Genomic DNA, 70623 nt, shown 5'->3' with positions numbered 1-70623 from the left:
GTGTTACATAGCAACATCCTGTAGAGTTGGTATCATGATCTTTACTGCCACCATGTGGTAGATACATTGTGAAAGAAACATATTATGCTTTATTCAAGACTCACCTGTCACACTTCTTTGTCACTTTTAGCTGCAGTGCTTTTGAGTTCCAGTAGCTCAACTAGTTTGACATACTGATAACTGTGCATCTTAAATGGCACTGGGATAAAAGCATCTTCCAAATACGTAAATGTAAAGTTTTATTGAATGTGAGCTTAATTTGCATAAATGAATGAAACTGATTAAGCTTTAGTAGACAAATAAGTTTTAGTATTTTTAATTTTCAGTTTGCATTAAATGTAAGAACAATTTTATACAGTAAAATGTTTTGACCTTAATGAATTCTGTGCATTGCTTTACTGGCCTTATTTACTGAAGTTCTCCTCACTTCCGTTTCTTAAGTGCAGGACATCTTTAGCAGCTTCAGAGTAGAGGGTCACATGTTTTTTTTGGGAGGGAATGAATTGAATCAGATACGGGATATAATTTGATTTACAGTAATTATATTTAATGCCCAAATTATAGGCCTGCACAATATGGTGGTGGTGGGGGGGGGCTAGCATTGCAATGTTTTGTTTTTCTGTGATGTATATTGCGACGTAAGAAATACTGTATGACTTCACCAGATTACTTATAAAAGCTCAGTTTAAGAGGAACTAACTCTAGTTCACTGTTTTCTCACAGAGACATCTGTGATTTACTACTGTTGCCTGAAACCTTTTTTATATAGTGTAGTGCACTAGAAAAGTGGTACAAAGTAGTGTTTCCTTAAAGAGAAAAAAATGCACTGCATGTTCTATGATGTGACTATTACAGATGCAGGCATTGGGGTGTAGATGCTGAAACGATAAACGATAAACTTTATATATATTTTTTTAAGAAGCACAATGTATTGTTCAATATGTTCTATTTATCACAGCTTTGGGGCTCTATAGCCTATCGATTTCCCCTATGTAGCCTCTTCAATCCGTTCATGAGTCCCATTTACTTCCATATATTATTTTTCCTAATATGTAGGTTAATGGAGCTAATGATCGATTTGGTTACAAACATTCCTCAAAATATCATCAGAACAAATAGATTTATACAGGTTTGTAACAACATAAGAGTGAGAATATTCTGACAACATTTTAATTTTTGGGTGAACTATCCCTTTAAGTCAAGTTTATGGCCTAGACCTTTTTACTATTCATACCCAACGATGAAATTGAAACAAAAAAATACTTCCTATAACACGACTGCAAATATAAACTATCAGATGACACATTTTAGAAGTGACTAATTTGATCTGTACTGTTATCTTGTCAAATCATCAGAGGTCTTTTGTGGCCTTCTCAGAAACGTCAGTGTCCGTTTTCGAGAAAGGGTGTTGTTTGCAGTGCATATTTTATAAATGAATGTTGCAGAGGTGACTTCTGTTCAAAACAGCCTTCTTGTAAACATTCGTACTTGACATTCTAACCCACATTTTGACCCTGGTCAACCTTCAGAAACCAGAATAACAAAGCAGTCGACAGGTGTTTGACAGTTTCCGTGATTAAACCGGCGCTAGGACCCAGGGGAGCTGTTGTTATCCTCCCTTAGGCACAGTGCAATTTGCATGCATTTGTTGAGCAAGGCAACCACGGGTATACGAGTGAAACTCAAACCACCGGAAGATCTAGGAACAGACTGACAAACGCACTGTGCAGAAAGCGCTTATTGGTGCAAGACTGTTGTTGTTGTGAATGATGGGAGGCTTTCAATCTCTGCCTGATGACCATCATTACCGAACTCTGTCTAAGAAGACAGGCTGTGAGTATGCACTAACTCATGTCTAGTTCATTTCTAACGTTGTTAATTTTTCATTATCTGCAGCCTGCTGTCTTGTATTGGCACCTTTACCCGGGTAGTGTTTCTGTTTTCAGAATTGTATTTGATTTGCATTTTTAAGTATTTAGATTAAATAGTGACATATTCATCTGCGTATCATGCATGCTTATTAGAATTTAAGGACCCAGGATAAATATACAGGTATGCTTGTTAACTAATATTCATCATTGCTGATGTGTTTGCATCTGCATTTAAATGTGGTTATGGTTGCTTGATTTTAAACCTCTTCTGCAGGCCCAAAATATGATCTTAAATTTGCCTGCTGACTCATTACTAGAATTAGAATACTCAACCAAACATCCAAACCAAAAACTGTATTATTTCATCCATAAGTCATCTTAGACTTATATTGGACTGTTTGAACTGTACATGGAGTGTTTTCTTGAATCATTGTATAAATATTTGTGGGTTCTGAAATAGTTAATTTTGATAATTTGGTGTGTGTGTGTGTGTGTGTGTGTGTGTGTGTGTGTGTGTGGGGGGGGGGGGGGGGGGTTAAACCTCCACCTTATCTTGCTGCCAGTGAGCTGATCTGTTTGTTGAATATCTCTATTTGTCCATTCGCAGTTTCACTGGAGCAGATCGGAATTCTTCACAATCGTTTCAAACAGCTTAGCAAAAATGAAGAAACCTTACGGTGAGCTGACAATCTATAGACTTTTGTTTGTTTATTGTGCTGTATTGTTTCAGTTAAAATATTTACTGTAGTGTTTCAACAATAAAACCAGTTGTGCTGGAATTAGAAAATCGTTGTGGTATGTGTTTTCTTGGCCTTTCTTAAGGTGGTTTGGCATATAACATAGTTTATAAATATGCTATTGAATAAACGCAAACTATAATGCCTGCCTTTTAAATATCACGCATGTTTTTTATTTGTGTTCTTATTTGAAGGAAAGATGACTTTAAAACGATACAAGACCTGGAAAGCAACCCTATTCGATCCCAAATAATAGAGGCCTTTTTTGATAGAAGGTTGGTAATTATCCACATTTAGTCTGTATTTTTTGTATTAATGATGATTTGTTTTGTAAAGCTTAAAGGTGCCATAGAATAAAAAAACTGGTTTACTTAGGCATAGATGAATATTAAGAGCTCTGTACATGGTAATGACAGATAATGAGCCTCAAACGCGTTTGTTTCCTCATTTTTATGTTAACCTCATGCATGCAAAAGACTGCTGGAAAGCAGGCCAATCTTAACATAACACCGACTGTGATGTAACAGTCGTGATGTACGCCCCAACATGTTTACTAATGTGAGCTACTGGCAGAGCCAATCAGAGCGGAGCTCAACGTTATTATTCATGACCCTTCCTAATAGGGCATTTCATTCAAAGGACAAATCATAGGGTTGAAAATGGATATGTAAAAACAATTCTGGATAATTTTTGCACTTTATAAAGTTACATACCTTCTATGTAGATATCAAACAACAATTTAACATATTATTTCAATGCATTCTTCGACACCTTTAAAATGAGTCCTTCGGTGTGAAACTTAGTTCACACTTTTTTGTGAGTAACGTCACAGCATCTTCTTTCACAAGGATATGAAACTCAACCTAAAGGAAGTTGGTTAAAAGAAGGTCATTTTGTTGTGTGGTTGTTTTTGTACTGTATGGCATCATTGTGTTTTACAATTGCTCTCTAACACATTGTTTTACGCATTCAGTTCAGTTTAGCATGTTCAGTTGTTGGCATTTCTTAGTGTCATTGTTAGTTTGTGTGCTAGTAACATTCTGTGGCTCAGCCTAAATGAACTGGTTGCTTTTTACTCAGTTTGCTTTAGCACAGGTTACTTCTATTACTATAGTGTATAATTTATTGATATATTTGATATATTCTTCATGAATTGCGTAAAGTCATTCATTATAATTGATTTCAGATAGCCACGAACACTTGGTCATGCCAGGTCAGGTCTTGCCATGCCTTGCCTTTATAGGTCTAGAAACTTACTTCTTTAGTACAAATGTCTAAATAACCTTTAGCACAACAGATTTAGAACATATAGCTTTCCTTGATTTGTTTGTAAAAGATTAACCCCTTACATGATTTCCATTGTATTAATACATCAGTTTATTATTTAATCATACTACTTAATTATTCATAGTGTATGGTACTGCAGTACTGGGTTTGCCATTCTGGTACCAGCTGACTTACCACCTTCATGTCGTTTGAACTCCTAATGTATTTCTAGGCACATTCGCTATGTCTAAACTGTTGTTTAAGCAGTTGTAGGATGATTAAAACAATGTGAAACAACAGTTATATCTAAAACAACGAAAGACATTGGAGGTTCAAATGACATGAAGGTGAGTAAATAACAAAATATTTTTTCTAGGTGAACTATCCCTTTAATGTCACACCAGCCTTAGTATATTATTCAACAATATTTATTCAGTTAGCTATAAATAATTAAATAAGCACCTCTGGAACATCTGGGTGATGTGTAGGACATAATATAATTTTTTATAACGTAAAAATTTATATTGGTCGCTAGAAGGTGTTTGTAGTTCTTAGACCAGAGGTCAGCCACAAACCAACCACAGACATGAAGATCAATGGTAGATTTTAAAGTTTCTGTAAGCAGTAAATATAATAAAACATTAATTATGCATGCTATGCATTCTTTACAGAAACTTCCAGAAAGATGAGGTCGGATCGGTGGATGAAATCGGTTTTGAGGAATTCCTTACAGTCATGTCATATTTCAGAGCACCGTCCCATCACATTACAGAAGAGCAGAGAGAAGAGATTAGGAGGGCAAAACTACGCTGTAAGAACATGTTGTAAAGCCAGAAATTATATTTATAACATTTTCTGGAAACCAGGATGCTCAGTACAGTTGGGAGATAAGCATGAAGATAAAAACGTACCAACAGAACTATTAATTAACAATTCTCTTTCTTTATAGTCCTGTTTAATATGCATGACACAGACAATGATGGAACCATAACACTGGATGAATACAGACATGTAAGGACCTGCTCGAATTTAATCCATGTGAATAAATCATTTATGAAATAGATGCTTCGAAATAATTTATGATGAGCTTCACATTAGCAGTGTTTTTTTTTTCATAGATGTTGTTCTCTTTTCTAGGTAGTAGAGGAATTACTTTCTCGTAGTGGGGCACTTGGAAGAGAAACAGCCAAGGGCATTGCAGATGCTGCAATGCTGGAGGTTGCCAGCATCTCAGTCGGTCCCATGGTACGTTTTCTAGAAGCTTCATATCCAACATTGAGTAATCAGATATCGAGCCATCAATCAGTTTTTCTTGTTTTTTTCTTTAATATGCACACACACACATTCAGCTTTTATCTTGATCGTAAATTTCCATTAGCAATGACCACTTCAGGACTTTATATGTCAAGGACTTGATGTGTGCCATTTCTGCATCCGAAAGTTTATCAGTGCCCGGTTGCATGAAACTCCTTAAGTAAGGGTTTCCCTGAGGGGGAAAAATCCCTGAGGTAAGGGATTTATTGTTATGTGGATGTGTAGGATGAACCCAAATGCAGACAACAAGGGGTTAACTCAGGATATTTAATGAATAAAACAGAAAACAAAACCCACGAGGGGGCAAAACAATATAAACCAGATACAAAAACAGAGGAGTGAACACTAAACTGGACAAGATACAAGACTACACACTATAACACTAAACAATAAACTAGACAGAACACTAAATATACAATAAACTTGACTTAGACTTGACTTGACTTTAACTAGACAGTGTACTCACAGGAATGAAACACAATGCACAAGCACAGGACAATGAATACAAGAGGATTAAATAGGGTAACAAATCAAGAGGGGAACAGGTGCTATAAATCAAACAATAATGGGATAATTAATGAGGAAACAAGGGGGCGGGATCAAGAGACGAGACTGAGAGCACATGGCTAGGAATAAACAAAGCCAGTGCTCTCACACAAAACATGGGTCTGTCATGGTTCTGCCACAAGACTAGATTAAACAAAGGACAAAATGGCAGAACCATGACAGAATCCCCCCCTTAAGGAGCGGCTTCCAGACGCTCCCCAGGGGAACACTAAACACGAGACATGACAGACTGACAGATAGACAGACACCAAGAAAACATGACAAACAATATCAAAGGCAGACAAGATAACAATACAAAGGGGTTGGGGTGACATAATAAAAACAACAAACAAGGGAGGGGGGGCGGAGGCAAAACAGAGTCCACAAAAGGAAGTCCAGGTAGGGTGGAGATGGGTGGGCAAGGGGTCTTGGGTTCAGGGGTAGTAGAGGGCTTGGGACGAGGAGTCCGGGCAGGCTTGGCGGGGTTCTTGGAGACAACAGGCTTGGTAGGGGAAGCAGACTTGGTAGGGGGTACAAACGGAGGCAAGGCAGGGTTCCAGGGCATGGTAGGGGTAGACAAGGGAGCCGACGGGGGCGAGCCAGGACTCACTGGGTAGGGGAGAGAGTTCAGGGAGGACATGGAGACAGTGGCAGGGGAGGAAGCAACAGAAGGAGCCGGTGAGACAGGGGGCGCTGTGGCTGGCAGCGGAGACAAGACAGGAACAGAGACAGGGGGCGCTGCGACCGGCAGCGGAGACAAGACAGGAACAGAGACAGGGGGCGCTGCGACCGGCAGCGGAGACGAGACAGGAACAGAGACAGGGGGCGCTGCGACCGGCAGCGGAGACGAGACAGGAACAGTGACAGGGGGCGCTGCGACCGGCAGCGGAGACGAGACAGGAACAGTGACAGGGGGCGCTGCGTCCGGCAGCGGAGACGAGACAGTGACAGGGGGCGCTGCGTCCGGCAGCGGAGACGAGACAGTGACAGGGGGCGCTGCGTCCGGCAGCGGAGACGAGACAGTGACAGGGGGCGCTGCGTCCGGCAGCGGAGACGAGACAGTGACAGGGGGCGCTGCGTCCGGCAGCGGAGACGAGACAGAGACCGAGACAGGGGGCGCTGCGTCCGGCAGCGGAGACGAGACAGAGTCCGAGACAGGGGGCGCTGCGTCCGGCAGCGGAGACGAGACAGAGTCCGAGACAGGGGGCGCTGCGTCCGGCAGCGGAGACAAAACAGAGACCGTGACAGGGGGCACAGCGGGTGGCTGCGCAGACGGCAGGGTCTGCAGCGGTGGCTGCGCAGACGGCAGGGTCTGCAGCGGTGGCTGCGCAGACGGCAGGGTCTGCAGCGGTGGCTGCGCAGACGGCAGGGTCTGCAGCGGTGGCTGCGCAGACGGCAGGGTCTGCAGCGGTGGCTGCGCAGACGGCAGGGTCTGCAGCGGTGGCTGCGCAGACGGCAGGGTCTGCAGCGGTGGCTGCGCAGACGGCAGGGTCTGCAGCGGTGGCTGCGCAGACGGCAGGGTCTGCAGCGGTGGCTGCGCAGACGGCAGGGTCTGCAGCGGTGGCTGCGCAGACGGCAGGGTCTGCAGCGGTGGCTGCGCAGACGGCAGGGGCTGCAGCGGTGGCTGCGCAGACGGCAGGGGCTGCAGCGGTGGCTGCGCAGGCTGAGGCTGAGGGTCCACAACCCCTCTCCTCCTCCTCTTCTTGCGCGGGCGTGGTGCGGTGAACGGAGCAGGTGGGATGAGCGCCGTGGTGGGAGTAGCAAGATCTGTGGAGGACCCCTCAGACGCCGACTCCCACGAGATCCTCCTCTCGCGCTTCCCTCGAAGGTCGGCAGGCTGGACAGAGCTTACGGGGACCGGAGTGGTGAGCGCCGGGTCCTCCCGCGTCACCACTCCGATGACAAGACCCTCCGGGATAGGGGACAAAGGAGGTGGGGGTACGACCTTGACTGAGGCCCTGGGCTCCGGCCGGTTACTAATATACCGCACCATGTCCTCGAAGCCCAGGTACCTCATCATCCTCCGCTCCTTGGGTTTGAGGGGCTCCCTGAGGCAACTACAAAAAATAGTCATAAGTTCTGCCTCATTGAAACCGGAGCCCCTCGCTGCATCCAGAAAATCGCTGGCAAAGGTCCAAACATCGGCCTCCTTCTGGCGGAGGCCGAACAAAATGTGCGCCTGATGCGCACGCTGGGCTTTGTCCATGCTGTCTGCTGGGTTCATAACTGGCTTGTGCATTCTGTTATGTGGATGTGTAGGATGAACCCAAATGCAGACAACAAGGGGTTAACTCAGGATATTTAATGAATAAAACAGAAAACAAAACCCACGAGGGGGCAAAACAATATAAACCAGATACAAAAACAGAGGAGTGAACACTAAACTGGACAAGATACAAGACTACACACTATAACACTAAACAATAAACTAGACAGAACACTAAATATACAATAAACTTGACTTAGACTTGACTTGACTTTAACTAGACAGTGTACTCACAGGAATGAAACACAATGCACAAGCACAGGACAATGAATACAAGAGGATTAAATAGGGTAACAAATCAAGAGGGGAACAGGTGCTATAAATCAAACAATAATGGGATAATTAATGAGGAAACAAGGGGGCGGGATCAAGAGACGAGACTGAGAGCACATGGCTAGGAATAAACAAAGCCAGTGCTCTCACACAAAACATGGGTCTGTCATGGTTCTGCCACAAGACTAGATTAAACAAAGGACAAAATGGCAGAACCATGACATTTATTTAAAGAGCGTTGCAACAAACATCTTAACTGTCACCCTTACCCAAGTGTTTATATTAAGTATTTTACGGTAGTCTCTGACAAAACACGACAATGGAAAAGCGGTAGCTATAGTTACAGAAGCTCACAGCCAGGGGCGGATCTAGAAATTTTTTTATGGGGTGGCAAGGGGGTGGCATGAGAACTACGAGGGGTGGCAATGAAGTAAGCGTCCTTGCATGGTTGTCGTGGATACAAGAAATTATATACTGTATATACTATATTCGGTGTATACACTGGACCTCAAATTTTTATAACATAAAAAACGCAACAAATGTTCCTATAAGTACCCAAGCAGCTACCTTTAGCATCTCTACTGTAGCACCCTTTGTCTTAATACTAAGTTAATACATACCGCTTACCAATATCTTAAAACACTGACTGTAACCATGATGGGCAAAGTTGAACGAAATGGTATAAAGACTGTTATATAAATAAAATAGGTTTGCCTAGTTTATATTAATGTTAAACATATTTGAAAGGCACACATCTCATAACCCTCTTCTTTAATCCTTTCACTCACTTGATGATGGATTTATGTCTTTTCACTTCTTTTTAGCTCTTTGCCATCCATATGTTTCTTTCTTTCATGACTTCATCTATTCCTTTCCCTTCCACAACATAGTTTTATTTGTCCCTTCCACTCCCATAGTATTTGATTTTTCTATTCTTTTAGGTTAGAAAAATGGATATCAGCCTTTCTTTTCATAGTATCCTGGAAAATGCAGCATTGAGTTTTGTCTTTCAAGCTTTCTAAACACAACACTGAATAGTTTTGTCTCCTTAATGAAGACAAATAAAAACATTAGACTATATCATAACGAGTGATTTCATATGCATGTATGGAATATTTTGATTGCTGCAGTAGCTAATAAGACATGAGGCTAACTCTAGAAAGAACTGCTTAAAAGATATTTACTGCTTACACAAACCTGCAGTTCAGTTGTTTTAACTACCAAGCAACTACCTCAGGCAATCAACAGTTTAATTTTTGTATTTTTATCCTGATGCAACATTTATCTGTAAAATATGACCGTATTCAGTACTCTGATTTGCTGATGTGATGCTCAACATAATCACTTTAAGACACTAAAGAGAAACCACTAATGTTTTGGCAGCATGTGATGATGTGAGGTGCTTTATTAGATCAGAATTACTTTCTAAAGACGTCACGTGAAGAGACTCTTTCTTCGTGGGCATAAGTTGCACGTCCATAATCATTCTTACCTTTCACCTCAACAATGGAAAAGTAACGTTTGTGCTTTTTATACTTTGTGTTTGCGTCCGCTACCTTTGTTTTGAGATTGTTGTACTTCCCATCGATCTGTTGTTGCGGGTTTGTGCGACTCGGAAGGGATGGACTGCAGCGCGAGAACCGGGCTGCGTGTGAGTGCCTTGGATGGGGCGATGCATCCTTTCACGGTAGTTTCCAAAAGTCTCCAACAACGCCAGAAAAGATCGCTAGATTTGTCCTAGTCGCTTTTTTAATAAAGTCGCTAAAGGGGTCTAAAAAGTTTGGCAAGTTGGCAAGACTGCGCAGACTTTTTTACACTTTTACACTTTTTTCTGCTCGGACTGACTGTTCGTGCTGCTTGTTCGTGCTGCTTGTGTATGAACTCTGCTGCCTCTGGTTGGCTAACGATGGAAATTAAGCCAATCATCATCATTGTCCCACCCCCTCTAAGACACACACACCAATCATCGTCAGATATGTGTCTCCCACCCCTAAACACACGCAGAGAAAAACTACATTGCCTTTCTGGTTAAAAGAGCCTTCTCGGGTATATATTATATATATTAGGATACAAGCGCTGGGGTGGCATATGGGGTGGCAATGCTTTTATTTAGGGTGGCAACTGCCACCCCGTGCCACCCCAGTAGATCCGCCCCTGCTCACAGCGTAAACAAATCAACGCACACAGCTCAACAGACAGCGGATGTGTGTACAATGAACTGTCGCAAATAAACAGACACATGCACACAATTGTTGGTCTTACATACATACATACACTCCTGTTATGACCCGTGGCTCAAGGGAAGTAACAAAACAAGGGATGCATGCAGAGTAAAGGTTAAAGCTCAAAAACACACTTTATTACATAATAAAGCAAAAACAAGTAAAAAGAAAAGTATATCTGAAATGATCAGCAATATCAGCAATTAGCAGAAGTAATTCACAAGCGAACTGTATTTGCATAACCCAACAGCAGGGGTCGTCATACACCCTTATAAAAATAAAGCAAAAAAAAAACATGGTTACTAGTTAAACCATGGTTACCACAAATTAATCATTGTTGTTCCACAAAAAACATTGGTAAACCTTAGTTGCTGTAGTAAAACCTTGGTTTTGCCAATGGCACACACACACGGACACGCACACACACTTTCTTTCTTATTTATCTGTTTGCTTGTTTTCTGTACAGGCACCTGGTGAAGTTTATGAAGGGATCACATTTGAGCATTTTTTGAAGGTTTGTACTTTTGTAATTTATATACGCTAGTTAGATCATTATATTACATTTGCATACAAAATTGCCACTGTCATATGAAGCTCAGACAATATGTCTTTGAGGCTTACCTTATTGATACTACATTAATTTAATCTCTGTTGTGTTTCCTGCTAAACAGATTCTTCAAGGAATTGAGATTGAGACGAGAATGAACATTCGCTTCTTAAACATGGATACGTCTGTGCTTTGCAAATAATGCCGCAGGCCCAGTTTCTGATAATATGACCTCTTTTTGCACTTTATTAGATAAGACCAGTTTAGAATTGCTTGGATAGGTCTTTAGTTTGTACAAGGAAACCGAGAAAGGGGCATTTCAACTTAAGATTGCAATAAGAAAAAACAAGCTAGACATGACTGAGTACTGGCTTTGCATGCACATATTTTGTTAGGAAACATAAAATAAGGCATTAGGCTACTGTGCAATAAAACTAGTTTTTATTTATTTTACTAAACTGTTTCTGGAAGTTAAGTTATTGCAAAAGCTGTTTGCAGTACTAAAATCTTTTTATTTAACAGCATGTTTAATGATTGTAAATAGCCAAATTCTAATATATTTTCACATATTTATTTCTTCTCATATTAACACTTAATACTGATAAAATTAAAAGTACTTGAGTACTGCAGTTACGCATATAAACCAGCAAGTGTCACTGATGTCATGATTTTGTATGGCTTCGAAAACTTCTCAGGTGCACGCAGGTACTTACAGTACACAACCAATGTGCATGCATCAACAGCATGTGAAAGTACATACATTTTTTAAATTTCAAACCATACAAAATATTCTTTAGCAATGTGAATGGGACAATGACACTGATATCTGAAATTTGCTAGTGTATACCAAAGACTTTTAAACCATGACAACAAAAGCAAAAATATCAAAGTGTTTTATGTTAACGTGCAGCAGTATGCTTTGCATAGAGTATTCAGATGCGTTGTACATGCAAAAATGAAACTACATTAGCAATTCTTCTGTGAAAGAATGGGTGTTTCTTCTGTGAATGGAAAGATTTTACGTGCAATAACTGTATCGAATATGGTAATTGCATTCACCACAATTAAAATGGCATCTTGCAACACTGAAATTTCTGGTGTTTTTCTTTTCTGAAAGAATTCAAAGCATTTCTCAGACCTTTTCAGTATTTGACAGGAAAAAGAAGACGATCGCTTTCATTTTTCATGTGAAAATGTCATATGAGGTCGCCAAAACAAGACAGGAAGGAGGTTCTCGCATAAGCACCTGTTTTGATTGTGTTTATATAGGGGTCTCCCCGACCACAACCTGCCTTGAAAGCGACCCACTACCCTAGTTTTTCTGTTTCACGAAAATTGTATTTCACAAAAATTGTGTTTCACAAAAATCTGCCACTCCCTTTTTCTGCACGCAAGCAGTCCACCACTACAAAATCCCCATTTGTGTTTCTATAGAAATTAATGCAATTCCTTATCAGGTGTCAGGAAGTTTGACGCAAAGCTTCATATAATATATATTTGGGGATTTTTGCAAAAAAAGTTTTTTTATTGACATATGTTGTGTTTTTAAAATGTGTTAACTGGTAAAGGCTCGAGTGCAAGCAAAAACAGTGCTGAACAAAGCTGGTTATAGGTTTGTAACCACTCCTTTAAAAAGCCATATTGAGCTATAGTAAAATAAAGAATGGCATGACAGGAAAGGATGATGGTGATCTGAGCAGAGGAGGTGAGTAGTTGAAAATCTGCTGTACTGAAAACATGCGGCTCTAGGCCAAGTAACAAAATACTTGATGACTCATAAGATAACAATGACCTGCTGCATATTTTTTTGTGTGTGTGTGTGTGTGTGTGTGTGTGTAGCTCTTCAGTAGTTTGTGAAGTTAAAGTGCAAATTAGATTCCACTAAGTACGTTTCTAATTTTTTATGTTTTTTTTTGGTCTTTAATGATATTACTGCTTTGAAATTGTCTGCTGTTGATGCTATTTTCATGCCACTGTCTTCCTGATTAAACGTTGCCATGCAAAACCCATTACTTGACCTACAATGAATCTTTCTGCATTTCCACATAAGCGTGTGACTAGGACAAAGTGCTTGAGATGGCATTTTTTCACAGCATAACATGAATACATCTGTGAAATGTTCATTATTGTTACTGTGTATCAGCTAATGTTGTTACATTAATTTACATCACTACGATAATACAGTCACTTTGGTTATTTGGTTTGATTTTGCAGTTAATCTGCTTGATTTAAAGAATAGTGGTTAACTTAATAGAAGTTGAAAGAATGCAAGTTTGACTGTCCATGTTTGCAACTTTGCATTTATAACTCAAGTAAAGACCAAAGTTTCTTTGTACAGTCAAAGGCCTTTAAAAATAACTACCAAAATATACACACAATCAAAAGTACAACAAATAATTAGAATTTTAAGTCACAGAGATGCAGTCATGCAAACTGTCAATGCTTTTTTTAATTAAAGGAAAACCTGAGATTCACTCACATACAGTGCACACATGGACACAAACCCACACTTATACCTTGTGACAGGGGAGACGGCTAGTCAGTATTTTTTCCTTTCTGATGTGGTGAAATAAATGCGTCATTATGGGCTGATATCACAGTCTCTTGAACTTCCTGTCTTCTAAAACGGTCACAACACATGGCTATGTCTAAGTTGGTACATCAGTTTTACAGGGTATTTGGATCTTGCCAGACGTTAGCAATGACCACAAAGCCAATATGGCTAACACGTTACATCACAGTAGATTTCTACGTTATCAAAACAATTATCTGTGACGAAATACATAACCTTACTGAGTGTTCTTCAGAAACCTTCAGATTCTGCAGCTAAAGTGGTTTTGAACCTTCTTTCTAGGAAGCCAAAAGGTACCAGTTGCAAAATTTGATGACAGATGTTGTTTATAATTAATCTATAACCAAATAAGGTGCATTTAAGGACATACTGTACAGCAGTCAACAATAAACAGCCAGATAACACATTATAACAGAAATAAATTATATGAATAAATATTTTATAATCACAAATCCATCTAGACATAACCACCGTTATATATATATGTACAAAAAAAATAAATAACAATAAATTACATTTGACAGAATTTGTGTGAAGGTGTCACCGAACACATTTAAGTCAAATCTTGGTATTTTTTGTCCTTTTTCTGCATTTTTTAACTCGAAGAGACTTGAGTTCACGAAATGTTTGACTAAAGAACTCCTGCAGCCGCGACAGGACAATGCATCCATAGGCCTTCTGCTGGAAAGTATTTAGTGCAGGGGGAATTCCGGTCGGCCTTTCAGCTGGCTCAGGAATAGGTATATTTGGCATCAGAAATTCGATGAGACAGTTCACGTTTGCAGAAAAACGGCTGACATGTGTGATCATGTCCTTTAGCCGTTCAGCCACAGGATTGGTTGGAGGCTCTAAGTCTATCTGTTGCTCCATTACTGTCTTGAGGTGAGGAAGAAATTCTTTCAGGCGGGTATAAACACTCAACATACGCTCGGATATGCTCTGGCCAGTGATTGTTGATACAGGGACATTGTCCATGTGGATTTCACAGATCAGGTCTGTAGAATCCCCTTGACTGGCTTTCTGAATGAGAGATCATATAAGACAATGCGTAAGGCAAAGCAATGTTGGTTTTGTGCTATTTTAACACAGCATTGGGTCAAAAAGGGATGAAAACAACCTGGTTCGGTTGTAAATTACCTATGCTGAGTTGTTTCAACCCAAAATAAAAATTTTCTGGGATAATTTAACTCAATGGCAGAATTAGTCCCTTTTTTTAAAGTATATACAGTATTCATTGGCCAAAATAAAGCTTTTAAAGTTTAATGATAAAAAATTATTTAATGTATTTGGTTAATACCCCAAATTGGATATATTAACGTAAAGAACAACATGCAGTATACCAGCCCTAAATCACGAAATGATGTACCTATAGTCATGAAAATTCTTTTGCGTGACACTGACACGGTTTTCCGCCTGTTTGCTTAAACATGTCAGGCATTTCTTTTTGTCCTATTTTCAAACCATTGACGCTTCGGTTTAGGGTTAGATTTGGTGTTTGCGTTAGGATGTCACTTTAAGTAATGGTTTATACTTTTTTTCATGATTTATTTTTTTATATTTTATGATTTTTAAACCATTGTCGCCTGGCCTCAGGGTTAGAGTTGGGTTTGGGTAAGGATCTCATTTTATGTAAGAAAAAAATACAAAACAGTTGAGTAACAGATACATGACAGTGACACGTAAACAGAAATGCGTGACATGTTCACGCAAAAAGGCGTAAACCGTGTCAGTGTCATGCAAAAGACTCACAAATTTACGTGACTATAAGTACGTAATTTCGAGATACTGGGTTGCGTAAACGCATGCTCGAACTTTATTTCAATTTACATGATGTATAATCTCCAAATTTAGTGTTCCCATAAACCCACAGATTCTCACTTACAGTCATAACACATCAGTTTGTCAATGGAAGGAATTACATAATTTATTGTGCAAACCACAAAAGCAACCATTTACCATATAAGGCATATCTTGTTAGAGCATAGCATTAACCAATCACAACTGAACTTAGACGAAATCATCGACTCTTAATGTCATATGTCTAGTTCTTCATCCAAACCAATAAATTTGCTAAGTATTCCTAAAGAGTACTTACATATGTTTTTACAAGTTGTGCAGCGGTTGAGTTCATGAACTTGGTGAGCTTCAGACTCTTGTGAAGATGCTGGCTGCAGCTTTGGTTCTTGCATTGTATCCTTTGCTGTGTTGACTCAGCGGCCATAAGCAAAAAGATGAGAAGGATTATACCTGAAAGAGTAAATACGATATTAATGCCACTTTCCACAAATCAACAAAGCTAAGTCAAGTCCAGACCACAAACAAGCATCATTTAATGATTATAGAGTTGATAGTCCTCTGTTTCACCTTACACTTACTGGGACCATTTAGACCAAATGGACTCCCAGTGCACAGAGTACAAATCCAACCCTAACAAAGCGCCTTATTCAGCTGATCACAGTCCTTAAAAATGACATGCAGACATCTGGCTAAAACTACATTTTTTGGGAAGGTATTGAGCACACCTGATGTAGATACTGTACTGTGCACTGGGATACAATCTGGTCAACATGATCCCAAGAAAATGCTAGACAAGAACTGGCACCCTGGCATACATTTATATACAACTATGAAATCAATTGCAATTCACAAATGGATTTTGTAATTCACAAATGAATTTTGTAATTGGATCCCTAATTGAATAGCAACAACCACAATATTCTTTTTTTACCACTAAGCATGACTGTAAGCCTGTGGTTATGCGTGCAGTGTGGTTATTGTACTTACTGAATTTTGCTTGTGATCCCTGAGGTAGCCAAATCATGTTCCTAACATGACAATTCATTCTTCGTTCAAAGACAACGTTTCAAACTGGTCATGATCACAACTCTGAAAAAGTTTTTAAAGTCTGAAACCACATATTTGTCACTGAAGGAAATGACGTGGCCAGCTTTCTGAGGCAATAAGATTTCCCAGAATTTTTTTTGCTTTACGTCTTCAAATCACATGTACTATGCGTAATACTTCTAGTTGCAACCCAATTTTCATCCAAATGCATTTCCTCCTGAGATATAGCGTCTTTATGGGTTGATCAATTTTAAATTAAGTTTGTTAAATTGTCATTGTGTCTTCTGTTCGGTTTGTTCATGTGTAAAAATGTCAGCGCTGCATAAATATGGCAAGATTATACAGTTTCTATACTTAGCATAAATAAATACATATAATTTAACTAAATAAATAAATATGATTTGATTAAGAATGAGAAATAGACTTTTTTGTTGTGCAATACTATATGTATGGATATGTCCATATACGTTGATATGTTGAAAAAGATTTATTGTAATTGAGAATAAATGGGAAATATTCATATGCAAGTGTGCTCACGTGTTACTTGCAATTGTTACATTATAACACATTCTTTTTATAAGATCATACATTTTACATTCTAATCACTGGTTTACATTAATGCATTAGTATTGTTGAGAGACTGACAAGGGCACTAAGTACATTTCGAATGAGAACTGCAGTCCATATGTGCTCTGAACTCTGTGCCCATTGGTTCAACAGGAAGCTGTCTTGTAATAGGAAGGTAGTTTCTCAACATAACATTTTCATATCTTTTGACGCAAAAGCACAAATCTGGAAATTTTAACCTATAATGCTTAAACCAAAAAAAGAAGGTGACAAATAACTGTTTTTCATTTTAGTTCCCTCTAATTCAGATTTGGTGTGATGCAATTTATTATAAGACATGCAGAATGACTTTAGTGAACTATAACACTCTTATGATGTTAAAAGTGAGCTAAGCTTATTGTGGCATATCTTGACTAACAGGGAAATCCCAGAGTCATAAGTTTAGAACCAGCTCAAATTTACTATAGTCCACCAACGGAAGCACGGCCACATCTGTAAAAATACAAACTTGGTGTCTTTTTCAAGCACACATTTAATGCTGATGTGGTATGCATGGCAAGGTGGTGTAAGTCGGGAAAATCATTGTCTTCTCAGCAAAACACAGACTTTACTGCCTTCATTACCTGGTACTTTCCACAATTCTTAGGTAAAACATCATCATACAAGTGTAGAGGGATTGAGGATAAACTGGAAGTTGCCTTTTAATGCTTATTTTTTTGCAGTATAGCATTGTGCATTGGGTTTGACTAGGGATCACGCATACATTAAAATCTAAAACTTGAATGCATCGTAAGTCACTTGGATAAACTGCATGGATGTAAATTGTGGTCACTTTCTTATTTATCTCATTTTTAAGATGCTGTATCAGTGTCTGATACCAGCCTGAAAAGGCACATTTACTCTGCTAAAGCATCATCCTCCCATATTTGTCAAGAATTGTAATATTTCAGCAGCATTAGTTTGTGTAGATATCAGACAGATCTGCATCCTGGGCAAAAAGATAAAAGACACTTTCTCTCAACCTCTAAACCACACAGGAGTTGGTTTGCTTGAGAGCTTAAGGAAATCCCCCATATGTGTTTCTCATAATTATAAATACCTATTTAGAAGTCATAATCTATGCTCACCTCAAAAAAGAAAAAAATTAATGTGGACTCTGACGCTGTTGAAAATGAGAGCAATTGCCATTTTAACAGAAAACTCATGCGCAAATGATGACTGATATAAAGAAAAGTACCTCAAAGTGTTTATATGGTAAAGTGAAGGGCTTTGTCAACCTGGAGGCTAGGGTCTACTAGGGGGCCTTTAAGAGGACTTCTAATATCTGGAAAAAGAGACAAAACAAGCATTGTAAAATTAGTTCAACAAAAAAATGTATATATATGCATAGATAATATTTTATTTAATATGAAATAGTGTTATAAATTGTGAGTTGGAGTCTTTATTGTTATGGACAATTTGGTGGTCTTAATGTCAGAGATCCACTGGTGCAGAATGTGCAATGTTAAAAGTTGTTAAAACGTGACACGCACGCGCGCACACGCACGCGCACGCGCACCATTGCCCGTGGAAGGCATTGCGTAACGTAACTCACTCTATCCCAACGGAGCCGTTCTCTTCTCCTCCTCCTCCTCCTTCTCAGGAAGTGCAGCCGCTAGTACTCTGAAGAGCGCCACCGGACTACCGACCGTCATCCATCTCGACGCCCTGCCCGCTTTTGCAGGGACACATGAGCGACATACGTAACAGATGAACGGTGAAAACGATGCGCTGGAAGCAGGCTGTATGCGGGCAGCAGGGAGAAGCAGCGGCATCGTCCTCAGCAGCAGCAGCAGCAGCAGTATCATCATCAGCAGCAGGGCGCTCGGTTAGCGCCCACCCCCACTCGCTTCGTCTTTTCCTCCCCCCCTGCAGAAGCATGCTTGCGTGAGGGATGAGGCTGGAGACAGGGACATCAGGCCAGAGCTGCGGCCTTCGTCTTATCGCAAGAGCCGGGCTCGTCATCATCGCAGCAGCATCCGCCAACGCTTTGCCATCATCACACCAGCATCTTTGGTAGGCAGCCTATCTCTCGTCTTCTCCGCTCCGTTTTTGCATAAGAAATGCAGGCCTGCCATGGTCATCCACTCAACCTCACATCAGTAGCCATGGCAACCACATCCTGTTAATAAGCGCTTTTTCATCTCCCCCGTGTCTTTCTGTCTCCCGAGCGCAGGCTTATTTTCTACTAGTGTGACCATTACAAAGATATAGCGTAATTGTTTATGAAGGTAAAGCTTTGTGGTTGAGAGGTCTTTCCTAAAATGATGTACGGTCCGTCTCTCGCTCTCTTTAACACACACACATGCACATAGACAACCTATTATAGACGTTCAGTGCATTATAGGCGATTATAGACTTTAGTGCCATTGCTAGAGAATTCTGGGCCCCCTTAAACAATTATAGATTTGGGTGCCCACCACCCTTCACCCATATCATATACACTGTAAACCCTTATCTTGTTTGTACTTAAACAATCAAGTAATCATGATTAAACATTAATTAAAATTTTGTGTTTTGTTTATTTTCTTATTAAACTATAAACTTAAAAATTAAAGTGCAATTAACATAAAATTAGTACAAACTGTAAAAAAGTCATATAACATGAATACTTGAATATATAATATTTGTTTTACTTTAACTTAACAAATTAAGTTAAATAATGCCAACTTGTTTATAAGAAAAAAACTTAAAATAGTAGGTTCAACTGACCAATTTGTTTAAACTTGCATGCATCATTGCAGCATTTTTTTTTCTTATAAGCCCATGCACCTGAACATTTTGGATTATTTAAAGGAATAGTCTACCCTTTTGCCATATTAAACTATTTTATTACCTCAACCTTGACGAATTAATACACACCTATCTTTTTTCAATGCGTGCACTGTACAGTGCGTTGTGAATGTGTTAGCATTTAGCCTAGCCCCATTCATTCCTATGGTACCAAAAAAAAGTTTTCTTTTGTGGCACCATACTTACTGGTATAACTCCTCATATAACAGTCTTTAAATAGGGAAAACACAGAAGTGTTTGGTGGCTTCCCTGTTTGGTACCATAGGAATGAATGGGTCTAGGCTAAATGCTAACACATTCACGACGCGCTGTACATTGCACACATTGAAATAAGATATATATGTATTAATTAGTCTAAGTTGAGGTAATAACATAGTTTAATATGGCAAACTGGTAGACTATTCCTTTAAGTTTGGTCAAAGAATAAGAACTGATGGGACATATAAACAATCAAATGTTTTAGAGTTTTAAGATCTTTGTAGTATTACTGATGTTGTTTTGTTGTAAAGTTTTCTGTAAAGTCACTATTCAGGTGATTAGTGTTTGCTTGGGTATGCATGCACCACATTCAACTCATACTATTTCTCTTCACACTGAGGACGATGTCGATGTTTTTATCTCTGTTATAGTATCCTTCTGTAGATTATATAAACACCAAGTTAAATGACAATTTGACTTCATGTTAACTTAACACAAGGTTAACTTAATTGTTCAAGTACAGTATACAAAATCTGAGTTTGGTTAACTTAACAATTTTAAGTTCAGTCTATATGACCACGCTACCCAGTCTCATGTAAACACGTTCAATTAAAATAGTGCATCTTTTTTGTATTTTATGTATTGGTTTTCTCAACTTTATTGCTTTTAAACCATTTTCGCTTGGGTTTGGGGTTAGATTTGAGATTTGCTTTAGGATGTTATTTAATATATAGGTTTCTCCATGTTTTTGTTTCTTTTTAAGCCATGGTTGTTGGAGTTGGGGTTAGAATTGGGGTTTGGATGTCATTTTATGTAACAAAAAGTTGTTCTAACCCCAAACCCAAGGACAATGGTAAAAAAAAGAAAAAAATTGAGAAACCAATACATAAAACAACAAAAAAGATGTGCCGTTTTAAGTGAACGGGAAGGACTGGCGTATCATATGCCCGCCAAATTGGAATTTTCCGTATGTATTGCAAGAGTTTTCACACTTTGTGCTATTTATACGCATCTCCATGAGACTGGATTGGACCACCAAGGTAAAGGGTGTCTGTGTGTAGATTTTAGTCGCATCTAGCGGTGAGATAGTGAATTGCAACCAACGGCTCAGTCCATAGCTCACCACTTTCTTTTAAAATGCATAGAGAAGCTACGGTAGCCGCCACAGAACAAACATGTCATTGTCTGAGACAACGTAGTGACGAAACACGCTCTGTAAAGCAGTTTGTACGGTTGTGGCTAGAAGGGATACAGCTACAGCAGAAATCTCATGAAATCTCAATCTCATCTTAATCCTTCCCTCAAACCTTAAACCCTCAAACCTTAAACCCAACATTTCATTTTAGGATGTAGCTTTATCCTATCTAGCCAGAAATGCTGTTTCATACTAATCTTACCCCTAAACCCAACATCTTGCAAGCTGTATCCCCTCTAGCCAGAACCAGTTTGTCTGTTTAGGGCTGCTGTAAATATGGCGGTGCAGTATGGCGACTTGATATATTATTAACAGAATGGGGGCCTGTATATAGTATAACCTCTGGGAAGTGGGGGATCTTGTAATTGTCCACCTTTCACCCCAGTAGCGACACCTCTGATAGATTTTAATATGAATGTTGAGGGTTTAACCTTATTTGCACAGTTCATACCCTGATACAGTGCTTAAACATTACATCTATTAATTCTCTTGAGGTTGAATTGGTTTTGCATCTGTTTGATTTTTTAAATTTTTTATTATGCTATTTACTGAACTTACCTGACCTTTGACCCCAACACACTGTATGCAGGTCAGTGAGCAGATCCAGGAGCATGAGCAGGAAGCTGTGTGGCGCGAGCAGATGTCAGGGTATAAGCGCATGCGGCGGCAGCACCAGAAGCAGCTGATCGCCCTGGAGAACAGGCTAAAGGCCGAGATGGATGAGCACAAGCTCCGGCTGCAGAAGGAAGTAGAGACCCAGGCCAATAACACCTACATCGAACTCGAGCGATTGGCCAAGAAACAAGCTATACAATTGGATAAGGAGGTGTGTGGTCCTACTTAACATACAGAAGAGAACAGGAGGGGGTTGTGTGTACATAAGGTGTCATTTATCATATAAGCTAAGACAGGTTATAAAAATATTGTTTGTGGACATATATAACTCTCATTACACTATTTGAGATAAACAAGGCCTATATGTGCAAACATAAGGTGAATAACATTCTGATTTATGCATTCATATGTGGAAATTTAAGTTGATATTAACAATTTTTGAATGGGATTTGCTGTCCTTCAGACAAAAGCATCGTGGAGGTCAAGCACTGATGCTGGATTTTCAGTTTGGTTCAGATCCGGGCTTGTGCAGGTTAACTGTGGATCATACTTTTTTATGCCATAACTTTTACAGTGTAATTATACATATAAGTACTAAGTAATAATGATGTACTTACTATAGGGTTGGGGTTAGGATTAGGGTTTGGATTCACTTGCATGTAATTATGCATAACTGCTACTACTATAATAATTACATGTAGGTTACCGCACTTTGCTTTCTGCACAGAGCATTGTTATGCCTGAATAAAATAGGACACTACACAAACGGTTCAAACAAGGTTGACATTTTCTGGATTGTCATTGTATAACAGGATTGACTGAAATTGCCAAACACATTCATTCAAATGGGTTTTTCCACAAACCTTTGACGACAGTGTTGACATATACGGTAATCATCTGACCGCTGTTAACTTTTTGTGACACTCATCCTCCCCAATAACTAAATGATGAATCTGTCTGATAAATGTATGGTGAAATCATGTGTTTATCTCTTCAAAAGATAAAAAACACAGCAGCAGAGGAGAAAAGAATCCAGCAACAGATCTTGGTCCAGCAGAAGAAGGAACTGACCACCTTCTTGGACACACAGAAAAAGCAGTACAGACTATGCAGAGAAAGAATGAAAGAGGTATGATGGGGGCTTTCATGTATAAGTAAGGTCTCCTTCCATAAAGCCGCTCTGACTTGTTCATTCATTCAAATTACTTGTAATAGGTGGACGTTCTTGCCCCTTATGACCACTAGTCTGCTGGTTCAGTCCCTGGCCTATTACTTTGCCCTCCCTTACAAAAATTAACCACGTTTTTTTGTGGTAAAAGTGTAGTAACTATGTTTTTTGTATTGAAGACTATTAGCAAAAGCATGGTTTTACCACACTAACCATAGTATAACTACAGTTTTGTCAAAACCATGGTTATTTTGTGAATACACATGCTTTTTTTGTTTTGTTTTTTGTGCTTACATTACCCTTCTTTTTACAACAGGAAATGAATGAAGACTTTGATACACCAAAAGATGAGAAACAGGAGCGCTTGTCACGGCATAAGGAAACAATGCAGCGCTCCCAGGCAGAGGAGGAGGCCCAGCTGTTGAACCAGCAAAGACTGGTTTACGAAAGGAGCTGCCGTGCTTTAAAAAGAAGATGCCTGATTAAGAAGCATGAATTCGAACAAGAGCAAATACGGGAGGCAAGGAATACTTATGAGACATCACAAAGAATTTCTCAAGAACATTGTTTTGTTCTTAGGAATTTGGAGGATTATGACAATGAATATCACATTTTTACTGAACGAAACAAAAACGAAACAAATAAAGACAAAACACACATGTCACATTAATGTCTTTAAAATAAAGAACTTGAATAGGGAGTGAAGTGAAAATGACTATCAATGTAAATCTGTGCATTTGTAATGTTGTATTATCTTTGAAGCTTGGAAGCTATCTGTTATAAAATCCCAAATCCCTAATAAGTATTTTTACCTACAGTCTTATAGATTGCTGATACACAAGCTATTAAAAAAAGAATCACTCAAACATATTTTGTATATTCGTTAAAGGAACTTAACAAGAAGAAGACACAAAAAGAGATGGAGCATGCCTTGATGATCAGGCAGGATGAATCCACACAGGAGCTGGAAAGCCGGCATCTTCAAACCTTACAAAGGCTACGCTTTGAGCTTATGCGCCACCAACACCAAACTGAGTTGGAAAACCAGGAGGAGTACAACAGCCGACGCCAGAGAGAGCTACACAGGAAACATGCACTAGAACGCCGACAGCAGCCCAGGAACCTTAAGGTAGAACATCAGCAACTTAAAACTGTTGGTATGAAATAGCTGGTAAGCAAGTACATTTAAAAGTGTTACAGTATTGCATTAACAGCCTTGAAGCAGGTGCACATACGACTACACATAACAGGACACTTAAAGGGATAGTTCACCCAAAAATGAAATTATGTCATTATTTACTCACCCCTATGTTGTTCTAAACCTGTATGAGTTTCTATATTCTGTTAAAGGGACAATAGGAAAATAGGGACAATAGGAAAATAATTTTCCAGCTCCCCTAGAGTTAAAAATTTGATTTTTACTGTTTTGGAATCCATTCAGCTAATCTTCGGGTCTGGCGCTAGCACTTTTAGCATAGCTTAGCATAATCCATTGAATCTGATTAGACCATTAGCATCGCGCTCAAAAAACCAAAGAGTTTAGCTTTTTTCTATTTAAAACTTGACTCTTCTGTATGTACTAAGACCGACAGAAAATTAAAAGTTGCGATTTTCTAGGCCGATATGACTAGGAACTATACTCTTAAACTGGCGTAATAAACAAGGACTTTGCTGTCGTACCATGGCTGCAGCAGTTGCAATGATATTACGCAGCACCAAAAAGTAGTCCCCTTGGTAAATTTCAATAGCAGAGGATTTGAATCCTTTTTGGCTGTTGCATAATATCATTGAGCCTCCTGCAGCCATGGTACGGCAGCAAAGTCCTTGATTATTACGCCAGAATGAGAGTATAGTTAGCCATATCGGCCTAGAAAATCACAACTTTAAATTTTCCGTCAGTCTTATTTAAAAAAAAAATTATTTTTTAGCGCAATGCTAATGGTCTAATCAGATTCAATGGATTATGCTAAGCTATGCTAAAAGTGGTACCGCCAGACCAGGAGATCGGCTGAATGGATCCAAAACTGTAAAAATCGAATGTTTAACTCTAGGGGAGCTGGAAAATGAGCATATTTTCAAAAAAAGTGGAGTGTCCCTTTAAAGGCGGAGTCCACGATGTTTGAAAGCCAGTGTTGATATTTGAAATCGCCTAAACAAACACGCCCCTACCCCAATAGAATCTGGACATTCCGTTGATAGACCCGCCCCACACATACGCAACCCGGCATTTGATTTGATTTGATTGGCTATAAGTGTGTTTTGGTAGTCGGCCCGTCTCCTTTTCCAAACCGTTTTTCAAACATCGTGGACTCCGCCTTTAAGCACAAAAGGAGAAGATGTTTTGATAAATGATGGCAAGCACTCAGTTGACGGTACCTAATGCTTTCTATAGTATTCGATTTTCCTATTATGGAAGTCATTGGGAACCATTCCTTTACTAATGAAAACTAAACTGTGTATGTACTGTATGTTTTAAATAAATGATCTCATTATAGACATTGGAGATGCAGATCAAAAAGCAATTCCAAGATACCTGCAAGGTGCAAAACAAGCAGTACAAAGCTCTTAGGAACCATCAGCTGGAGGTCTCCCCGAAAAGTGACCACAAAGCCCTTTTGAAATCTCTAAAGGAGGAGCAGACCCGCAAGCTCGCACAGCTGGCAGAACAATATGAGCAAAGCATTAATGAGATGATGGCCTCCCAGTCGGTAAGAACCGGAAAAAAAATGGCTCCTTTAGTGGCAAGCCACAAAATTTGTGCCTAGTGGAGTGCTGTACATGTGCCATTGAGAAATTATGTTGTTTTATTTAATAATAGCATATATGTATAACAGTTCATACATCTGCAGAGAAAAGATCAGATTTCCCTTACCTGCAAAAAAACTGCTTGAAACAGAAGCTGCTTGCAATCACTGCAAAAGTGGGGCGCCCCCTTAGTGGCGCTCATTGGAATTGCTGAAATAAGAGTTGTAAATGACATTTTAAGCTATTTGTAGTTTTAGAGAATAAATCATTTGCATATATATTTATAAAGTTTATTTGAAAAAAGTTTTTACTTAGTGTGTGAGATATCTGTAGATCGTTTTTTTCCAAAAAAATCTTTGCCATTAAAGCAATCCAAATACATATCTTTAATTGATGCTTATCCAGTATAATCTCTAAAAATGTTAGGGTTATTTCAGCCTATGTTAAGGTAAATTATGCACAAAGCCAGCTGTTGGTTTAATTTGGGTTGTAAAAACAACATTTGGGTTACGCAAGTGTTTTATCCACTACTTTGGAAGAGGAGACATTGTTTAGCATTATCTACTGCAAACCTCTTCGGTATTTTGGATACTAATCCCTGCATGTGACTCTCAGTTACGTTTAGATGAAGAGCAAGAGGCCGAATGCCAGGCTTTAAGGCAGCAGCTACATCAGGAGATGGAGCTCCTGGATGCCTACCAGAACAAAACTAAGGCGCAGATGGAGGACCAACATGAGCGTGAGGTGCAGAAATTGGAACAGAAAGCATCCTTGCGTCGGGCTCACTTGGAACAAAAGGTGGGCTGTTTTCAAGATGAACTCTATTCAGTTTGTACGACGTATTTACCTGTGTGTAAAATCCTTATTTGATGAAATATGCGTAGGTAAAAGATGCATGTTTTTTTGTTCGCAGATTGAAGAAGAGCTGGCCTCACTTCACAAGGAACGAACAGAAAAAATTAAGCATTTATTTGAGCGTCAAGAGCGAGAACTGGAGATGTTCGATTTGGAAAGCTCTCGGCTCGGATTCGGAAGCTTGGCCTCGATCGACTTTCCCCAGGATGAGGCCAGATGATCCAACGGAGGTTCAACACTGATGTCTTTGGACACGTTGTGCCTGCACTGTCCCTGATTGTTGGATTTACAAAGGTCACCCAAACGGTGACCACGCTGGATCAATATATCTTATAACTCATATTGGCTGTGAGAACTTCTGAGAGAAATTCTGAGAGGAGAAACTTAACAGCCACAGACACAAAGTGGTTTTGCGGTGCATCACTAAGCTCATGAACCAAGAAGAAATATCGAGACAAACGGACCATTTCTCCATGCCATTGTCCCACTTTTGGTATTAAATTAGTAATTCAGGATATTTTAGTACAAGTAAGCACTTTGATATGTTAAGTATGATCCCATCATGTGAGGTGGATATGAAGTATGAAATGCCTTTGGTGTCATCGAAGGACATTACGACTGTAGAATGTGTCCTGCGTCTTCACCGTGGCTATTAGCTGTTTTGTATGTATCACAGAGAATGTGAAAACCGCTGACGAAGAAGCAGATTTTGAAAAGCAGTGTCAGATTTTAAAAATATAGTGAATACATAAAGAGCATTGAATTAATTTCATATTGTGGAACCCACGCGTTATTTCATTTCTATTAGAAAAAGAGAAAAACTAAGAAAAAATCGTTCTTCATCGTTCAGTATCCTAATTGGCATTAGTTTTATCCGGATGTGGATTTCTTACATTGAATCAGTTCTGTCACAGTTACTGGTATTATTGCATGCACTTTAAAAGACAAATTCAGGTTGTGAAGTGGAGCATGAATCTGTCCGAGATTTTAGCCGTGTACAAATAAAAGTGGTCATAGCGGTTTTGTTCTCATGGCTATTGATACTGAACATAAGCTTTATCTTTGATATAAATACCCGCCAAATTGCCAAATGCCTTTACGTTATGTTGATGAATGTTTTCGTTTTCCTTATTTTGCACAATTTGTTGAAATGTGATTCATTCAATGTGGACTTATCACTGCTCTTGTACAGGGAAAATGTTGCAGTTTGTGTTGTAAAAATTTTATATAAATATTTGTATATGATAACCTAAATAGGGTTTACATATGTATTGATCAATCATTGCCGACGAAAATCTATGAACTCTTATTCCGTGAAGGCGGTGGAATGCAAACTTATTTTTGTAAGTAAAATAGAAAGAATAGATGGGTTAACTTATATTCTCGTGCATCATGTGACAGCTTACATGTTTGGTGAAGCTTTAATGCTTACACCTTTGTGTAACAGTTCATGGCTTGCTGCCATTTAAGGGAGACGCTACTCCGACAACTCGAAGAAGGGGTTCGGTGGATTTTTTAATTACATTAAAACATGTACTTTGTAGGCAGATTTGTGCTGTGTAATAAAAGATTATTTGGGCCTGACCAACTACTATCTTTTCTAAACTCTGACCCTCATTACACTATTCTCATAAGTGTCTCATAATGTTTTACTAGTGATAATCTGGATGAGAATGCAAAGTGGTTTCCTGTTACTTGTCATTTAGGGTCTCACAAAGCCATTGTTAAAACTGCCGTTGCACAAATGAAATGATGTTTTAACAAATAAACACAAATACGTTTTCACTGGCTAATGGCATGCTGGGAAATACTCATCAGTTGTTTGGTTGCTTGTGTTAAAGAGCTGCATACTGTTCAGTAGATACCATTCAGCATCTGAGCTTGTCATGCATTGTAATAATTGTAAATATGATGAAAAACATTGTGCAGCATTTTTAGCTTTATATTTATGGTTAGAAACCATTTGCACATGATGATCATTTGCCAGAATCATTTTAGGAATTTGCAATGATATGATTAATAATAACTAGTTTGTAATATTACATTTTTACCTAATAAGGAGAAAACTGCCTTGTATAAGGTTTAAAACATAAAGTTATTGTTTCACAGAGTAAAACATACAACTTTATCTCTGTATGGAAAAAAGTTTGGTCAGTGGATTTTTCAGCAACTTTTATAATCACTCGTGAATATGATATTAATGGGTTTATTTTTAAATGAAATATACACAACAAAACTCACTATTAGCAATTCTTTATAGCATTTTTACTCAAATATCGTAAAATGATTTGCAGTTCCCAGTAGCGACCACAAGAGGGTGACATTTCAAAATGGAGACCAAGGCCACTTATTTTCTGTACCTGCTTCAAAATGTAGCACATTGTTATCTTGTTGTAATTAAATACTATAATGTAATAAGGATGTATATGTACTTAGTTTTTCAAGTAACTGTAACTTCATGTAACTCGAAATAGGAGATGGTGATTTTGTACTAGTCCAAATGAATATTTTAGTGTTACCTTGAAGCCCCTTGTTGTTTGTTTGAGAAAAACGCTGACAGGCATCTTTGTAAAGGATCCAGAGTCGAAATAACCATGATAGACATGGAAATAATTGATGGCTGAGGTTTGTGGCCTAGTTGGACCCTGTCTTAAACTGGTCAGGTACGATTGCTTCATAAACAACGTATTTATCTTACCCCTTTACTTTAAACGTAAACTGTAATTAAAGTTTCAGATATAAATTACTAGCTGTTCAATGCTTTTGATTTACATGATCTTAATCAATAACTGCATGATTGTACTACAATGACTTCCATTTACAGTGAGAATGTCACAGACAACACCACTGCACATATCAAATCAATTATAAATATATACAAACTTTGAAGCATGTACATGTGGGGTTTATAGGTATGCATTTTGAAATATATATATACAGCCCAGTGTATGTGTTTTCTGCTGTACATAAACAAAGAATGTCCATTTTACATTGTTGTGCATACATAACTTACACTGTTTAACCATTTAGCGGTAAAGTGTGCATTTATGTACACATGTATGTGTGTGATGTCTTTTGAGAAAAAAAATATTGAATAGTCTCAACTAAGACAACTTTATTATATTTCTAGAATTTACAGGAGTCTCCAAGCGCCCTCTAGAGGAAGACAGCTTTAAGACAACCCCATATCTGGTGGTGAGTGGTGACGATATTTATGTAAGAAAAAAATATTTAAAAAAAAGATATTTTCAGAACAAGTAAGTACAAACATGAAAAGAGAAAACATTCATATCTTTATTATAATACAATAGCGCTGCCATGAAAAAAAAAACGAAAAAACAAACAAACATGGATTTACGTATAAACAATGCATAGAATTACATTAAATAACTGCTCTCTTAAAGCATCAAAATCTGGTATTTTTTCTAATTAATTTAAAATGTATTGAAAGAAAATTGGAGATTTAAACCGTCATTATGAATGAAAATCATGCATTCATAATAAAGTTGCCAACATACTGGAGCTTTGTGCTGGGTTTTCTAATTAGAAGTTAGTACATATATGTTTAAAAAAACAAGGAGTAGTTTACTTCGGTAGGGCGAGAAATAAATGAATTAAACGCAGAAATGGCTGGTTATTACAATCAAAATAGGCAGCTGTTTTTCTAAAAGAATACAAAATTAGCATCAATGTCGTCTAGATTTATCATATTTAAAAAGTAAAGAGCAGGACGACTTATGGGTGGTTTGTAGTAATGCTGGACGCAGAGAGCGGGAGAGCTTTTTCCACCACCTAATGCATTGGGTCCTCCCTAATAAATACCTTCTTATGCAGTTACACTGATCGCCCACACGAGGGGGCAAATATAGACACATTACATTAATGCATTGACAGACGCTTTAATTTACCTGTTTACAGTGGTATACGGTTTTTGACCAGTATTTGTGTTCCCTGAAGGTCGATCCTATGATCTTTTATACTGCTAACGCAATGCTCTACCACTGAGATCTACAGGAGCACACCATGTTCAATTACAATAAAGGTTTTCAATATTCAATCATTTAATAAATAAAAGATGTGTAATATAAAATTTTAGATGATCTACAAGCTAATTTTAGATGATCTACAAGCCATAATATAATCTCACTGCTCATTTATTTCCTCTTATATGTATTAAAGAAATCAGTTAGGCTATATGTGGAAAAAGTACCCTTCATTTAACCTACACACTTAGTTTCAATGCCAAGAATCTAAATTTGTTTAGGGCCACGTGTGTTATAATAGGCAGTAATTAAAAAATTATATTAAAGATCAGCAGCTGAAAACACAGAGTTCAATACTGCTGTCAACAAAGTTATGCAATGACTATAAAAGGTAATCTGCTGGTTTTGAACTAAGCTCGCAGCTGTTTATTCAGACTTCTTATGGTGGTTCTGGTGTCAACAGATGACACGTTCAGAAATAAATGTAGCTTTGACAGCGAAAAAGTTGCAGTCGTAAAAGGGTGTCGGGTTCAGAATTCATGCGTGGGGACTTGTGTCTAGGTATTTCATACAGGGTTACAAAGTGTTCCAAACCTTTTATGGAAAATGACCAATAAATGTCTTAGTATCTTGATGATTTTGCTTTTAACACACATAATGTTTTTCTTTAAACAAAAGGAGAAACCTTTAAACCTTATAGAAATATAAACTGAGAAGAGTACTATTGGGTTTGTGGATCATTTTAAACAAAATTATCCCTGCAGAGGCAAAATGATCATCTCAAAATAGTAGTTGTTACTTATTTTAATGTTTATACATTTTACATTCAACCATGTTTGTTTAGTTGATGTTTATTGACTGTCAAGCCTAGGACAAAATATAGTACAGTAAGTGATGATTGAGGTTTGGTAGCGCTTAGCTGGTTTATGGCTATAAATTACTACTGTGGGGAAGCCCTAATGAACTGCTGATCTGAAAGTATGATAAGCAGCGATAAACACACCGGGTGTAAAGCTGTCAACCTCACTGGAATCCGTGTATAAAAATTTTAGAGTAGCCTGACTGGACTCCTCTCCAGTGATTTTTGGCATGTGTCTGACATTGCTTTATTGACAGGGTTTATTACAGTAGATTCACATCCAAGCTGTTTTAACATCAGCTTTGAATAAAGATTTATATACACAAATTTACGTGAGCCTTTCTGTGGAATTCAGGCTGAAGTCTCATAATCTAATTGAGTCAAATCAAAGTTTGATCTCATTGATTTCACATTGATTTCAATCTTTGACATGACCTTACTCAGTCAGAATTAAAGATACTGTATCAAGGCTTATTTCCACAGAATTTTCTTTACATTGTGTAAGATAATTTTATTTAAAACAAAACAAAAAAACATTCAATCACAAAAAAACTAGCTGGGTTTTCACAGACAGTGTCAAAAATACACTTAAATAGTTACTCAAGTTACTACCAAATAATTTATATTGTATGTAGGGCTGTAAAAACAGTATAAATGAACAATTGTTGATCCTTAAACTTTGATATTTTTGCCTTATTGGTATTTTTGAGAAAATCAATTTTTGGTTTGATTGGTTGTAATGATGTTGATTAGAAATAAAGACAGACTTAACTGAACTCATTGAGCCCCTTGCGTAACATAGTCATTTGATCCTTGAGACATTTAGACCTGTAAGCAAAACTTATGCATGCAAAGTAGTATATAAATAGTACATGTTTCTGTAGACTGTTTGGCTTGGAGCAGAGTATGCTACTGGTACTCTCCGAGGTTGGCAGTGTGGTGCAGAGAGGATGCCAATCAAGTTTTATTCTTTTAGGAACTGTTTTGCCATAGGATTTTTAAACGTTAAGGAAAATAGCTTGCGGTGACATCGGGTGAATGTTTGCATGGGATTACAAATAAGATTGTAAGACAATTTGTAGTGCATGTATGTGAAACATACATACAGAATTTAAAAACATTTACTGTAGCTGCGTTTAACAGTGTGTAGAGGTCTCTTCTGTATGTATGATGAGTGAATTTAATTTTCGTGATAATTGTGGATGGGTTCCTTTTTTGTCTTGAGTAATGAAGTTGTCCACTGTTCTTAAGTAAAAACTTACAGTGTATGTCCATTCATTTTCAAGCGTTTGTTCACTTTGGTTCATGTACAGTGGCTATGATGATGTTGTTTAGATCCAACTTTTTAGACAAAGGACAACAAAGGAAAATATACACAGCTATAACAAAATGTGCAGACATTAACTGGTTAAAAAAGGAATTTATTACCAAGAGGATGTTAATGTTTTGAGAATAATGATTTGTGTTAATTGTTATTATTTAGTCTTATGGGAAATGTATTAATAATATATTTAGTAGCATATGAAAATCAGTCCTAAATAAAAAATTAATTAATTAAATATAAATTACTCAATTAATCAAATGCACTAGAGTTTGTACCACCAACAAGGTGGTTGTAGCATTTGCCCAAAAGAGCCAACCCAAATATAACTCATCCATCCTTAAATGTAGAAGATATTTCTACTAAAAATACAATGAGTACAAGAAATAATGGACTCATACAGAAGTCTGTAGTTTGGGTGTAGACATTTATTAATTAAATAAATAATAGTAAATTACACAATTTCAACATCTAAAACATGAGATAAAAGTTTGTGTTGGTGCATGTATATGTGTGCAGATCTTGCTCTAATTAGTAAATAAAAACAACAAAAAGGCTTATAAATCAACCAAATCTTGATAATATAAATATCGATAAATCCGTGTGAGAGCTTGCCTTACTTACAGTATGAAAATTACAAAATAACAATAAATCAATCAATGTCAATAGATCAGCCTTTTAGTTAACTTATATAGTTAAAATTTCTCAATGCATTGTGTATGTTTAAGGTAAAATTCACAGATGTAACCTACTACACTAATTAAGAATAGGTTTCAGTGCTTGAATCAAATCTAGATTATCACTGCTAGCCTATAGAAGACAATGTGATTCCAAAACTTATTATAGATAAAGCCTTAATACATACAGTAGATCTGATCACACAGATACATTTGGAATACATACCACAAAACCAGTTATAAATAACATGGGTGTATTTGTAGCAATAGCAGAGAACATTGTTTGGGTCAAAATTATAGTTTTTTATGCCAGAAATCATTAGGATATTAAGTAGCCTAAAGTTCATGTTCTACAAGTTCATGTTCCACATTTTGTACATTTCCTAACATAATATAAAAAAATAATATTGATAATTAGTAGGCCTAATATGTGTTGCTAAAACTGTAAAGTCATTTCAGAGAATTGTTTTTAAACACAATATAAATGTTAGAAATGTATTGCTGAAACACGTTGCAAAGACTGCAAACGGTGTAGTACTGAATTGTGGAGTTAAACCGTTAAACAGTTTTTGCTTATTTCTGTGTTTAGGATAATTTGGGCGGGGCTAAAACGATGGCTCTATGACGGACGGGACCCACCGAACATGGCTCCGCCCCTAACACGTGTGTTTGAAGGTCGCGCCTTTCCACGCGAGTGGGCGTGGTTTCAGCGCTGACAGCGGACACGCCCCCCAGCGTTTGAGAGCAGAGAATTCTTCCGGTTTTTCCTTTGATAACTTTATACATTCATTTATTTGGCATTTTTTTAATCATTTAAATTTGGCTGATTGGTTAAAATCACTTATTTTTCTGTGGTGTCACAACCTGAGAACTATCTGACTTTACACAGAAGGCTTTATTTTTTCCAGATTGTCAAATAGTTGTATCTCAGCCAAATATTGTCCTATCCTAATAAACCATACATCAATAAAAAGCTTTATTTATTCAGCTTTCAGATTATGTATACATCTCAATTTCAAAACATTGACCCTTAAGATTGTTTTTGTGGTCCAGGGTCACATATACCTTGCATTTTAGGGGTCAAGCCCAGAATAGGCGAAGACCCCTATTGAAACTATTAGTTTTCTTTTTCATTAGTATTATTCTTTTTCCTGTTCTACTGCGGTCTATGGCAGCCCATAGAACCATAGGAAAGTTATAAACTTTGGCACACAGGACAGTCCAAATAATATCCACAGCAAATTTAAAGGGGCCATTGCATGAAAATGTTAGCATTGCCACTTTGTAGGTGTGAGCAAAAATGTGTCGTTTTGGTTGTGTTTTTTAAAATGCAAATGAGCGGATGAAGTGCAAACACTGATCACAATGATGGTGGTTTGTTGTTATTCAAACTCAATTGTGCTGTCAAGTCCTTCTTTTCTCTCTCTTTCTCTCTGCACTTAATGGCAGTGCAGTGGTTGGATAGTAAAGATTAAGGGGGCGGTATTATTCTAATAAGATATCCTTATGACATCATAATGAAAGCCAAATTTCAATGACCTATTTTTGATCACACCTACAAAGTGGCAATGCTAACATTTTCATGCAATGGCCCCTTTAATATCTCTATCTCAAATCCACTAATGCCACCAACAGTCCAAATTTGCACTTATGTTTTTGCTTATAACTTCTGATCCCTAAGTCCTCCTAGAAACGAAATTCTTGTTTTTTCTGATTCCTTTGCACAAGACAATTCGATTGGACCCATTTTCCATCACGAAAATATATCCGCCATTTTGACTTGTTCATAAAACCTATTGAATGTTTGAATGTTTACATGCCTTTAACTTTGGCTGCGATCAATGTATTTTCATGGGACTTGATATTTAGGAGTCCTCAATGCCAAGTCCAACGATACCAAACGTGCCAGAATTCTTCTTATGGTTAGCTCTGAACAGCAAAATAGAGCTTAAAAAACACAGGTGAGTATCTCCGCGAGCGTTATTCCGAGAACAATGCATTACCTTCTGAACAAAAAACTATATTTGGCGTTATATTAAAATTTCCATCAGAAATTAGTGAAAATTGCAAAACAAAAAACTTAAAATTACCTTCAAATTGTGTGTGTGTGTTTTTTACACATGAATAGTTATAACTCCACAACGAAATGTGATTTTTTTTCACCATATTTGATACGCTATGAGGAGAGTCTGAGGCCACACAAAAAAATTAAGTTGGCCTTATAATTGAACAAAACCTTTGATATCAAGCAAGCCCTCTGGTCATACAACTATTTCTTCGCTAAACTAAAGTGTATAGTCACAAAACTAGTTAGATGTGCACAATTTTTGTCATTGCACCAGCTAGTGGTTTTTGAGATATACATTTTTTTTATTTTTGCCTAAAATTACTGCAGCAGTACATCTAAAACCTTGAGTCATCATGGATTATTCTTTTCATGGCTTGGAGTATAATCATTGGTGGATGTCAATTCACTCCCTAACAACCAATGAGAATATCTTATCAACCGTTTTTGCAAGAGCTATATCTTTGCACAAGAACATCATAGAGACATGGGGTTATGCTCTTTGCACTCATTAACACAACTGTAACATTTTGTAACCCGAGTGTTCCCACTGCAAGCGGCACTCACATTTCCTTCAGTGTTTTAGCCAACAATGCTCCTTGAGAAGAGAGGAAGAGATTTCACTGAATGAGAACACAGCTTTTTGCTGATAACTTTTATATTCTTTCATCTGAAATCAAGAGGTTTTCCTAGGTTCTTTAATCTACTCATCCAAACTCAACTTTACTTCATTCCGTGCCCTTTTTGCTTGACCCCGGTAATGGCTGCTTGCAGCTATATTTTATCGTTGTTGTTGTAACCATATTGCTGGGGCAATTTTGCGAGAGACATGAGACCTGTTCACTTTGCAAGTTTTCATGGATGTAGACAATTTTTCATCTGATCACATCTGATTCTTCCCCACCATTGCAGAACACAGAAACAGCAATTCCAGTCTGCAATACCAATTCAAGTCAGAAGGGGGCCATGAACAAGCATGTTTGGCAAGCATCCAGTCTTGTAGATCTGTTACATGTGAATTAAATGCCCACTATGGTAATTCCTACCTCCAAACCACATTCACAATATGTGTCCACTGGTAGTGAATATACAAGAAACATTATACAGATAAACACAAAAGTAAACCAAAGTGTACCTGTTTTTAAATGATCTAAAGATAGTCTTTTCCATCCACGTGATTTTGATAAACTGAATGAACTACACTTTTCCAATCAACTGAAGCTCCCCCACCTCGGCTCCTGTTAGCAAAGTATCCTGTGGATCATAAAACTGTGTGTCAGATCCCAACAGCTGAAGACTAAATGTGAGTGAACTAGATAAATCTCGTTTAGTGTTTGAACTCTAAAAGGTAATGTCCCTGTACACTAGTCTCAAGTAGCATCAGGTCATTCTTATTATTACGCGTAGGTGTAAATTCCTGTGAACTGCACCTGTTTTTTTAGATTGGGACCTACTGTAAAGAGAATTTCTCCCAACAGCTGACTATTTGTTCAAGTCTATACTGATTTCAAGCAACAGGTTCTACTTTCACAATATTTTTGTAGCTGGGGAGATAAATATACTTGTCTGTCTTCAGGACAGTAATTATGTTTAGCATTATGAAATATGGGACCCTGGCCTGGATCACAAACCATAAGTGGCAGGGGTCTATTTGTAGCAATAGCCAACAAAACATTTTTTTAATGCAAAAATCATTAGAATATTAAGCAAAGATCATGTTCCATGAAGATATTTTGTACATTTCCTACCGTAAATATATCAAAAAAATTATTTATCATTAGTAATATGTGTTGCTAAGGACTTCCTTTATACAACGTTATAGGTGATTTTCTTAATATTTAGGTTTTTGCTCTCTCAGATTCCAGTTTATTTTGGCCAAATATTGTCCTATCCTAACAAACCATACATCAATGAAAAGCCCATCTATTCACCTTTCAGATGATATAAATCCATATTAAAAAATGACCCTTATGACTTTCATAGTTTCATGTTTTAATGTTAGTGTCTAGAATAATGGTATGAATTTAATTTTAGTAAATAGTAAAACAACATATGGTAAACATCAACACCAATGTCCTGTGTTTACTAAAAAAACCCCAAACATGCTTTACTGATGTTGTTACTTAACCCCTTAAGGGGATCGCACACCAGCCGCGCCACTCAGCGCCACGCCGTTCTAAAAAAATCGAACACATTGTTTTCTATGAGTATACGCACACCGGCACCGGCAGGTGGCGCCTGTCCGCGCCGCCAAGCTGTGACTCAGGAAGTTGCTCAAATCCCTGTCGCGCCACACAGCGCCACTCACATAGTTTAACATTAAATAACATCATATTTGTCCCAAATCATTAACGATTAACATTGGCTACTAACGTATATTTTGCATTTTGAAGTAGACACTATCTGACGAAGCTCGCGCTGTTTAATGTGCACTTCCGGTTTACAATACCTCCAAGTTGTCCTAGACGCGACTCGACGGGGCGCTGAGCTGCGCGGCTGGTGTGCGATCCCCTTTAGGCGTCACCCCCATATTGAGTGAAATCTAAACTTTTGGAGCTTTCAAACAAATTATAGATTGTCATGATTAGATAAGAATTCACATGCAAAATACTGACGTAAACATAGGCGTCCCACTGGCAGTATCATTTAGCAGGATATAAATGTTTTGAGGCATACTCTCTTCATAAATAAATCAATTGGGAAATAATCAATCAATACTCTCCCTACATAAATTATTTTCTTAAACACTGTTGAGAAGCCTCTATTCTAGAGGCTTAAGGGGGACACACACCGGATGCTCAGTGCTGCGTCGTGTCGAGCCGCGTCTAGGACAACTCGGAGGTATAGTACATTAAATGGCGCAAGCTTAGTCAGATAGCGTCTACTTCCAAATGCTAAATATTCGTTAGCAGCCAATGTTAATCGTTAATGATTTGGGACAAATATGATGTTATTTATTATTAACCTATGTGAGTGGCGCTCTGTGGCGTGACAGGGATTTGAGCAACTTCCTGAGTCGTAGCTGGGCGCTGCGGACAGGTGCCACCTGTCGGCGCCGGTGTGCGTATACTCATAGAAAACAATGCGTTTGATTTTTTTAGAACGGCGCGGCCCTGAACTGTGTGTCCAGTGTGCAGCCCCCTTTAGACCTTTCCAATGATATCTAGTTTGTAGTGATAGATTAAAATTTACATCAACAATATTAAAGTAAACTTAGGTGTCCCGTATTCAGGACTGAGACACTTTTAAGACACTCTTTAATTAGTTTTTACTTCATGTACACTACTGAGTGTTGTCTAAAAAAGTAGGACAAAATCAAAACAATAAAGCATTATAAAGTCAACATACATGCAGTCAAGCTTTCAGTCATTTGTTCCAAACTCTCACACTATTACTTAAGAACTGGGCTTGAAAATTTGAGACAAGAATTGTGCATTTTGTGGAAATTTTACTGTGGAAATAGGATTTTTACATTTTGTGTTACAATAATTTTGATAGTCACACATTTTGTGACCCAAAAGGAAATAAAGGAAATGTTCCTGTAGCTTAATTGGTAGCATTGCATAAGTAGCACAAAGGTCATGGGTTCGATCCCCAGCGAGCATGCATAATGATTTAAAAATGAATGGATTAAATGCTCTGTATGACAAGCATCTGACAAGTGTGTTTATTTAGACTTTTGTAAACCCTCATATTTTGCCTGTCAAAATAAGCTACTATAAAAAGCCATACTGCATCTTACTACTGGTCTTACTACAGTATCTGTTCTTCACATCAGTGACTAAAATAGTGTATGACAGTAATCATACATTCTTGCTCATAAATCCGTAAATCTTTGCAAGTACATTAACATGGTTTTAAGATGGTGAAATATGATATTAATTAGAATGGGGTTTATTACTGGACTGGGTGTGAAAGAAACAACCCATGGTATGCAGTACTGTCATTTACATATGTCTTATAGGGCAAGCAGCTGAAAATGTTAAGGTTGAAATAATCTAACTTGGGTCTGTTAGAGGCCATGGCATAGCTTACAACATTCTGACAGCATTGTGTGTACTGTATATCATTGTCTGGAATGGGACATTGTGCTACATGTCAACTTTTAAGACCGTGTTAATATAAATAATTTAGAGATGTATGGTCACTATGAATCTTGAAATTAAAAACGTATTAAAGAGGTTTAAATTACAGCTTGGCTACAGTAACTAAAAGGTTTGGCAGGGGCATTGAGTATTTACAGCATATGAGGTAATCTTGCCAACTAGGTCATGTAACAGGGGCATCACTGATCTGGGGTACAGAATAAACTTCTTTTGAAGGAACCTTCAGTTTATTATGAACACTTGTGGTTGTTAAATTTTAATACAGTGTATTTTCATACTTGTTTTGTGGAAAACACCTTTATAGACAGATCTCGTATTTCAAAGCATTGCAATGCTTGGACACAGTAAAAATATGTAGATAAAATATGTAGATTAAGGTAAATTAATATTCAGGTTTTGTTCTTTGTTGCACTTTCTTTGCAGACATCTTTGCATAATGCTTGGTCAGGCCTGTACAATAATATTTTTTGGCTAACAAGTGTTTTGCAATCATGCATTGTAGCATTTGTGTTCTTAAATTATTACCTTTACATTTTTACATGTATGCATTTTGTAGACGCTTTAATCCAGAGCGATTTACAGTGCATTAAAGCTATACTTTTATTTCCTGGGAATACATACAACCTTTTGCTTTTCTAATGCAATGCTCAACCAGCTGAGCTACAGAACAAGCCTCTAGCAAACAGTCCTTGACACATTCACACCTGCTTTCTTCTTATAACGTGTTCCTGATCTGCTGGTTCTTCTTCAGTCTTGCTCATAAATAGATATTAGGTAAACCTAGGTATGGACACTGTCTCTTACTCTACAGTACCTTTATCTTCATTCCTCATATTTATAATGGCTTACCTTCATTGTAAGAGTTCTAGTCCTTGTGATGACATACGCAATCATACATTTCCAACCTTTTAAAAGGCAGATTTATAAGTATATGTAAGAGAGGGTGAACATAATGGTTTTACATCTTCATGAAACAATTAATTTTAGCCTCCCTGTGGTTGAGACAGATTGTGGCTGTTAAAAACAATTAAGACCAACAACTGTCTATAGGAAGTCACACATTCAGCTGCTCTCTTAAAGGTTTAGACACATGGTGTAACACTTGCAGAAACAGGATTTTGGGAATGTGCCATTTTTAGTCACACCTGCAGGGGATTCCAAAAAAACCTTTGTGTATAATGGGATTTTGGGAATGTGCTATTTTTAGACACTGCTGGGGATTCCATAAAAAACCTTTGTGTATAATGGGATTTTGGGAATGTGCTATTTTTAGATACTGCTGTGAATTTCATTAAAAAACTTATATAAAATTGTGTATAAATGTTGTTGTTGTCACATTTGGTTGTATTTAGAGTTTATTTTCAATGAATGATGTTTGGTGATTGACACCATAATTAAGGTTTGTGTTCTGTGTTAACGTTTAAGTGCATGACACAGTGTTGCTCCTTGTAAATGTAACCAATGCTTTGGTTTCTCTTAAGTTTATATCTAAGTTTAGTGGACTTTATATCCTTGAGAAAACTCAGAAATCAACAGTGGAATGCATTGCCTAATTATTTAAATTGGGTTCATCTGATTTTAGTAAGTAAATTGAGTTTACGGAGTAAACTTAAAAAAATTCCTGAAGATTGTTGCATTAAACTCTACCCAACCTTTGATTTTTTTATAGTTTACTTTCTTTTTTTTTTTTTGTAAAACTGCAATCCCAAATGTATCTCTTAATTGCAGGGGTTTTCACACACAAAAAATCCTCATTCTTTTAATAAACCAAAATAATATAGCATCACATATAATTCCTCATTTAGCATATTTAAAGAACAGGCCCTGACATCTATGCTTAATACATGCCAGCTGTAAATCTCCTCCTCATAAAACACTCATGACTTTAGAATGTGCCTGTTAAATTTTATATCTTCCTTCCAAAAAAGGACTGATTCCACTTAGCCAAAAATAAGATATTAATAGACTTCAGATACATTAAAGTTCATAAACTTCTAATACATGAGCACATTAATATAGTTCTAAACAAATAAAATGGGGCCATTGTCAACCTTAATAGGCAATTAGTCGCCAAAGGTTTGATCAATAAACTAATTAGTTTGAAAAAGTAATGAATAAACTAAGAAACTTAAGGTTTAAATGTGCATTGATTATATCAGTAAAAATGTACATTGTATTTACACCCAAAAAGTATGTAAAGTGTATGACTATGAATGCTTGAGAAACTTGGACATACATTAGAATATGGGCATGCCCATGTATAGAATCTGCTGAGGGTGCAAGTTTGCTCCAATAAAAGCCAGGAGGGGACAACAGGGGAGCTTCAGAGGAGACCTAAGTCCCTACCAGTGGTAAGAGCCTGTGCTTGCTGTGACATCAGGCACTTTGGATTATAATCATCAATTCTTTATTGTACTTAAAGTAATTACATACTGTATTTATTTATTAACAGTTTTTTTTTTTTGAAGGGTAGTGTAAGTGTTCATCTGGTCTCTCAGGACAAAAGGTGAGCTGATAGAACTGTGTGTGTGTGAATATGTTGCCCTGAGGACATTAACCACTTGGCAAAATCAGTTGTGTGTGTGTGTGTGTGTGTGTGTGTGTGTGTGTGTGTGTGTGTGTGTGTGTGTGTGTGTGTGTATGTGTGTGTGTGTGTGTGTGTGTGTGTGTCAACATGACTGTAGTGGCAATTATTAAAGACAAGTTTAGTCAGTAAAAGGAAATCAAAACAATTTATAAAACATACCATCAGTTTATTTACTATAGATATGTTTATTTGGAGTATGTAATTTTCTAGTAATGTGTCCATCTTGTGACCCAAATGTGTGAAGATTACTTGGTCCTAAGCAGAGTTCTTTGATCCTAGGAAAGAGGCTTGCATTTGTTTTTGAATGCAGTGCTCTTAAATTATTTTATTGAAATACCTCTCATCTTTTCTTTCTTTGTTTTAGCAAGCCGCAACCATGAGTACGGACGCTGAGATGGCCATTTATGGCAAGGCTGCCGTTTTCCTCCGTAAGCCTGAGAAGGAGAGAATTGAAGCTCAGAACAAACCCTTTGATGCTAAGACTGCCTGCTATGTGACTGATCCCAAAGACCTGTACGTCAAAGGAACAATCAAGAGTAAAGATGGTGCCAAAGTCACTGTTATTACCCTTGACACTAAGGAGGTAATATATCCCTATTTTATGAAAATGAGTTAACTCACACTGATAATTTGCTCTTCGCTAATCTGTTAAATTGTGTATTGATAGGAGAAAGTTGTTAAGGAGGATGATGTCCACCCAATGAATCCTCCCAAGTATGACAAGATTGAGGACATGGCCATGATGACCCATCTCAATGAACCCTCTGTGCTTTATAACCTCAAAGAGCGTTATGCAGCATGGATGATCTATGTAAGTTAACCAGAAGTGAAGCAGCATTCAAGTTCATTATGGCTGTGAGGCTTCAATCTGATCATTTCTGTGTTGCTTTCAGACCTACTCTGGACTTTTCTGTGCCACTGTGAACCCCTACAAGTGGCTCCCAGTGTACGATGCAGAAGTGGTGTCTGCCTACAGAGGCAAAAAGCGTATGGAGGCCCCACCCCACATCTTCTCTGTCTCTGACAATGCCTATCAGTTCATGCTTACTGGTAAGATCAGAATCGTGAATCACAAGATGATTTTTTTGTTTTGTTTTAATAAAGCAATTACTTAAACAAAATGACCATTCAATTTACAGACAGAGAGAACCAGTCTGTCCTGATCACGTATGTATCTACTTTAATTAAGAGAAGTTGAAAACAGTTATATATTCTTCTCATAGAACTTCTAAATGTCTTATTATTATGTATCTCTTCTCTCATAAACCAGTGGAGAATCTGGTGCTGGAAAGACTGTGAACACCAAACGTGTCATTCAGTACTTTGCTACAGTTGCAGTGCAGGGTGACAAAAAGAAAGAGCAAGCTTCCAAAATGCAGGTACTGTATGAGATAAAAACATTTATTCAGATGTATGTTAAAAGATATTTTTGAAGAATACTAAACTACAATTGGGAAATGCAAAAATGCTAATTGTAATCAACATTAGTTGAAGCTGTAAAACACCAAACTTATGACAAGACGCAAGACAGACCATCATTTTAATCTTTTAAACTACACAGGGATCTCTTGAGGACCAGATTATTGCTGCCAACCCTCTGCTTGAAGCTTATGGTAATGCCAAGACTGTGAGAAATGACAACTCCTCTCGTTTCGTAAGTTTTTATTTACATGAGTGACACCTGTTTGAATTTTATGAAGCTCAGTGTGATCGCACAACACTGACTCAAATGTTACTATGTTTCTTTGAACAGGGTAAATTCATCAGAATTCACTTTGGCACAAGTGGAAAACTGGCTAGTGCTGATATTGAGACATGTAGGTGGACTTGCATTAAATTCACACATCCTGCACACTTGTCTTTGTCTGTATCTCTTTAGATGTTTGTGATTTACTGTAAATACATCCTCTGAACAGATCTGCTGGAGAAGTCTAGAGTGACATTCCAGCTTTCAGATGAGAGAGGCTACCACATCTTCTACCAGATGATGACCAACCATAAGCCTGAGCTGATTGGTAGGTGCAATTATTTCATTTAAAGCTTTAAAATGCCAGTGAATGTAACTACTCTGTCATTAATGCAATCTGGTATGTTACAGAAATGACGCTCATCACCACCAACCCCTACGACTTCCCCATGTGCAGTCAGGGTCAGATCACAGTGCCAAGTATTGATGATAAAGAGGAGTTGGTTGCCACTGATGTGAGTCATAATAATAATTTTAATAATGGCACTGGTACTACATAAATATGGCAGTTCCTAAAGTTCATCCCTCTCTATAATTTTCAGACTGCCATTGACATTCTGGGCTTCACTGCTGAGGAGAAGATGTGCATCTATAAGTTCACTGGAGCAGTGCTGCATCATGGTAACATGAAGTTCAAGCAGAAGCAGCGTGAGGAGCAGGCTGAGCCTGATGGCACAGAGGGTGAGACTAAGTAGCTTTAGTGTATGTCACGAATTGTATTTTCAAAAATAGTTGAAAAATAGAGATCCATGTTTCAATTTGCAAATAGGAATGAGGTTTGTTTTACTGTTCAAAGCATGAAGTTAAAATAATTTTCTCCAAATTTCAGAGGCTGACAAAGTTGCGTACCTTTTGGGCTTGAACTCTGCTGATATGCTCAAAGCTTTGTGCTACCCAAGAGTGAAGGTCGGAAATGAGTTTGTAACCAAAGGACAGACCGTGCCACAGGTATGTAGGCCTTAAAATATGTTCAATTAATTATTTTCTTCAATATAATGTGCAGTATATATGTGTGCAGTGCATGTAAAACATTCTGCATATAACTGCAATATTATTACAAAAGTAAAACCAGTTTTAATAAAATGTAAACTTGTGTTCTGTTGCCAGGTGTACAACTCCGTTAGCGCCTTGGCCAAATCTATCTATGAGAGGATGTTCTTGTGGATGGTCGTACGTATCAACCAGATGCTGGACACAAAACAAGCCAGACAGTTCTTCATTGGTGTGCTGGATATTGCTGGCTTTGAGATCTTTGATGTAAGAATTATTTATTTTTCTGTCTTCTCAAAGTTGAATTGTTCATAATCAGTTTTGAGTAAATGTTTCTTTTTTCTCCAGTTCAACAGCATGGAGCAGCTGTGCATCAACTTCACCAATGAGAAACTGCAACAGTTCTTCAACCACCACATGTTTGTACTGGAACAAGAGGAGTACAAGAAGGAGGGCATTGTTTGGGAGTTCATTGACTTCGGCATGGACTTGGCTGCCTGCATTGAGCTCATTGAGAAGGTTCCTACTGGTTTTTATACCTCTTTATTTCTGTCTTTTTTCAAACTCATAAACTGTGATAGTAATACCTTTTATTCATTGTTAAATAGCCCATGGGTATCTTCTCCATCCTTGAAGAGGAGTGCATGTTCCCTAAAGCTTCAGACACCACCTTCAAGAACAAGCTGTATGATCAGCACCTTGGCAAGTGCAATGCTTTCCAGAAACCAAAGCCTGCCAAAGGCAAGGCTGAGGCTCACTTCTCCCTGGTTCACTATGCTGGCACTGTGGACTACAACATTGCTGGCTGGTTGGACAAGAACAAGGATCCACTGAATGAGTCTGTTGTTCAGCTGTACCAGAAGTCTTCTGTCAAACTCCTGGCTGCTCTCTACCCACCTGTTGTTGAGGGTAATTATATTTTTCACAAGTATATATTTAAAATACAGAATTATAAGTTGTATTTTACATTACATTTTAAATGTTTGAGCAGAAGCTGGCAAGAAGGGAGGCAAGAAGAAGGGTGGTTCCATGCAGACTGTGTCCTCTCAGTTCAGAGTACGTCATTATCTGAAATATTGCATGTAAATAATGTTTAAGTCAGGTGAAAATTGAGAAAGCTGAAACTTTGCATAATGTTACAGGAGAATTTGGGCAAGCTCATGACCAACTTGAGGAGCACCCATCCTCACTTTGTACGTTGTCTGATTCCCAATGAATCCAAGACTCCAGGTAAAGCGAAAATGTTTACAGAAATCCTGACATTAAAATCCAATGCAATTATGTTAATGTGATTAGTTGTTCATCAACAGTACTTATAACATCTAACTGTTTTTTACAGGTCTTATGGAGAACCACCTGGTTATCCATCAGTTGAGGTGTAACGGTGTACTGGAAGGTATCAGAATCTGCAGAAAGGGTTTCCCAAGCAGAATTCTCTATGGTGACTTCAAACAGAGGTAAGTGTGCTCACATGAAAATACAGTTTTTGTCTAAGGCTAGTAGGAAGTAATTCAAAGCTATAAATAATTTCAATTAATCTTCAACAGATACAAGGTCCTGAATGCCAGTGTTATCCCTGAGGGACAGTTTATGGACAACAAGAAGGCCTCTGAGAAACTCCTGGGATCCATCGATGTGGACCATGACCAGTATAGATTTGGACACACAAAGGTTCATATTTTGGTTGACAAGGATTCACAGATTCAGAAATCATGATGTTTAGTTTGAACACATGCAATAGATATTAATATTTGTATTATTGTGCATGAATGCAGGTGTTCTTCAAAGCTGGTCTTCTGGGTACTCTTGAGGAGATGCGTGATGAGAAACTGGCTGCTTTGGTCACAATGACTCAGGCTGCGTGCCGTGGTTTCCTCATGAGGAGAGAGTTTGTTAAGATGATGGAGAGGAGGTGAGTAATGCAATGAATAAAGATGATACAATATTAAATAACTGTGACAACAACAAATACTGATATTTATGACATGAAATAAATAACTGTTCATAGGGAGTCCATTTACACCATCCAATACAACATTCGCTCATTCATGAATGTCAAACACTGGCCATGGATGAAGGTTTTCTACAAGATTAAGCCTTTGCTGAAGAGTGCTGAGACTGAGAAGGAGCTTTCAAACATGAAAGAGGACTATACAAAATGCAAAGAAGCTTTGGCAAAGGCTGAGGCTAAAAAGAAGGAGCTTGAAGAGAAGATGGTTTCCCTGCTGCAAGAGAAAAATGATCTGCAGCTGCAAGTGGCCTCTGTTAGTTTTATTTTCTGAATTTACAGAATTTTGCTCTGGTTTCAATTTTGTTTTATATCGCATTATATAACAAATCATTTTAATTTCTTTTAGGAATCTGAGAATCTCTCAGATGCTGAGGAGAGATGTGAGGGTCTGATCAAGAGCAAAATCCAACTTGAAGCTAAACTCAAAGAGGCAACTGAGAGACTGGAGGATGAGGAAGAAATCAATGCTGAACTGACAGCCAAGAAGAGGAAACTGGAGGATGAGTGTTCTGAGCTGAAGAAAGACATTGATGACCTGGAGCTCACCTTGGCTAAAGTGGAAAAAGAGAAACATGCCACTGAAAATAAGGTATGAGCAAAATTCAACATACAATTTAATTATTATTATTTTTTTTTCCAAAAAAAGTTGAATTCTAAGCTCTTTTATGAACAATCACACAGGTGAAGAACCTGACTGAGGAAATGGCAGGTCAGGATGAGAGCATTGCCAAGCTCACAAAGGAGAAGAAAGCCCTCCAAGAGGCACATCAGCAAACTCTTGATGATCTCCAGGCAGAAGAAGACAAAGTCAACACTCTGACCAAAGCCAAGACAAAGCTTGAGCAACAAGTTGATGATGTGAGTTAATTTTTCAAACCTTTATTTAACTAAATTGTTTTCATCCATCTAATTTTAAAACATGGTCAATGTTGTGGTCCAATAGCTTGAGGGTTCCCTGGAACAAGAAAAGAAACTCCGTATGGACCTTGAGAGAGCCAAGAGAAAGCTTGAAGGAGACCTGAAATTGGCCCAGGAGTCCATCATGGACCTGGAGAATGACAAGCAGCAATCTGATGAGAAGCTAAAGAAGTAATTGAAAAAACATGATGTTATTAAAACTGTCTTGTTGTAATGTGACTTTTCATACATGTTTTTGCTTCCTTATAACAGGAAAGACTTTGAAACTAGCCAGCTGCTCAGCAAGATCGAAGATGAACAATCTCTTGGGGCTCAACTTCAAAAGAAGATCAAGGAGCTTCAGGTATTTAGTTAGACATGTTTAATCATTATTTAAAATAGTACATTTAAGATTGCTAAAGTGTGCTTGATTTTTTGTCACTGTAGGCTCGCATTGAGGAACTGGAGGAAGAGATTGAGGCTGAGCGTGCTGCTCGTGCAAAGGTTGAGAAGCAGAGAGCTGATCTCTCCAGAGAACTTGAAGAGATCAGTGAGAGGCTTGAGGAGGCTGGAGGAGCAACTGCTGCTCAGATCGAGATGAACAAGAAGCGTGAAGCTGAATTCCAGAAGCTGCGTCGTGATCTTGAAGAATCCACCCTTCAGCATGAAGCTACCGCTGCTGCCCTCCGCAAAAAACAAGCAGACAGTGTGGCCGAGCTGGGAGAGCAAATTGACAACCTCCAGCGTGTCAAGCAGAAGCTTGAGAAAGAGAAGAGTGAATACAAAATGGAGATTGATGATCTTTCCAGCAACATGGAAGCTGTTGCCAAAGCAAAGGTTAAAAATTGTATTTCTAGAAAAATAAATGTGGATAATGTGAATATAATTAGAAATCTTTTTCATTTTAAATGATTTTGTTGTTTTCAGGCAAATCTTGAGAAGATGAGCCGCACACTGGAGGACCAACTTAGTGAAATTAAGTCCAAGAACGATGAGAACGTTCGCCAGCTAAATGACCTCAGTACTCAAAGAGCAAGACTTCAAACCGAAAATGGTAACAAAGGACAATCATAAACAATTTAACAAAGTGTTGACAGTAATTTAGAATGTAGAGAGTAGACTAATTGAAGAAAACATGCTACAGTCACCCACCAAAGACCTTATTTTAGGAAAGTAGATACTATGAATCTCATACAATGATTTTAAATCTCACAAGGTGAGTTTGGCCGTCAACTGGAGGAGAAGGAGGCTCTTGTTTCTCAGCTCACCAGAGGCAAACAAGCTTTCACTCAGCAAATTGAGGAGCTTAAGAGGCAGATTGAAGAGGAGGTTAAGGTAAAACAACACAACCATTGGGATTGCACACTTGCCACCTACTGCAGAGCAAAGGTAACAGCATCTGACTTGATCTTTTAGGCTAAGAACGCTCTGGCCCATGCAGTGCAGTCAGCTCGCCATGACTGTGACCTCCTCCGTGAGCAGTTTGAGGAAGAGCAGGAGGCAAAGGCTGAGCTCCAGAGGGGAATGTCTAAAGCCAACAGTGAGGTTGCTCAATGGAGAACCAAATATGAAACTGATGCCATCCAGCGCACAGAGGAACTTGAAGAGGCCAAGTATGAATATGAACAAAACCTAATAAAATATCTGTTAATAATATTTCTTGCTTGTTCTGACTGTTAGTTATGAAATGCATAACAGGAAGAAGCTGACTCAGCGCCTGCAGGAGGCAGAGGAACAGATTGAGGCAGTGAACTCCAAATGTGCCTCTCTGGAGAAGACCAAGCAGAGACTCCAGGGTGAGGTGGAGGACCTCATGATTGATGTGGAGAGAGCCAATGGTTTGGCTGCCAACCTTGATAAGAAACAGAGGAACTTTGACAAGGTAAGCAATTCCGAGTCCTTGTGTGATATATAGTCGTTGTTTAACACTTGAATAAAAACTTAATTCAGCATTCTACATTTAATAACATTTCCTTGACCCTAAAATTTATTTACCCAAGATTCTGGCAGAATGGAAGCAGAAATATGAAGAAGGTCAGGCAGAGCTGGAGGGTGCACAGAAAGAAGCTCGCTCACTCAGCACTGAACTGTTCAAGTTGAAGAACTCTTATGAGGAGACTCTGGATCATCTGGAAACACTCAAGAGAGAAAACAAGAATCTCCAGCGTAAGAAAGAAATTGTTGAATGAATATTGTCATCTGAATATATGATAATTTACAAATGTAAAATCAGCATTAGTAAATCACAGAATGTGTATTGTTTACTATATACTAAAAGTTTTTTCTATCTCGCATGTAGAGGAGATCTCAGATCTGACAGAGCAGTTGGGTGAGACTGGTAAGAGCATCCATGAACTGGAAAAGGCCAAGAAAGCAGTAGAGACTGAAAAGGCAGAAATTCAGACTGCCCTGGAGGAGGCTGAAGTGAGTATCCCAAGATTAAACTTATTATTAAAATTCTTGCCCCAACATACCTTGGTTACCATACTACTGTATATTTGTAATAGGGAGTATATTTTAGTTCTGAAATATTGTTTTTATCTCTTTTTACAGGGCACCCTTGAGCATGAAGAGTCCAAGATTCTTCGTGTCCAGCTTGAGCTTAACCAGGTGAAGAGTGAGGTTGACAGGAAGCTTGCAGAGAAGGATGAGGAGGTCGAGCAGATCAAGAGAAACAGCCAGAGAGTCATTGAATCCATGCAGAGCACACTTGACTCTGAGGTCAGGAGCAGAAACGATTCTCTGAGAATCAAGAAGAAGATGGAGGGAGACCTTAATGAGATGGAGATTCAGCTGAGCCATGCCAATCGCCAGGCTGCTGAGGCCCAGAAACAGCTCAGGAATGTTCAGGGACAACTCAAGGTATGTGACTTCTCTTTAACTACATTTCAAGAGTGGAATCCTTTAAAGTATTGATATATACATTGGATAATATTGTAGGTAAGTTTAAGCACAAGAGCTTATAGTAAACTGTTGTTATCTTCAGGATGCCCAACTGCATCTTGATGATGCCGTGAGAGGACAGGAAGACATGAAAGAGCAGGTGGCTATGGTGGAGCGCAGAAACACTTTGATGCAGTCAGAGATTGAGGAGCTGAGAGCAGCTCTGGAGCAGACAGAGAGAAGTCGCAAAGTGGCTGAACAAGAGCTGGTGGATGCTAGTGAGCGTGTTGGACTGCTGCACTCTCAGGTACTTTTAGTCTTACTCTTGTTTCTCTTTTGCAAACAAACAAGGCAGATGTCAGATAACCTTGTATATTCCTCTGTTTCAGAACACAAGCCTTTTGAACACCAAGAAGAAGCTTGAAGCTGACCTTGTGCAAATTCAGGGTGAAGTCGATGACACTGTGCAGGAAGCAAGAAACGCTGAAGAGAAGGCCAAGAAGGCCATCACTGATGTAAATATTTAAGTTTAAAAAATTTCACCTTTTAGAATGTTGACAAATTAGACACGTTCACCAATTTTTTTAATGTGTAAATTAGGCTGCAATGATGGCAGAAGAGCTCAAGAAGGAGCAGGACACCAGTGCTCACTTGGAGAGAATGAAAAAGAACCTGGAGGTCACAGTGAAGGATCTGCAGCACCGTCTGGATGAGGCTGAGAATCTGGCCATGAAGGGAGGAAAGAAACAACTCCAGAAACTGGAGTCCAGAGTAAGCTTGCTTTGTTTTTATGTCTTGATATTGGCAGTTTAAAGTATATATTATGACGTATTGTATTTTTGTTTAGTAAAATTAGTCTAATAACATCTTTCTATTAGGTCCGTGAGCTTGAGGCTGAAGTTGAGGCAGAACAGAGACGTGGAGCAGATGCTGTTAAAGGTGTCCGCAAATACGAGAGGAGAGTGAAGGAGCTCACCTATCAGGTATGACCATACCCATACATCATAGGTTCTTAACGTTTACATAAACAGTGTACATTCTGTGTAGTGTGGAAACTAAATCGTAAATATTTATATTGTCATTTATAGACTGAGGAGGATAAGAAGAACCTCAACAGACTGCAGGATCTGGTTGACAAGCTTCAGCTGAAGGTCAAGGCTTACAAGAGGCAATCTGAGGAGGCGGTATGTAAACAATATCCCAAAAAATAAATCTGTACATATTGTGTTTCTGACCAAAGCATAGCTATTAAACATGTCCTTAAACTTTAGGAGGAGCAAGCCAACACTCACATGTCCAAGTTGAGGAAGGTGCAGCATGAGCTGGAGGAGGCTGAGGAGCGTGCTGACATTGCTGAATCTCAGGTCAACAAGCTCAGAGCCAAGAGCCGCGATGCTGGAAAGGTAAAATTGAATAGATAAGTTCTTACAGAAGCTATATCAGTTGATTTTTTTTTTAAATTTACTGTATGACATTTGCACATTTAAGATCTTTACACTGAAAAGTACCATATTTTGATAATTTTAATAATTATGCTTATTTTCCTATTTCTTCTTTCCTAGGGCAAGGAAGAGTAAATTTCCAGAACTTGAAAGGAGAATCTACTCAAATCATACAATATGATTGCTTTTGTACCTTTCTTGTCCTTGTGAAATAAATTGTATATATCAGCATTTAATTTGCCTCTGTGGTATTTTACAGCTGTTGTGATGAAAAGAAATTACACTTCATGTACTTTCAGGATATTAGACTTTAAAGGGATATTTTGTCATTCTAAACATTACAGATCTTTAATGGAAATGGTTTAACAATGTTTTTCAGCCATGATCACAAAATATTGTTCATACACCCAGGGACATCTTTCTTTAAGGGGCACAATGTGCACAGCTACCCCCCATACTGAAATCATAATTATTAATGTCAATTAAACATCTAAATCTAATACCCCATATTCTTATAGACTACACAGTCAAAAAAATAAGCTTTTATGAATGATTTTATTGCTATTTTACACATTAATGAAAAACTCATGGGCTCAACATCTGTGATTGGCTGTAATGATCAACACTGCAAAAACAGTGAATAAAAATAAATCCTCAATCTAAATGTAATTCTGCAACCAACAATTTATTTAATTGCATTGAAAGCATATCATTTTTAAAAACAAGCCTATAAACATACTGGTAAAACTTTACAATATGGTTGTATTATTAAAGATTGGTAAATGTATTAAAGCTACAGTCGGCAACTACCACCGAGCAACCTCCCATCGAGCTCGTTCAGCTCATTCCGATATTGATCCTAGTTTTCCGGCATGTGCAGGAACTGTGATTGACAGGCAGTTTTTAATACCAGATGAACTGGGAGCTGTGGATTTTTGCCAACCAAATAACAGGCTCTAGTTGGAGGTAGGAGGGCAGGTTTTTTCTTAAACAGTATAATTTATGTTGTCGTAGCATAGTGTTGGTTTCAGTGAATATGATCAAAAAAATCTTGCCAACTGCAGCTTTAAATAACAAAAACAAACAGTGAAGAATATAGTTTTCCAACATGTATTAATTATTGTTAATGTTAATGACAATAGTTATTCATATTAATTTATAGTGCATTAATTTATGTTAACAATTACATATACAAAGCTTGATGTTATAAAGGTATTAGTGTATGCCAAAATTAACATGAAAATTAATACACTGAATAAAATGATAAACAAAACACTTATGTTTTTGCTGAAAACATCCAATTTCTTGCATGGCCAGCATACTCACCGGACATGTCAGCAATTGAGCATGTTTTCAGGGTGCGATTTGTGAAAAAAACAGAGGGGGGGACGTTTTCATATGCGTCGATTTCGGTGACGTGGGTACCCACCATATTTCGTCATGAGTCATTTTGTACCCACCACTAGTTTTAACTTTTTTGACTGTTTTCAGTGGCTATGAAGAGCAATATGAGAGAGAAATTTGGTAATCATTGTCCGACCTAACAAAAATCCATTATTATATTATTATTATTATTATTATTTTATATATTTCTAATTAAAATATTCAGAAATGCGCTCTCCGCTCACGAGCTCTCATCGGAACAAACTCGAACCTCACTGTCTGCTGAACTTGCGCAGAAACATCAAAATATAACCACCTTTTTAAAATGGTTTTAAAACTAAACATTTAGACTATTTTACTCAAGAAGCAGCCTAACGCAATATTTTTACTCTAACAGCTTATCTTTCCCCACACATATGAACTGTGATCATGCACAACGAAAAAACACGCAAGAATTAAATCTTGAATGGCAAAACTATATGGCACAGCGTAGTGTCAACTTAAACATAAATATAAACAATGTATTGATTGCAAAGTTAAACCATTACAGTAGAAACAGTTTTACTGCTGCTTTTAAAGTTATAACATTAATTTTACACCGCAATGCTGAGCTACAGTGAAATGATCGAAAAGACAGATGCATTATGCAGTGGTGTAGTCTAGATTTTTGTAGTGAGTATACTGTGATTTTTCCCTCTCACCCTTATGCTCACTCGTCCTAGCGCGACACCTCATAAGCACCACCACACTCACAGATGCATACAGTATAGATATTCATGTAACTTAGAGCATTCTGAAAGTGTACTCATAAACACATAAACTGAACGTGTTATCAACATGTCAGTTTATTATAAGAAAAAAAAGACTTTAGAGCCAATGGGTTTACAGCTGGGGAAACTGGACTGATTTTTAGACTGGTTTAGTGTTAATCAACATCTAACTCAGGAACAAAAGTTACTTAACTGTTAATTAAAATTAAATAAACTGTTTACAATCTTCAATCCGTGGATAACACATGCATTAAATGAGAAAAAAATATTCACTCTTTCAATAGATATTATCTGACAACTATATGTTTTTAATTAATACACATTTAAGATGACCATGAATTAACTATAATTTGCATAGTCATTGATATTAAAGCTTATTTTTTTGCATATAATATAATCATTGTCTAAAAATGAAAATAGGCTTATACTTAATTATTATTACAAGACCATCCTGTAGCCTAAAATTTGCAAGTCTAAACTGAACATCAACGCAGACATGAATTTCCTCACAGAAGTTTAAGATCATATACATCTTGTCAAGATGATCTTGAACGTAGATATATAAATGAACACAGAGAAGGAAAGTTTAACACTGTGAAGCACAAGCAAACATGCAGAGGAACTGAATTGCAGTTAAAAACCATCAGGATATTATCACGGGCTTATTTTATTGCATTTAGAGCCTTACCTCCAGATAAAGTAATAAACTGGACTGATGATTTAAATGTTGTACTCACATGTGCGTTGTAAGCTCTATGGATTTTATGTTGCAGCACTGCTTCACTCGTTCACTTCTCAGAGTCGCGTGAGCAGCTACACTGCAGGTTCGACTTCATTTGGCGCTAAGCAGACCTCTTGGTGATGTCAAAGTACCGCGAGAGCGATTCAAAGCAGATTTCTCCATGTGATAACTGGAGTCGCTCTCGCGGTGCTTTGCTGTCACTTCCCTGTGGCGTCACACCAGTCTGCTCCCCAGTCACTTTCGCGTCACTATAGTAATTTGATTTCATAGAAATTAATACGCCGATCGGATCGCGCAGTTCGGCAGGAAGTATATAGCCTAATATGTATTTCAACCCGCTAAAGTGGCAAGTGTATAATGATCAGTGCTTCACATCTATATTATGACTAAAAGTTTAAAAATATGTCACAAAACCATGCTGTTACGCATCCTCGCGCTATTATTAGTGGGTATACGGAAATCCTTGACCATTTCTAGTGGGTATACGGCGTATACCTGCGTATCACGTAGACTACACCACTGGCATTATGTGTTAGTCAATTAGCCTCATTTGCGCAAACTGGATAAAAATAATTGAGCAGAGGCAGGGATACATTGACCAGAAAGGGGGAAATCCCACGCCCCCCCCCCCCCGGCAAATCGCAGCTCTGGATTGGCATATACTATACAAGTGCGTGTTCCAGTTTCTGCCAATATCCAGCAACTTCGCTCAGCCATTGAGGAGTGGATCAACATTTCACGGGCCACAATCAAGAACCTGATCAAGTCTGAATTAAGGCAGCTTAAATATGCATTTTAGTCTGGGACAAGAATAAGCCCTGTTCGGGGAACCGGCCCACAGCAAATTTAGCAGAGTTTTACGGTGTTAGTGAAAATATAAAGAGTTCAGAGTTAATTTAACAGTTAAAACTATTGAGTCGTTTACTATTTTATTTTAAAGAGTTGGTGTCAAAAAGTAGTGTTACCACTTTAAAAAAAAATCAACAACTGCAGTGTTTTGTTAGTGGAGTTTGTTACATCCTAGGGTGTTAAATAGAGAAGACCTCCCCCTCTTTACAGCACACACTGAACCGTGTTTTTGGTTGATGCAGTTCAAGATGATCATCTATTTCACTGTAAATGGTAAATTTTGATTAGTGTAAAATTATAGTTAGATTTTTAACTCTGTATAGAGTCAATGCTACAGAAGAGTCAAGGTGCCAACACGTTGACCTAGAAGAGTCAATGTGCCAACACATTCAAAAGTGTTTAAATAAATCTATTGGGAGTGGACCCCATGAGACACTTTTTTTCCAGATTTTGCTGTGTATATAATTTAATGTTTTGTTTCATTTAAATTTTAAGTTTCAGATTGTTCACTGTCATGAATTGTCTTTGGGGGAAGGATGGGGGGCAAAGGGATGCACATGCTGAAAGATTTGAGAAACACTGGCATATACTGTCCCTAACTGTCACGGGGCACTACCCCTGTAAAACATCATATCATATACCATTTGGGTACAAACTAATATGTAAACATTTGGTACCAAACCTTATAGGTACATATTTGCACCCTTGGTTCCAATCGAGGGGCAACCTTCCGATTTCTCTGATGAAGCCACTACGGAAGTGATCTAAACTGCAATTCATCGACTTGCAGCTAGAGATGACAAACTTTACAGTTGAAAATAATATGTTTACAGCCTGGTACAAAAATTATTTTTGGTCTATATAGCTAATTTTGCTCTTCATGACAACTGTTAGGGGGTTGAATTTTTTGTAACTCATCCATTTAAATTGTTAAGCCTTAAAGGTCTGCATAATTAAGGGGGCGTGGCCACTTGAGTGACGGTTGATCAGCCACCTGTCACTAGAGGCTAGTGACTGCTGTCAGTAGAGTTTCGCATTATAATGACTTTCATATCAAAAGTTTTTCTTTATTATTATTATTATTATTATTTTCTTTTTGCTTAGCCCTACTGTACACTGAAAAAAAGATTAATTCAATTTACTCGTTTTTTTAATGAATCGTTTTTTTTTTCAGTGTAATATCCCTGCTGGAAATACCAGCAAGACCAGCAAGTTTGCTAGCATAATTCCCATTCTGGTCCATGCTGGTTTAGCTGGTGGTCATCAAGCATATGTTGTGTTTTGGTGCTGGTAACCAGCAACAAACCAGCATGGACCAGCATGGAAATGATGCTGGTCTATGCTGTTGGTTCGTTTTTTCAGCAGGGATGTGTCTACTTTCAAGATCTCTGGCGCCACCTTTTGCAAGAGCGACTGTCTATCCTTTTCTAATAACGTACAATATGCAGTGTAAATCGCTAATTTAAAGTTTGCGTAATATGGACATTTTATATAAAAATTGTGGTACTTTAAAGTATCAACACGTTGATTTCGGCTGTCGCTGTTGAGGTAATATAAACAAAGAAAGTTTGTAAGGGAACTGCCCCAGTGACAGATAAGGAACACTTTTGGCAATATATTCTGACGGTGTATCTAATGTATTTGACAGCCTCCGTGTCAAGCAGAAGCTTGAGAAAGAAAAGAGTGATTACAAAATGGAGACTGCTGATCTGTTGCTAAAGCAAAGAGTATCTGGAGAATAGAAATTAAGAACTTAGACTTGAGATTAATATGTAATCAGTTAAATTAATTTAACTGAAATTAGTCAACTTGTTTTGCTTGACCCTGTGTATTCTTACTTTCAGATACATCTCGGGCGCCACCTTTTGCCAGAGCAACTTTCCATCCTTTCCTTTTCTAATAACGTTCAATATGCACTGCAAAGTCGCTCATTTAAAGTTTGCATATGGATATTTTATTTAAAAACTGTAGTACTTACAATGATCAACACGATGATTTCGGATGTCGCTGTAAACTGTTGAGGTAAAAATGTTGTGCTAGTCATAGATGGTGGAAATGAGTTAAAAAGTTACCCATTGACGCAGGTTTGAAAAAAAAACGCAAAACAAAATAAAGACAAAAGTGACGGTTTTCACCCCATCTTCAAGTAGGCTACAGAAGCTTAATCCTTTATGTTTCGGTATTGCCAGATATTTAATGTTGTGTAGCTTATTTACGTATTCTGAGAACAATACTTTTGACTGAAACAACTTCTGGTTCAGGTTGCTATAGTTACTTCTGCAGCAAATATTCACTCAGTGGATAAAGAGACGGGGAAAGAAAATGAAAAATTCTAATTTACTTAATTTAAAAAGGATAGTATAATATAATATAATCGTATAATATACTTTTATACAGAACTGTGTACCTTTTTAGAATTGAATGAGTATTTTCTAATTAAATAATTATTTCTAAAAAAAAAATCAAATTTTTTTTTTTGCGCTATTAGCCTAAATACCTATACTCTTACCAAGCAGATAATAGCTCTGGTGTTATTATCTTAGCAAATAAAATACAAAATTCTCCATCTGACACAAAGGAAAGTGGACACTGAGTCAATGCTCCCCCCCATATGGTGATATGGAGGTTTAACGCATTAGATTGCGCAGGTCGTAAATAGATGTACATACAGTGATCAGCTTGTCCTAAATTTAACACGATATGTAATCTAAATGTATAAGCTATATGCAGTGATCATAAAATGAGATATCTGATATGACGCTATCAATTAAATTTGGTCCAAAACAATATGCATTAAGATGTTAAAGTTACATGTTCTCATTTAAGCTAGTCCCATATTATACGTATTAACTGTATATGCACTGTACTAGCCTCCATCCTTAACAGTAAATGGGTTGCTTCTATATATAGCAATTAAACCAACAGAGTAACTAAACCTACAACGCCTGACCATATTTATCATCTTGCTTAGTGTGCAAGTTCAACTCAATATAAGTATAGAGGAGGGCATGATCAGTCTTACTGCAGACCAGAGGAGGTGGTAAGTGTCTTTGCAGTTGATATTGACATACACTTAATTTAACATTAACAAATTCAAACCTAGGGGGAAGGGATCTGATAAATACTGTGATGCATCTGAAAGTTTTTACAATCTGTAATGAATGGAAATCAGTGAAGTTGCTCTAGTTCTTACAAAATTCAAAACTTGCATAATTATTGAATTTAAATGTAACTGCAATGTTTTGCAGGCCAATCTGAAATTTCATCTGGTCTCAAGGAGAGTTAAGGTAGGCAGATTTTCCTGGCATAATGTGTTTTGCATGTCTGTGGTCATCTGTGCTGGACACCATGGAAAATGGATGTTTTTGGGGAAAAACTAATTAGAGTAGCTATATGAGGGGAAATTATTTAAACATTTTAATTGCAAATGTGTTTATGTGCGTATATAAATGCTTTGCGTACATGGTACATTATGTTTATAATCAGCAGACAAAAGATAAATTGTTGATTTTAACAGAACATAATTCTCCTTTTTTAGTACTCTATAGGACTAATTTAGTAAGAATGCATTTTAGGGGCACCTTTATAAATCTTTATTAGTTTTAAGATTTAAATTCCGAATTTTCGATTAAATGTGTTGCAGTAAGCCGCCACCATGAGTACGGACGCTGAGATGGCCGTTTACGGCAAGGCTGCCGTTTTCCTCCGTAAGCCTGAGAAGGAGAGAATTGAGGCTCAGAGCAAACCCTTTGATGCTAAGACTGCCTGCTATGTGGTTGATCCCAAAGAGCTGTACGTCAAAGGAACAATCAAGAGTAAAGATGGTGCCAAAGTCACTGTTATTACCCTTGACACTAAGGAGGTAATATATCCCTATTTTATGAAAATAATATCATTCATACTAATAATTTACTCTTCAATAAACTCTTGAATCGTGTTAATAGGAGAGAGTTGTTAAGGAGGATGAAGTCCACCCAATGAATCCTCCCAAGTTTGACAAGATTGAGGACATGGCCATGATGACCCATCTCAATGAACCCTCTGTGCTTTATAACCTCAAAGAGCGTTATGCAGCATGGATGATCTATGTAAGTTAAGCAGAAGTGAAGCAGCATTCAAGTTCATTATGGCTGTGAGGCTGCAATCTGATCATTTCTGTGTTGCTTTCAGACCTACTCTGGACTTTTCTGTGCTACTGTGAACCCCTACAAGTGGCTCCCAGTGTACGATGCAGAAGTGGTGGCTGCCTACAGAGGCAAAAAGCGTATGGAGGCCCCACCCCACATCTTCTCTGTCTCTGACAATGCCTATCAGTTCATGCTTACTGGTAAGATCAGAATCTTGAATCACAAGATGATTTTTTTGTTTTGTTTTAATAAAGCAATTATTTAAACAAAATTACCATTCAATTTACAGACAGAGAGAACCAGTCTGTCCTGATCACGTATGTATCTACTTTTATTAAGAGATGTTGAAAACAGTTATATATTCTCATAGAACTTCTGAATGTCTTATTATTATGTATCTCTTCTCTCATAAACCAGTGGAGAATCTGGTGCTGGAAAGACTGTGAACACCAAACGTGTCATTCAGTACTTTGCTACAGTTGCAGTGCAGGGTGACAAGAAGAAAGAGCAAGCTGCTGGCAAAATGCAGGTATGCATGTATAAGATATAAAACTATAACTATCTATGCTTATATTACTATCTTTAATTGTAGTAAATTTAGTTGCTACAAATTGTGTTTAGACAAAATATAGATGATTAAAACCTTCTTAAAAACACAGGGATCTCTTGAGGACCAGATCATTGCTGCCAACCCTCTGCTTGAAGCTTATGGTAATGCCAAGACTGTGAGAAATGACAACTCCTCTCGTTTCGTAAGTTTTTATTCACATGAGAGACACCTGTTTGAATTTTATGAAGTTCACTGTGATTGCACATCATTGACTCAAATGTTACTATGTTTCTTTGAACAGGGTAAATTCATCAGAATTCACTTTGGCACAAGTGGAAAACTGGCTAGTGCTGATATTGAGACATGTAGGTGGACTTGCATTAAAGGGATAGATCACCCACAAATAAAAATTCAGTTTTTCTCACTCTCATGTTGTTAGAAACCTGTATTTAATTTTTGTTCTGATGAACATGAAGGAAAATATTTTTAAGAATGTTTGCGACCAAACCAATCATGAGCCCCATTCACTTCCATAGAAGGATAAAAGAATACTATGGAAGTGAATGGGGCTCATGAACGGTTTGATTACAAACATTCCTCAAAATATCTTCCTTTGTGTTCATCAGAACAAAGAAATTTATACCGGTTTCTAACAACATGAGAATGAGAAAATGATGACAGAATTTTTATTTGTGGGTGAACTATCCCTTTAAATTGACACATATTGCACACTTGTCTTTTTCTGACAACTCTTTAGACGTTTGTTATTTACTTTAATACATCCTCTGAACAGATCTGCTGGAGAAGTCTAGAGTGACATTCCAGCTTCCAGATGAGAGAGGCTACCACATCTTCTACCAGATGATGACCAACCATAAGCCTGAGCTGATTGGTAGGTGCACGTATTTCATTTAAAGCTTTAAAATGCCAGTGAATGTAGTAAACTTCTCTGTCATTAATGCAATCTGGTATTTTACAGAAATGACGCTCATCACCACCAACCCCTACGACTTCCCCATGTGCAGTATGGGTCAGATCACAGTGGCAAGCATTGATGATAAAGAGGAGTTGGTTGCCACTGATGTGAGTCATTGCTATTTTATTAATGGCACTGGTTTTACATAATTATGGCAGTTCTTAAAGTTCATCCCTCTCTATAATTTTCAGACTGCCATTGACATTCTGGGCTTCACTGGTGAGGAGAAGATGGGCATCTATAAGTTCACCGGAGCAGTGCTGCATCATGGTAACATGAAGTTCAAGCAGAAGCAGCGTGAGGAGCAGGCTGAGCCTGATGGCACAGAGGGTGAGACTAAGAAGTTCTAGTGTATGTCACGAACAGTATTTTCAAAAATAGTTAAAAAATACTTTGATTAGAGTAAGAGATCCATGTTTGTATTTGCAAATAGAAAAAATGTTTGTTTTAGTATTCACGACATTTAAAAAAATGTCTTAAACTTGAAAAATTTCAGAGGCTGACAAAGTTGCCTATCTTTTGGGCTTGAACTCTGCTGATATGCTCAAAGCTTTGTGCTACCCAAGAGTAAAGGTCGGAAATGAGTTTGTAACCAAAGGTCAGACTGTGCCACAGGTATGTAGGCCTTAAAATATGTCCAATTAATTATTTGCCTCAATATAATGTGCAGTATATATGTGTGCAGTACATGTGAAACACTCTGCGTATGACTGCAGTATTATTACCCAAGTACAGAAAGTTTTAATAAAATGTAAACTTGTGTTCTTTTGCCAGGTGTACAACTCTGTTAGCGCCTTGGCCAAATCTATCTATGAGAGGATGTTCTTGTGGATGGTCGTACGTATCAACCAGATGTTGGACACAAAACAAGCCAGACAGTTCTTCATTGGTGTGCTGGATATTGCTGGCTTTGAGATCTTTGATGTAAGAATGGTTTATTTTTTCTCTTCTCAAAGTTGAATTGTTCATAATCAGTTTTAAGTAAATGTTTTTTTTCTTCAGTTCAACAGCATGGAGCAGCTGTGCATCAACTTCACCAATGAGAAACTGCAACAGTTCTTCAACCATCACATGTTTGTGCTGGAACAAGAGGAGTACAAGAAGGAGGGCATTGTTTGGGAGTTCATTGACTTCGGCATGGACTTGGCTGCTTGCATTGAGCTCATTGAGAAGGTTCCTTCTGGTTTTTATACATCTTTATTTCTGTCTTTTCCAAACTCATAAACTGTGATAGTAATACCTTTCATTCATTGTTTAACAGCCCATGGGTATCTTCTCCATCCTTGAAGAGGAGTGCATGTTCCCTAAAGCTTCAGACACCACCTTCAAGAACAAGCTGTATGATCAGCACCTTGGCAAGTGCAATGCTTTCCAGAAACCAAAGCCTGCCAAAGGCAAGGCTGAGGCCCACTTCTCCCTGGTTCACTATGCTGGTACTGTGGACTACAACATTGCTGGCTGGTTGGACAAGAACAAGGATCCACTGAATGAGTCCGTTGTGCAGCTGTACCAGAAATCTTCTGTCAAACTCCTGGCTACTCTCTACCCACCTGTTGTTGAGGGTAATATAAACATGTTGTGTTAATAGAACTATGTTTGTCAATGTAACAAAACTCTTATTCATAATTTGGTTCATTACGGTCTTGGCATTACATTTAATGTCTTTTTCTTTATATATTTAAAAAGAAAGTGGTGGAAAGAAGGGAGGCAAGAAGAAGGGTGGTTCTATGCAGACTGTGTCTTCTCAGTTCAGGGTACGTCATTATCTAAGATAATGAAAGTGAATAATGCAACAGTTCTACAGCAATAAAACTCAGACTGAATCAACAAACTGAAAGTGATTTATAATTTTATAGGAGAATTTGGGCAAACTCATGACCAACTTGAGGAGCACCCATCCTCACTTTGTGCGTTGCCTGATTCCCAATGAGTCCAAGACTCCAGGTGAAGACAAAAAGCACATAAAGATATTCAGACATTTAAAAAAATATGCAATGATGGTAAATATCTGAACTCTTAACTTATTCCATTTTACAGGTCTTATGGAGAACCACCTGGTCATCCATCAGCTGAGGTGTAATGGTGTACTGGAAGGTATCAGAATCTGCAGAAAGGGCTTCCCAAGCAGAATCCTCTATGGTGACTTCAAACAGAGGTAAATGGGATTGCATAAAAATACTGAGTTGTGTAAATTTATTCAGAGATCTGATCAATTTCATACTTGTTTAACAGATACAAGGTCCTGAATGCCAGTGTTATCCCTGAGGGACAGTTTATTGACAACAAGAAAGCCTCTGAGAAACTCCTGGGATCCATCGATGTTGACCATGACCAGTATAGATTTGGACACACAAAGGTTCATATTCTGGTTTACAATGATTTACAGTTTCAGAAATCATGATGTTTAGTTTAAACACATGCAATAGATATTAATATTTGTATTATTGTGCATGAATGCAGGTGTTCTTCAAAGCTGGTCTTCTGGGTACTCTTGAGGAGATGCGTGATGAGAAACTGGCTGCTTTGGTCACAATGACTCAGGCTGCGTGCCGTGGTTTTCTCATGAGGAGAGAGTTTGTTAAGATGATGGAGAGGAGGTGAGTAATGTCATGAATAAAGATGATACAATAATAAATAACTGTGACAACATCAAATACTGATGTTTATGACATGAAATAAATAACTGTTCATAGGGAGTCCATTTACACCATCCAATACAACATTCGCTCATTCATGAATGTCAAACACTGGCCATGGATGAAGGTTTACTACAAGGTTAAACCTCTGCTAAAGAGTGCTGAGACTGAGAAGGAGCTTTCAAACATGAAAGAGGAATTTACAAAGTGCAAAGAAGATCTTGCCAAGGCTGAGGCCAAAAAGAAGGAGCTTGAAGAGAAGATGGTTGCCCTGCTGCAAGAGAAAAATGATCTGCAGCTGCAAGTGGCCTCTGTGAGTATTATTTACTGAATTTAAAAAGTGTTTTTTTTCAATTGTGTCTTTTTTAATTATGTAAAAAATATTTTTTATTTCTTTCAGGAATCTGAGAATCTCTCAGATGCTGAGGAGAGATGTGAGGGTCTGATCAAGAGCAAAATCCAACTTGAAGCTAAACTCAAAGAGGCAACTGAGAGACTGGAGGATGAGGAAGAAATCAATGCTGAACTGACAGCCAAGAAGAGGAAACTGGAGGATGAGTGTTCTGAGCTGAAGAAAGACATTGATGACCTGGAGCTCACCTTGGCTAAAGTGGAAAAAGAGAAACATGCCACTGAAAATAAGGTATGAGCAAAATTCAACATACAATTTAATTATTATTATTTTTTTTTCCAAAAAAAGTTGAATTCTAAGCTCTTTTATGAACAATCACACAGGTGAAGAACCTGACTGAGGAAATGGCAGGTCAGGATGAGAGCATTGCCAAGCTCACAAAGGAGAAGAAAGCCCTCCAAGAGGCACATCAGCAAACTCTTGATGACCTTCAGGCAGAAGAAGACAAAGTCAACACTCTGACCAAAGCCAAGACAAAGCTTGAGCAACAAGTTGATGATGTGAGTTAGTTTTTCCAACATTTAGTTTTTTTTTACTTAATTGTCTTCATCCATTTAATTTTGAAAAATTGTCAATGTTGTTTTCCAACAGCTTGAAGGTTCCCTGGAACAAGAGAAGAAACTCCGTATGGACCTTGAGAGAGCCAAGAGAAAGCTTGAAGGAGACCTGAAATTGGCCCAGGAATCCATCATGGATCTGGAGAATGACAAGCAGCAATCTGATGAGAAGCTGAAGAAGTAATTGAAAAAACATGATTTTATTTAAACTGTCTAGTTGTAATGTGACTTTTCATACATGGTTTTGCTTCCTTATAACAGGAAAGACTTTGAAACTAGCCAGCTGCTCAGCAAGATCGAAGATGAACAATCTCTTGGGGCTCAACTTCAAAAGAAGATCAAGGAGCTTCAGGTATTTAGTTAGACATTTTTAATCATTATTTAAAATAGTACATTTAAGATTGCTAAAGTGTGCTTGATTTCTTGTCACTGTAGGCTCGCATTGAGGAACTGGAGGAAGAGATTGAGGCTGAGCGTGCTGCTCGTGCAAAGGTTGAGAAGCAGAGAGCTGATCTCTCCAGAGAACTTGAAGAGATCAGTGAGAGGCTTGAGGAGGCTGGAGGAGCAACTGCTGCTCAGATCGAGATGAACAAGAAGCGTGAAGCTGAATTCCAGAAGCTGCGTCGTGATCTTGAAGAATCCACCCTTCAGCATGAAGCTACCGCTGCTGCCCTCCGCAAGAAACAAGCAGACAGTGTGGCCGAGCTGGGAGAGCAAATCGACAACCTCCAGCGTGTCAAGCAGAAGCTTGAGAAAGAGAAGAGTGAATACAAAATGGAGATTGATGATCTTTCCAGCAACATGGAAGCTGTTGCCAAAGCAAAGGTTGAAAATTTGATTTCTAGAAGAATATTTGCAAATGACGTAAATATAAATAAGTAATATTCTTAAAAATTTATTTTGTTGTTTTCAGGGAAATCTTGAGAAGATGTGCCGCACCCTGGAGGACCAACTGAGTGAAATTAAGTCCAAGAATGATGAGAACCTTCGTCAGCTAAATGACATCAGTACTCAAAGAGCAAGACTTCAAACTGAAAATGGTAACAAAGGACAATCATAAACAATAACAGAATGTTGACAGTAATTTAGAATGTAGAAATAGACTAATTGAAGAAAACATGCTACAGACATACACCAAAGACCTTATTTTAAGAATGTAGATACTATGATTCTCATACATTGATTCTAAATCTCACAAGGTGAGTTTGGCCGTCAGCTGGAGGAGAAGGAGGCTCTTGTTTCTCAGCTCACCAGAGGCAAACAAGCTTTCACTCAGCAAATTGAGGAGCTTAAGAGGCAGATTGAAGAGGAGGTTAAGGTAAAACAACACAACCATTGGGATTGCACACTTGCCACCTACTGCAGAGCAAAGGTAACAGCATCTGACTTGATCTTTTAGGCTAAGAACGCTCTGGCCCATGCAGTGCAGTCAGCTCGCCATGACTGTGACCTCCTCCGTGAGCAGTTTGAGGAAGAGCAGGAGGCAAAGGCTGAGCTCCAGAGGGGAATGTCTAAAGCCAACAGTGAGGTTGCTCAATGGAGAACCAAATATGAAACTGATGCCATCCAGCGCACAGAGGAACTTGAAGAGGCCAAGTATGAATATGAACAAAACTTGATAAAATATCTGTTAATAATATTGCATGCCTGTTCTGACTAATGTTATTAAATGCTTTACAGGAAGAAGCTGGCTCAGCGTCTGCAAGAGGCAGAGGAACAGATTGAGGCAGTGAACTCCAAATGTGGCTCTCTGGAGAAGACCAAGCAGAGACTCCAGGGTGAGGTGGAGGACCTCATGATTGATGTGGAGAGAGCCAATGGTTTGGCTGCTAACCTTGACAAGAAACAGAGGAACTTTGACAAGGTAAGCAATTCTGAGCGCGTATGTGATATATACGTTTATTGAAAGTTGAATAAAAAACTTGTTTCCTGTTTTATTTATTGTTTTCCCTCACCCTAAACTTTTTACCCCCAAGGTTTTGGCAGAATGGAAGCAGAAATATGAAGAAGGTCAGGCAGAGCTGGAGGGTGCACAGAAAGAAGCTCGCTCACTCAGCACTGAACTGTTCAAGATGAAGAACTCTTATGAGGAGACTCTGGATCATCTGGAGACACTCAAGAGAGAAAACAAGAATCTCCAGCGTAAGAAAGAAATTGTTGAATGAATATTGTCATCTGAATATATTACAATATACAAATGTAAAATCAGCATTAGTAAATCACAGAATGTATATTGTTCATTATATACTAAAGGTGTTTTCTATCATGCATGTAGAGGAGATCTCAGATCTGACAGAGCAGTTGGGTGAGACTGGTAAGAGCATCCATGAATTGGAAAAAGCCAAGAAAACAGTAGAGACTGAGAAGGCAGAAATTCAGACAGCCCTGGAGGAGGCTGAAGTGAGTATCTGGAGATTGAATATTAAGAAATTAATCTGAAGAAAAACATAAAGTAAATTAAGTATTAAGATTAATGTTTAATTGATTTTTTGCTGTAACCATTACACTTTTGTTAAAAACATTATCATTTTAAAAATTTAAATATTGTTCACAGGGCACCCTGGAGCATGAAGAGTCCAAGATTCTTCGTGTCCAGCTTGAGCTTAACCAGGTGAAGGGTGAGGTTGACAGGAAGCTTGCAGAGAAGGATGAGGAGACAGAGCAGATCAAGAGAAACAGCCAGAGAGTCATTGAATCCATGCAGAGCACACTTGACTCTGAGGTCAGGAGCAGAAACGATGCTCTGAGGATCAAGAAGAAGATGGAGGGAGACCTTAATGAGATGGAGATTCAGCTGAGCCATGCCAATCGCCAGGCTGCTGAGTCTCAGAAACAGCTGAGGAATGTTCAGGGACAACTCAAGGTATGTGACTTTTTAATTTCATTTGAAGAATGTAAGCTTTAAAGTAGATTAATATATACATTGGATAATATTGTACGTAAGTTTAAGCACAAGGGCTTATAGGAAAACTGTTGTTATCTTCAGGATGCCCAACTGCACCTTGATGAGGCCGTGAGAGGACAGGAAGACATGAAAGAGCAGGTGGCCATGGTGGAGCGCAGAAACACTCTGATGCAGTCAGAGATTGAGGAGCTGAGAGCAGCTCTGGAGCAGACAGAGAGAGGTCGCAAAGTTGCTGAACAAGAGCTGGTGGATGCCAGTGAGCGTGTTGGACTGCTGCACTCTCAGGTAAACCATAATGTTTATTTTTACATTAAAATAAAGGAAACTAAGAGCACAGGTTAAAAAAAAATTTTTCTTTCTATTTTGTAGAACACAAGTCTTCTAAACACCAAGAAGAAGCTTGAAGCTGACCTTGTTCAGATCCAAGGTGAAGTCGATGACACTGTGCAGGAAGCAAGAAATGCAGAGGAGAAGGCCAAGAAGGCCATCACTGATGTAAGCAATAGTAACTCTTAGTAGTAAATAAATAGTAGAATAAATGTTTCACACTCACAAATATTTTTTACTTGTACATTTAATTTTAATATATATTTGTACTTATGTGAAAGGCTGCAATGATGGCAGAGGAGCTCAAGAAGGAGCAGGACACCAGTGCTCACCTGGAGAGGATGAAGAAGAACCTGGAGGTCACAGTTAAGGATCTGCAGCACCGTCTGGATGAGGCTGAGAATCTGGCCATGAAGGGAGGAAAGAAACAACTCCAGAAACTGGAGTCCAGAGTAAGCTTTCCTTTACTTTTCAATATTGTAGCCATGATCTAAACATTTTGGATAAAATGCATTCTGTAATAATATAAATTAGAAAAAAATTATTGTGTTAATAAGTAAATTAATCTAGTAATATCTCTTATTTAGGTCCGGGAGCTTGAAGCTGAGGTTGAGGCAGAACAGAGACGTGGAGTTGATGCCGTTAAAGGTGTCCGCAAATATGAGAGGAGAGTGAAAGAGCTCACCTACCAGGTAAAGAATCTGGTAAAATAATAATTTTAAATAATTTTGTTATATTTTAGTCTAACGTGTTTGTGTTTCCTGCAGACTGAGGAGGATAAGAAGAACCTCAACAGACTGCAGGATCTGGTTGACAAGCTTCAGCTGAAGGTCAAGGCTTACAAGAGACAGGCTGAAGAAGCTGTGAGTATCTGATTTGAAAATTCTAAAGACCTCATGAATATTTTAGATTTTTTCTACCCTATATAACTGTTCTTCATTTTTCAGGAGGAACAATCCAACACTCACCTTTCCAAGTTGAGGAAGGTGCAGCATGAGCTGGAGGAGGCAGAGGAACGTGCTGATATTGCTGAGTCTCAGGTCAACAAGCTCAGAGCCAAGAGCCGCGATGCTGGAAAGGTAAATTTATTTAGAATTCTTATATGGGTTCTTATATTCCAAAACATGACACTAAAATAATTGTTTAGGTATTCATTTAGTTATTAATTTTGTTTTTATGTAAATTATTTATTAAGTGCTTATATTTATTTCCCCCCTTTATAGGGCAAAGATGCAGCTGAATGAAAGCCTTCATGTCCCAAACCACTCTCTTTATAATGTAAAAATGACTTAATAAAAACATTCACTGAGCAACTACTTTGGATTTCTTGGAATTTCTTTGGATTTTGATAGCTGAATTCACAGCTGAACACCTTGCATCATATATATTTTTCAATACATACGATATTGGTTGTTGGAAGTTTTAATATATTTAAACTGGTATGTATGTATAAACTGGTGCAAATATAGAAATCCATTGCTGATCATTAAACAAAAATGATGCAGGCTAAGTTTTTCATACAAAAAATATGTATATATTTAAAAATATGTATATAAAAAAGTATAGGCCTATGAAATATAAAAACATATGAAAATAGCAAAAAATGAAAGAGAATTAGTCACAAGAATGACTGCAACGTTTACAAAAAAAGTTCATAAAGTATTCTATTGATCTTCACTGTACTTTTCTCTAATATTAAACTGTATGCTTTTAGTTCAGTATCATTAAGGGGTGGTTTCCCGGACAGAGATTATCTTAGTAGAAGCTTTAGTTTAATTAGGAAATATAACAAACATGCCTTACTAAAAACATTACATGTATGCATTTTGAAGCAAAACAAAGGGCACTGATGTACTGTATTTAAAAATATGTCAGTGTAAGCTGTTTTTAGTTTGGACAGCTCTTACATTTATTTTAGTCTAGGACTAGTCTAATCCCTGTCCGGGAATGCGCCCCTATAAGTTTTGTTTAGTTTTGTTATCTAAATGTGTGTTAACAGTTTTCTTAAGATAAAGAAGTTAGATTTCAATAAAACTTTTATAATGACTCATGAATTTCACAATTTATGTAATAATGAGACAAAGTCATTGCTGAATTAAAGCACTGCAGAGTTTAGCTCCAACCCTGACGTCAGGACCCAAAATTGATCTGATGTCAAAATCCAATGTTGATCTGACATCAAAATCCA

General features: G+C 37.9%; 5 protein-coding genes across 7 annotated transcripts; 4 read left to right on the top strand and 1 right to left on the bottom strand.

Moving 5' to 3' along the window:
- Positions 1-1619: 1619 nt before the first annotated feature.
- tescb (tescalcin b) lies at positions 1620-12127 on the top strand. Of its 2 annotated transcripts, none has more exons than XM_065271461.2 (8): positions 1620-1833; positions 2479-2548; positions 2803-2883; positions 4546-4685; positions 4824-4885; positions 5012-5119; positions 10962-11009; positions 11167-12127. In XM_065271461.2, exons 1-8 carry the CDS (start codon positions 1767-1769, stop codon positions 11242-11244), a joined length of 654 nt encoding a protein of 217 aa, XP_065127533.2. In that variant the 5' UTR covers positions 1620-1766; the 3' UTR covers positions 11245-12127. The 2 variants fall into 2 exon arrangements, with proteins under 2 accessions (XP_065127533.2, XP_065127534.2); XM_065271462.2 differs by having other exon boundaries at positions 1621-1833; positions 2808-2883.
- A 1346-nt stretch (positions 12128-13473) lies between these two features.
- On the bottom strand, positions 13474-18733 carry m17 (IL-6 subfamily cytokine M17). 2 transcript variants are annotated; one of them, XM_073814688.1, is made up of 4 exons: positions 18620-18733; positions 18263-18349; positions 15710-15861; positions 13474-14634 (listed from the first exon to the last, which is right to left on the bottom strand). In XM_073814688.1, exons 3-4 carry the CDS (start codon positions 15833-15835, stop codon positions 14173-14175), a joined length of 588 nt encoding a protein of 195 aa, XP_073670789.1. In that variant the 5' UTR covers positions 15836-15861; positions 18263-18349; positions 18620-18733; the 3' UTR covers positions 13474-14172. The 2 variants fall into 2 exon arrangements, with proteins under 2 accessions (XP_073670789.1, XP_065123209.1); XM_065267137.1 differs by lacking the exons at positions 18263-18349; positions 18620-18733 and adding an exon at positions 16399-16509.
- On the top strand, positions 18663-28447 carry taok3b (TAO kinase 3b). Its single transcript, XM_065267122.2, has 8 exons — positions 18663-19080; positions 21840-22076; positions 22866-22994; positions 23350-23553; positions 23923-24162; positions 25529-25741; positions 26394-26576; positions 26692-28447. Exons 2-8 carry the CDS (start codon positions 21891-21893, stop codon positions 26851-26853), a joined length of 1317 nt encoding a protein of 438 aa, XP_065123194.1. The 5' UTR covers positions 18663-19080; positions 21840-21890; the 3' UTR covers positions 26854-28447.
- Positions 28448-42117: 13670 nt separating this feature from the next.
- On the top strand, positions 42118-52432 carry LOC135748680 (myosin heavy chain, fast skeletal muscle-like). Its single transcript, XM_065266948.2, has 40 exons — positions 42118-42150; positions 42596-42814; positions 42899-43042; positions 43125-43281; positions 43371-43398; positions 43502-43610; positions 43793-43885; positions 43985-44048; positions 44148-44246; positions 44330-44433; positions 44521-44659; positions 44808-44926; positions 45086-45235; positions 45317-45487; positions 45577-45877; positions 45960-46024; positions 46111-46198; positions 46308-46425; positions 46516-46639; positions 46744-46880; positions 46977-47232; positions 47326-47568; positions 47661-47837; positions 47923-48068; positions 48150-48240; positions 48324-48713; positions 48804-48930; positions 49093-49211; positions 49293-49489; positions 49575-49758; positions 49877-50042; positions 50176-50300; positions 50430-50738; positions 50863-51066; positions 51149-51274; positions 51360-51530; positions 51638-51742; positions 51848-51943; positions 52031-52162; positions 52322-52432. Exons 2-40 carry the CDS (start codon positions 42608-42610, stop codon positions 52334-52336), a joined length of 5796 nt encoding a protein of 1931 aa, XP_065123020.1. The 5' UTR covers positions 42118-42150; positions 42596-42607; the 3' UTR covers positions 52337-52432.
- Positions 52433-59192: 6760 nt separating this feature from the next.
- Positions 59193-69751, top strand: LOC135748705 (myosin heavy chain, fast skeletal muscle-like). The gene is made up of 40 exons (XM_065266978.2): positions 59193-59232; positions 59589-59807; positions 59890-60033; positions 60116-60272; positions 60362-60389; positions 60490-60601; positions 60732-60824; positions 60924-60987; positions 61416-61514; positions 61602-61705; positions 61790-61928; positions 62095-62213; positions 62373-62522; positions 62601-62771; positions 62860-63160; positions 63285-63352; positions 63455-63542; positions 63636-63753; positions 63831-63954; positions 64059-64195; positions 64292-64547; positions 64635-64877; positions 64970-65146; positions 65238-65383; positions 65465-65555; positions 65639-66028; positions 66117-66243; positions 66403-66521; positions 66603-66799; positions 66884-67067; positions 67180-67345; positions 67479-67603; positions 67758-68066; positions 68190-68393; positions 68478-68603; positions 68717-68887; positions 69023-69127; positions 69203-69298; positions 69383-69514; positions 69659-69751. The coding sequence occupies exons 2-40, from the start codon at positions 59601-59603 to the stop codon at positions 69677-69679; spliced, it is 5808 nt and encodes a 1935-aa protein (XP_065123050.1). The 5' UTR covers positions 59193-59232; positions 59589-59600; the 3' UTR covers positions 69680-69751.
- The last annotated feature ends 872 nt before the right edge of the window (positions 69752-70623 follow it).

This window comes from Paramisgurnus dabryanus, chromosome 5, assembly GCF_030506205.2.
Source record: "Paramisgurnus dabryanus chromosome 5, PD_genome_1.1, whole genome shotgun sequence".
NCBI classification, from domain to species: domain Eukaryota; kingdom Metazoa; phylum Chordata; class Actinopteri; order Cypriniformes; family Cobitidae; genus Paramisgurnus; species Paramisgurnus dabryanus.
The sequence above is the reverse complement of the archived record's forward strand: the minus strand, read 5'-3'. Positions and strand labels throughout refer to the sequence as shown.

Bases quoted from the DNA above. Each gene is read 5' to 3' on its own strand.
- tescb (XM_065271461.2), top strand. From the start codon at position 1,767: ATGATGGGAGGCTTTCAATCTCTGCCTGATGACCATCATTACCGAACT. The intron at 2,549-2,802 runs GTGAGCTGACAA...TCTTATTTGAAG, and splicing joins AAAAATGAAGAAACCTTACG to GAAAGATGACTTTAAAACGA. The intron at 5,120-10,961 runs GTACGTTTTCTA...TTTTCTGTACAG, and splicing joins GCATCTCAGTCGGTCCCATG to GCACCTGGTGAAGTTTATGA.
- m17 (XM_065267137.1), bottom strand. From the start codon at position 16,456: ATGAATTGTCATGTTAGGAACATGATTTGGCTACCTCAGGGATCACAA. The intron at 15,862-16,398 runs GTAAGTACAATA...TTACTCTTTCAG, and splicing joins GGGATCACAAGCAAAATTCA to GTATAATCCTTCTCATCTTT. The intron at 14,635-15,709 runs GTAAGTACTCTT...TCTCTCATTCAG, and splicing joins CACAACTTGTAAAAACATAT to AAAGCCAGTCAAGGGGATTC.
- taok3b (XM_065267122.2), top strand. From the start codon at position 21,891: ATGTCAGGGTATAAGCGCATGCGGCGGCAGCACCAGAAGCAGCTGATC. The intron at 22,077-22,865 runs GTGTGTGGTCCT...TCTCTTCAAAAG, and splicing joins CTATACAATTGGATAAGGAG to ATAAAAAACACAGCAGCAGA. The intron at 25,742-26,393 runs GTAAGAACCGGA...TGTGACTCTCAG, and splicing joins AGATGATGGCCTCCCAGTCG to TTACGTTTAGATGAAGAGCA.
- LOC135748680 (XM_065266948.2), top strand. From the start codon at position 42,608: ATGAGTACGGACGCTGAGATGGCCATTTATGGCAAGGCTGCCGTTTTC. The intron at 47,233-47,325 runs GTTAGTTTTATT...AATTTCTTTTAG, and splicing joins TGCAGCTGCAAGTGGCCTCT to GAATCTGAGAATCTCTCAGA. The intron at 48,241-48,323 runs GTATTTAGTTAG...TTGTCACTGTAG, and splicing joins AGAAGATCAAGGAGCTTCAG to GCTCGCATTGAGGAACTGGA.
- LOC135748705 (XM_065266978.2), top strand. From the start codon at position 59,601: ATGAGTACGGACGCTGAGATGGCCGTTTACGGCAAGGCTGCCGTTTTC. The intron at 64,878-64,969 runs GTATGAGCAAAA...ACAATCACACAG, and splicing joins AACATGCCACTGAAAATAAG to GTGAAGAACCTGACTGAGGA. The intron at 66,244-66,402 runs GTAACAAAGGAC...AAATCTCACAAG, and splicing joins AAGACTTCAAACTGAAAATG to GTGAGTTTGGCCGTCAGCTG.